We start from the raw sequence: 72,089 nt of genomic DNA, 5'->3' as shown, positions 1-72,089 counted from the left end.
CAGAGGAGAGCCTTAGTATTCTAAAAATATCGGCCAATAATACTCATACCCTCATTAATAAGCTTGATGATGACAAGGAAATCCAGGAAATTGACCTGGATGCTGAAGGTATAGGGGAAGCTCAAGGTCCTAGAACCCGCACCAAAAGCAAGAGGAAGGAAAAGAAAATGAACAAGGATCTGGAAGAGCTGAAAGCTATCGAGGCTACCTATGATGAGTTGGTGATAAAGGCAGAGGACCTGCTAAAGAAAATTGCTGAGTAGCATCTCCCCGGTTTCTTTGTTGTGTTTTGTTGTTTTGTTGCTTTGTTGTTCTTTCTGTTCGTTGGTCTTCTGGCTAGTCGTTTTGTATGCGGACTTTTAATCCTTTTTCTGCTCTTTCTCTCTCTTTGATGTAAAGGTTTCAGGTCCTTAAAACCTATTTTTTAATCAATCAGAACATAAACACCATACAAAATAATAAAAATATACGTAATTACCCTAATACAAACACCACCTTAGTATGTTGAGAAAACAAAATACCTAAAAATCACACCATTTAATAGAATACTTAAATTATAAATCATATGAAATATACTCATTGTACCACAGATGCATGAATACAAAATAGTAAAATAAGAAATACATCTAATAACGATAATTGACACAACAACTATCTAAAGGATCCATTTTCCAACTCTTATAAACATGTCCATAAATCCCATTTATAGACATGGGTAAGTACACCTCCAATAAAAATGTAAAATTTCTAACCATTGATATTACTCCATTCACCTTAACACCTTTGATAATATTTATCCTTTGCATATATCTAGTAAGAAAAAATTTATGCAGTGAAGACATCACAAACCCACTCAACTACTCCAAAGTACAATTATGAAAGGTTAATGCATTGTCATTCTAAGGTCTTGATAGAATTGCTCCAAATTTTTAGTATCCACCCTTAGCCTATAACTTCTTCCTACTAACATAATATGAAATATTTAATTTGAATGCTCATAGGTTGATAATTTTTCTTGGCACATGCCTCAACTCACCTAGAAACATATCTTTACTATTTGTATTATTCTCATATTTAAACTTCATCTAAATCGCTAATATACAAGACCTATTTTTCTCATTAATTACTATCTTAGAAAACTTATAAATCTACTAGAATCAATAAATTCCACCAAAAAGAACTAATATCAACAAGACCCTCCTCCCCTAAAATTCCTTTCGTCGTCTACAAATGGTTGACATCGTCACAATTGAAATTATTCTTTAGTCCATGGTTTGAATACAATCCTTTCCTATATAGGTCTTAAGAAAATTCCTCAGTAACTATCCTACAAGAAAACCCATATCTATGTTGCAACAAAAACCTATACATATCAACCACACAACAAAAAATGTGTCATTTTCTTCCTCTACAATTTTTCCACTAAAGCTACAAGTATTATAAAAAATCCTCTGAAAATAATTAAATATCACTTGTCCATAATGTACTATTGTATTGTGGTGGAATGAGGTTCACTAGTCTAAACATGCAAACTAGGAATCAAACCCATTCACATTAACAATGCATTAAAGAATAATTGATAGGTCGAACTATAAACCCTTGGAAGAGCTCAACATAATGAATTTATTATTCCTTCTTGAGTGATTCATATGGTTCGAAAAGATAGTAAGAAAATGAAAGAACTAGGTATAAAGATGTAAATTTGACAATAATCAACACAAACAGTAAGCTACAAAATAGATATGCAAACTTTAAGAACATATCTAGACATAAAGGAATAAAAAAGGAACCTATGTTTGCAATTTGAACCTGAAAGTTTCAAACTATGTAGCTAGGTGTCATTGTTCTAGAGGTGCCTGATGCAAATATTGTAAACAAATTTTAGATTAGGATGTCGCATAGATTATCTCCTTGAAATTTTGTCAAAAAAGTGTTGGATACTAGTATTTGTTGTCATTGTCTTGAGTTTTCTACTTCTTCAAAGTTTGGATCTCTTTGTCTCAATCTACACTTTATGAATCTATAATCCTTCTTTGCTAGATCTAAATCCTAAGTCAAACCTTGGTTGGAATTAACCCTGCAACAATGATGATTAGGAAAATAGAGCTTACCCTTACAAGGCATAGGCTAAATATGAAGCAAAATATTTAATTAACAAGATTATACCTCAAGATTAATGATGTTGATGATGATACAATGCCCTTTGGGTAGGACCCTAAAATGTTGATGCAATAACATGATATGATAAGAGGAAATCAATCATAAAGCCCCCTTGTATGAATATTATTGTAAATTGGTGCTCCATAATGCTCAGGCCTGAAGAAATTCACCCATATAGTCACTTTTGGAGTTGGTTAAAATGTGTAGGTATGGAAATGAATTAGGAAATATGCTCTTATATAGGATTCCCAAGGTATTTCATAAATTAGGCTGACCTCCTATGGTCATATTCAAATATCAGGATCATAAATCAACTAGCAAGAACCAACACACCAACAAGTTCAAATTGGGTTCAATCCAAGGGGACTATGGTGCCTAGCACCCTAGTTTACCCATAAAGGGGTGGAATAAAGACAATATGTGGCATGCACAGGCTCATAGAATTTGATCACCATATTATCACATGATAATAGTTTGATAGTAAAGGGGTTATAAGTATGCTTGGAAAGACCTATAAGGAATGACACTAAGGAAAGGGGCCACAAAGGGGTGTAAATTTTTAAGGGGTTATAATTTAGGACACTACATTTAGCCCCCAATTTAGTGAGAGTGTGAACTTACGCTCATACTCATGGTAAAGTAGAAGAGGAGAGAGAGAGAGAGAGAGAGAGAGAGGGAGAGAGAGGAGAGAGAGAGAGAGAGAGAGAGAGAGAGAGAGAGAGAGAGAGAGAGAGAGAGAGAGAGAGAGAGAGAGAGAGAGAGAGAGAGAGAGAGAGAGAGAGAGAGAGAGAGAGAGAGAGAGAGAGAGAGAGAGATTAACAAGAGGTAACATGTCACTAAGGTTGAAAGAACAACCCCCAATGTTAGGATCTTAACTCACACAATCATATACAAGGACACAAAACATAGGGAAAAACAAAATAAAGCCAAACAAAAGAGAAAAATGGCAAACAAAGATAAACAAAGAGAAACACAAAAGGGTTTAGTACTAAAAACAAAGGCTCAATTCAACTAGTTGAAGAAACCTTGATAGTCAACACGTCTCCATCATTAATATCATTATCAAAATTCTATTGGAAGAGCATAAGTGGTCCTATAAAAAAAGCACGAGCATACACCCATTGATGATGCAAGAAACCATGATCCAACAATTATAAAAGTATGTTGTGTTATGGTTTCATGGGAAATCGTGAATGCTACTAGCCAACAAGGTGTGTTATGTTGGGTGATTCATGTTAGAGGCATGGACTCTACTGGCTAGCAAGTTGTCTTATGCTAGATGATCCATGAAAAAGAGCGAAATCAAGGAGAGTCAAACAGGGCTATGTCTTATGCTAGCCCTGCTTGACTCTCCTTGATTTCACATAGAAAAAAGAGTGTTTTATGCTATGTGATCTATGTCAAATCTAGGAGAGTTAAATAGGGCTAGCAAGGTGTATTATGCTATTTGACTCAACTAAAGAATATTAGAAATAAAACCTTTTGTCTACTAAATAATATGAAAAACTCAAGTGCAAAATGGGTGTTGCAACTTGCACCAACACTAACGTTATCAAATAAAACCCCTATTACAAGGAAATATAGAAACTTACTACAAAATGGGTGTTGTAATATGCACCAACACAAAGATTACCAAAAAAAATCCTCTATTTGCAAGGCAATCTAAAAACTCGACTATGAAATGGGTGTTGTAATGTGCACCAACATAAATAACAAGGAGGCCTCATATGCCTCCCTTTAAGATGTTAACATACCTCTATGTTGATATCTTAAGGAATATAGAGATCCACATCAAGGATAAACATCTTCACCACCAAGGAAATATCCTTAACAAAAAGACATGCACTCCAAGCTAGGAAGAGAAAACAACATTTTAATACAGGAAGAGATAGCTTGTGACAAGTGTAAATGCATCCTCATCAAGGATACATGAATATAAAAGGGGGAGGAAGAGATCTTTGTCTAAATAAATCTACCTCCAAGAGGATATCTTTAATAAAGATGACATCTTTAGCTAAAATGGAAAGGAGGTGAGGGATACACACCTTCCCCGTGGCTAGGAAATAGGATTATTGATGAAGGATTGCACACTTTCAACACTAAGGAGAGACCATTTAAAAGATATATGCTTTGAAGTAAGGAAGAGGTCCTAATAAAGGATACACACACCTCCAAGCAAGGATAAAATCCTCATGAAGGACTCACAATTTTATGGAATAAAAGATATCCTTATAAAAGATACAACTCAACAAAGAAAAGTGGATCCTTAGAAAGGAGGATAAAAATTGAAAAGGTAATCTTGCCCCTAGCATGCAAACAAGAATAACTAGGCTATTTTGTTGCTAGACAACTATGATTGCACATGAAATAATACCACCATAAATGACAATGAGCCCCAAAAAGGTAAGCTACTAATTCTACATAGTGAGTAGCAACATAATAAGGAAGGGTTCATAGCCTTTACCAACCCACAACAAAGCATGGAAATTTCACCCTTGATTAATTTTGGCCTAAACAACCAAAACCTTTAAATACTTGAGATGATATTATTTTTCTCTCTTATCAAAAATGGTAAAATGAGATGATAATGGCCTTAAGTAAACCAAGAGACCCTTTACCCATGGATATTCCTCCTCCTCATCCTCACCCTAGACTTTTTCCTACTCCTCTTATTCCTCCTATATATGTTGTTGTCCCACCTCCCACATCTTATAAAGAAAAATGCCCAGCATCTGGTATCTCTCAACCTAGTGAGGCTCCTTTCATTTCTCCCCCTACAAGGGAAGAAAATAAGCCTATGTTGATTGATCCTCAAACTTTGAAAGTTTTGATTAAAACTAAAAGAAGTCATTATGCAAGATAAAACCAAAAAAGGTGTCATACCAAAGCTCATAAAATTTCCTCCTAAACCATTTCCTCCCCAAAGACACCAAATTTTGACTTATTCTCATTTGTCTAACCATCACCTAACCCTAGGGATGAAGTTCAACTTAATCACTAAAGTAAAATATGATTAAGAAAAATGATGGTTCAACTTCTTTCCATGTGAGAGATCTTATTATGGTTAATTTAGATGATGATGTGGATGATGACAATAATGCTAACAATGTTGATCCTAATGATTGTGATGATATGTATGAGCTTGTTGAGATTAATCACGAACTATCTTCACACTTTTCAAAAGTGTTAATCCTAGCTCCTAATGACAAACAAAGTGGCACATCATTAAATCATGGTCCTTGTTTGGAACCTACAATAGCTCCATCTATTGTGCATGATGTTTCTCCTCTTGTATCATGTCCACCATCCCTAAATGATGTTAAGAAAGATTGGGAGAAGGATGATTTGCTTGACTAGCTTTATCAATGTGATAGATTCATGTGTGTTTGCTTGTATGTAATGTGCTTCCTCCATAATGTGTTGCTTGATATGTCTTTATGTTATGTTAGGTTCTCTTTGGATGATCCTTGTTACTCTATTGGTGCAAGGTAATAAAGAGGTCAAATCTATTGTGACATTCCTCTATTTGTATCTCAATTCTTCTATATGTTGTATCAATGTTATATCGTGCATATGCTATTGTTCATAAATGTGCCTTTGTGTTGTCTACTTGGGGATGATGCCAAGCATTGAGATCTCTTTTTGGCCTCCTCCACATTGACTCAAAAATACATTTGTTTGTTAATCTTATGTTCTCTTATTCCATTGTGTTTGTAGTTCCACTATCTTTGGGGAATGAGGTTAATTCAATGCAATTATTCTTTATATACATTATTTATCAAAAGTGCATACTGACCTTAGCTATTGGATCCCTGATGTGCTTTTTCCTATGTGTTTTATGGCCATTTCCCTTTGATTTATCATTTCTTGGGGGCACTCATTGAAGCAACATGATTGTCTTTTGGATGAATTCATGCTACTTTAAAGCAATTGTTTCTCGTAAGACATGCACAATCACTTTAAGATGGGAGTATACGCTTTGCTCAATGTTGCACTGCATGCACACACCATGAGACTTAGTTTTTACACTTTGATCACACACTATGACATATTTGGTACAAGTTGCAGTACCCATTTTGCAATTAATTTAATTCAACATTCATATTGTAGACACCTAAAATTGTCCTGTCTAATTAAATAAATATTTTTATTTATTTAATTATTTAATCCTAATTTTTCTATTAATTAAATGAATCTTTATTTATTTAATTAATTCATTAATCCTCTTCCAAGCATTTTCTCATTTAAATAAATAGATTTATTTATTTAAATTTTCCTTTTCCTAAATTATATAAATACTTTTATTTATTTAATTGATCCCACTTCTTCTATTAATTAAATAAATCTCTATTTATTTAATTAATTCATTAGCCTTTTCTACCCGTGACACATGGCATTCATCTCTTAATTCCTACACTACCTACCCTCTCATTATTTTATTATTTCCTCGACCTACCCTTTAATCCTAGCCGACCATCTATCTTTTACACCTCTCAATCTTATCCCTCCATTTCTTATAGTGTCTTCTATATAAGGAGATGCTTCCTTCATTATCAATCCTCCTAAGCACTCCCAATCATTCTAGCATTCGAACTTTCATATGCGATCAAGCCTACTTGCAACCATATTTCCGTTCTTTGTTGAGCTCTTGTGCACACATAAAATCTGAGAGCAAATATATCAAGAAAGATCAATGGAGATAGGAAGAATGGAGATTTAGACCCTATTAGACATGTGATGGTATCATCTTTGTGATTTTGTTGATTTGCATTGTCTTAGGTAATCTTCATATGTTATGGTGCATCTTTGTTGTTGTTAGGCTAGGGTTTTGTGGTTGAATCTATCTAGTCTTTCAATATTGTTATGCCATTTTTACCATAAATACATATTACTTTACAAATTGAGCCTTTTTCTTTGTAATCTTTGTCAAATTTTCCAAACCTACATGACTCATAGTAAGCACAAGCCTTACTAGGCCAAGTACAATCATGCTATTTCTATCCTCTTTATGTGTTGCTCCTTTTATCTTGATATTAGATTAATAAGATCCTAAGACCCTAGGGGCTTGGTGTGTCTTGTCTCTTTGGTATCTTTTAATGAAATTTTTTTAATGTGACTTTGTACTTTACTGTTAGTATGGACATAGGTTCGTACTCCTTCTAAAGTGGGGTCTAAATCTAGCATCATAAATTGTATCCTTAGATAATTTCATCCTTGCCTAGCCCTCACCTTGGCGTTCTGGCCTCTAGTGCTCAATTGTCGTCATAATGTTGTTCATGCCATCTTGAAATCTGCATTTTTAACTCTTGATTTAACCATTGTCCCATTTTGAGTCCCAATTGATAAGACCAGGATGCCTTGGGTACCTTGGTCCTCCCAATCAAGACCCAAAATAGGACCTTGCAATGATCACTTCATGTGGGCAAGAAATTTGGCTCTATGTCAGCCTACTCCAAAAATTCAAACATTTGCTAAAAAATTAGGTTTTAAAGGAAGCCTACCCCCTCATGTTGTAACCTTAGAACTTAAATCAAGATCTCGATTACACTATAGAAAAATCAATTTAAGTTTATGTGAGAAAGTATTCAAGTATTCATCAAGCATTGAAGGAGAAGGTGAAGTCAAGATCAACCATTCATGTTCAAACATCCATTATCAACCTTCTATGAAGACATTCTACATTACATCCTAAGCCTTTGGATGAGGATTCAATCAAACTTCATCAAGGTATCAAGTTCAAGAATTTTCAGATTAGATATAACCTTTCCCTCAAAAGGAAAACATTCTATTTAAGTTCAATTCCATTTCAATTCAAGGTTAATTCCTAAATTTGGGTTTGACCTAAGGAAAACCCCCATGAACAAAACTTGCTTCCTTCTTTCTTTGTATAGGGAATTATCTCAAGAGTTGCGAGTGAGGAATCCAACAATATAGACAACGACAATCAAACAAATTTTGAAGGTGCAAAAAATAAAGGGTTGAGATGGTCATCTCCCCTCAATCTTGAGAATTTTTGGTGACCTTTCGACAATGGATTAATCCTGACAATTTAGCTCGAATCTTCCATCATAGGTTTTGATCCATTTTTCCTCCTTAGATCTAGGTTTACAGCTCTACATGAATCTTGAACATTTTGTTACTATTTTTTATGTTAATTTATCATTGTTTGTCCTAGATCTACCATTGTAAATCAACCCTAATTACAATACAATTTCAACTCAAACAAGAGAAGAATTAACCTAATTTGAATTCAATCCTTTTAGGATTGAATCAATCAAATTCAATCACCTTCCCTTAATGTAAGGTGATCACATGAAAATTAGTGGCTTTACACATTAAGGTGGTGGAAACCTAAGTTTCACCACATTACAGATGTTGTGTTGTTGATGTCAATAAGGAGAGCGTTGGTAGTGTTGTCACTTGTTGTCATCATGCAGTTTGTATTGGGATGTCAAATATGTTTTGGTATAATATGAGGGGATAGTTATTACTACTTGTAGTTGCCTTGGGTTGTGGATGTCCACCTTTTTGGTGTCTAATGTCTACACTCTATATAAGGTGTTGATGTTTTAATGATAATATGTTGTGGTTTTTTAGCATGATGATGATGATGGTGAGAATGTGTTTTTATTGGTCTTGATACTCTTGTTAAGATTAACATTGGTTCTAGAATGTTTTTAGCATGAGATGCGATATTTAGGAAAGAGTATTTAAAGTTTGGATACAAGAATGCTCCACATTCCTTTACATTTGAGAATTTGGTCTTTTAGATTTCCAAACATAATGTTTATGCTTTGTGGACATTGCACTACTATCTTTTCAAGTCCCTGGTATTGCAACTAAGGTGGCTAGTGATAGTTGTTTCCTCAACAGTCTTAGTGTCTGTCAAAAGTGGATTTGATTGGTTTGTTAAATGATTTTTATTTCTCCACATTGATATTTTAGGTTCTATAATTTGGAGGACATTCTTTTAATGTTTGTGCATTATCTTAGTTCCAGTTTAAAGTGTTGAGGTGTTTGTAAGAAGATTTCTTAAGTATTGTTTAGGACTGTGTTTCCTTACATTCTGGCAATGAAGTGTTATGTATTTGGGTGTGTTGCACTAGCATGTATAGATGTGATAGTTAGAAATAAGTATTTGGAAATATTGCTAGATGTTCTAGGAATGTCCTTTTGTTCTTTGCATGGAGTTGAACATTTTTAAGTTGGTGTTGCATTGTGTCTAATATTTTCCTTCTAGGTAATTGATCTGGTTTGACTGACAAAGTTTTTTTTCTAGCTTGTGCTATGATCTTAATGATATTTACCAGCTTTGGAAAGTGTGTTAAGTTGTATTTGAGTCCTACCTTTAGAGTGTGGTAATTTGCATAGACTTTATTCATTTGGGTGTTATGTTTTTGGGTCAACAAGTTATGTGCTACATTGTTTATCAACATGTTATGCTACTTAGAGAAGTGGAATACAATATTTTGGGTCTTATCTATCTCTTGGATTAGACCTCATTCACCATAATTATGTTTGCTGGCTGACTTAGTAGGACCTATGCCTACCCTTTATTTTGGTCAACCTAATTGATGGTTGTAATGAAGATTGTAGGGACCCGCTAGTCCTAACCTTAGAAAAACAAACATAATTGATTCCTAATTTAATCTAAGTAAATTTCCATTTACATAATTGCAATATATTTAAACAAATGAATAACTATTACCATTAATATGAGTGCATTCATTGAAAAGAATGGTATAAAGTAAGACAACTTAGATAAATACGAACGAGTTAAAATAAAGATAACCACATGTTAATGCATATGAAAAATATGAAATACAACAAACATCTAATCCGAGTGTCGTGATTTCGAAGGAAAATCATCAAGAGAAATGCTTACATAATGGTTCATATGTAATAAATGTGAACTTAAAGTATGCATCAAACTTAAACAACATTCATGAAATGAAAGAAGACCAAGCATGAAAACACGCATACCACAAATCATACACAAGTAGGACACTTGTTATTGGTTAGTGGTTATCCTTACTTTTGTTAGTTACATCTTCTTGGCAACTTCCTGTCGCATTTTTTAGAGTAGGCCTTATAGACCTCTTTTTACATAGCTTTCACAACTTGATCATGCATAGCTTACTTAGCATGGTTATGAGACCACATTGGTCTATTACAAGAAATCATTAATCATACAATATTACATAAAATTTTACAATGATATACAAAAGGATATGTCTCCAGATGTTGTGTCTTCCTTGCCATCGGACTCGCCTCCATCCGCAATTTGGAAGATAGACAAATGACCCAGGCATTTTATTCACCCAACCAATTGAAGCTTTCACTTCCTGGTGCTCATGAAAAGCTCATGTCCCTCACGACGAAGTGTCCTAGCAAGCCGACATCAAATTTTAGGAATGGACCTGTGCGTGCATGTAGCATCTAACAACAACCTGTTGAACTTATCTACATGTGATATGGCAGGGAGAAAATTTAATAAAGTATTGGCCAATTAAACCCTTTTGGGTAGGATAAAAACACCCTTCCCTGTTTGACCCATAATCAACTACCCTATCCATTATACATCCCTCATAGACAAAGATAAAAAATTACCCTTATATATATATATATATATATATATATATATATATATATATATATATATATATATATATATATATATATATATATATATATATATTCTTTATATTTACTATTAATGTTTAATTATATCTTATTTGTTATTTCTTTCTTTTATAATTATACCCATTAAGGGGACTCAAATTTTATTCAGTTGTAATAAACATATCATAGGTTTACACACATTTATATCGACAACCTACTTAATTATCTAAATATATTCATATATATTCTTAAACCAATTGATTATTGTTAAAAATCAAGTCTTATTGACCATAATAACTAAAAATAAATTAGATCAAGTTACCAAAAGGAGACAGGAAAATTTGCAATAGAATTCCCAAGCCAAAGACTAAGTCCACTGAACTGATTAAAATGATATCCATGGTTGTTATAGGTTAAATGAAGTATGGAAGATTCAAATCGATCCCAAGGCATCCTGTCAAATCGGCCCATTCAGTGAACACTGAGAAAGAGAAAAGAAAATGGTAGTTGTGATTTGTACTTTGCACAACCAAATCCATGTCAGTATCAAAAAAAATAGAAGCCTTTCATATCAACCAAGACAACAGGTAACCAAAATAAGCAAATCGATCCTTGTTAGATTGCAGATTAAGTGATTGAGAGGGCATGGGTAATACTGGAAAACTCGAGTAACCCAACAAGGATAATTAAACCAAATTAAATATATATCAATGTCACAAATGATCCAAATTGGGAGCCGATTAGTTAAGTGAACTCTACCTTGCAAAAAAAAGATAAGGAATTTTTCCTAAAGCATTCTAATTTGCCAGATCGAACGTGTACATGGAACTGTAGAAGATTAAAATAAAATAAATGTGATCTGGTTTTATACTTAGCCTAACACAATTAGATCAGATCGATTCAAACAACAAATGAAACAACAAATAATCAAATAGATTTATCCAATATGCAAGCAAATCGATCCTTAATATCGATTTAGGAAAGAGAAGGGAGTAAGAATGTGTTTTAAACCTGCAAATTAATCCAAGGAAAGGTGTTAATGTTCTTTCAAAGTTGTTCGCGGGGTGACATTTTGGTTAAGTGTTTTCTATCCCCCTTTCTCTTTTCGGCTTGATCTTCCTTTCATCCACGCGTGCCACATGGTGTCACGACGTTTCTCTAAGCGGCTCACCTTTCTCGTCTTACGGTGAGAAAATGCGGAGCTGCCGCGTGGTGCAGGTCTTCCCTTTGGTGTAAGTATTCTTGATCCCACCATTCTTCATGCACTAGAAATGGCACTTGGCACCTTCGCACTTCATTTCTTGGTCCTCCTTTTGCACTCAGCTCTGAGTCTCCTCCGAGTTTCCACATGTCCCTTCATCGATTCATGAGCTGGAATGTTGTTAGTGTTGCGAGTTTCTTGTTTTAGCAGGTACAAAGGTCGCCATGATGTAGTTAGCATAATGATATCAAAAGGTCATTTTTTCTTTTTGAATGCATGCGTCTCTATGGATGCCACACAAGGAGATTCCTAACAGGGAATGGTTGCAGGGGTTTTTTCTCGTGCTTTCCTATTGGTAGTTGTTAGGCACCTGAGGGCTATTTATTGGCCAAGCCACCCAGGTCCCAGCGGAAGGTAAGCCTAAATCAAATCCATTCTATTTGACTCTCATTGTAGGAGACAAGCTATTGCATAATTCCATGATAGACTCGGACGCTAGCACCACCATCATGCCAAAGAAGATTGCTGAGGTTTTGAAAATAAAATATGAACCTCTAAGTAGGGGTGTTATGCAATTAGATGAAAAAAAAAGTTTAGACCATGGGTCTTATCAAAAGTCTTTCGCTAACATTGTTTGCATGTCCTAGTGTCACTGTATCTCAGGAGTTAGTAGTCATTGTTATCCCCCTGTTTTTGGCCTCTGTCTCTCCTACGACTTTACTGCTAAGATAGGAGGTTACCTATCCTTAGATTGGTCTCATCTAATCCTCCAGACCCAACATGGGGCCAAACTCAAAATCCTTTTAGAACCCCTACATGCCGAGCATATAGATGATCAAGCCATGATCAACTTTGAACCAACCCATACCTCCATCTCTAATGAGGAGAGGAGAAATGTAGAGCTTCTAGAGGATGAAGAGGTGACTGGTGACGTTACACCAGAACATGAGGTCTTCCTTAATGAGTTCATAAACTCTAACCCATATGCCAATTACCATGCTATAGTTCTTTGGACCTATTGTATTTTTGATGAGGATTATATTATTCTCAAATTGACTAAAGAACCACTAGAAAAGGAGTTGTCTTCTACTCTCTGGACCTTGCACTTTGATGGTGCCAAATGCAAAGTAGGCTCAGGAGCTAGAGTTTGCCTTATGTCACCCTCTGGCAAACATGTCCTAAGATCTTTTCGCCTGCAGTTTACTTTCTCAAACAATGAATTGGAGTACAAGGGACTAATTCAAGGCCCGAGCTTAGCAAAGTGAATGGGGATTAAATAGTTGAAAGTCTTAGGACATTCTGAATTAATAGTGCACAAGTTCAAGGGATCTCGAGTGCCAAACATGTCTGCATGAGTTCATATCACCATAGAATATAGGATTTGATCGAAAGCTTCGATGCTTTCAATATTCAGAGGATCCCCTGCAAGGAAAATGCAACCGCTGACCGGACGACCACTATTGGGTCACAATTCGACCCTATGGCAGAATTGCTTACCAACCCTTAGTCGGTCTGCATGATTGTTTGACCGTCTATTCCAAACAATGACACCCATTGGCAAGTATTTGAAAGTGATGACCAAATTGCCATGTTCATCCAATGCTCTGGTGAATTTGCAGATCAAATGTAGCCTAAGGTAAAAGAGGCCTATGGAGATCAAATCATTCAGTTGAAATCCAATAAACTCCCAAATGGACTGATCACCCTTGAGAATATATTTCATCATGATGATGCCAAAAATGACAAAAGAAAATTCATAGTTGACAAGGGTGACTACATTGAAATGCCAGTGGGGAATGGGAGAAAGCTCAAGGTTGGAAAGGACGTTTCTCCAAAGGATGAAGAAAGGTTGACTCACTTTTGTGATGAATACCTTGGTATGATTGAATAGTTATACGAAGACTTGAAAGGTTATAACCCCAACATCATCAAGCATACAATTGAACTCATTGATGATGCCAAGCTAGACCGACAAAAATAGAGGTTTGTTAATCCAAAGATTGAGACTCTCATGGCACAGGAATTGAAAACGTTAATAGAGTCCAAAATTATTTATCCCATTAAGCACAATACATGGGTATCAAATTTGGTACCAGTCAGGAAGAAGAATGGAGATATCCGGCTCTATGTAGATTTTTACGACTTGAATCAAGCCTCCCTGAAAGATCACTACCCCCTACCACCAATGGAGCACTTGTTGCACATTGTGGCTAGGTCTGAAATGTTTTCAATGTTATATGGATTCTCAGGCTATAACCAAGTGCTAGTCAAGCCAGAAGATCAACACAAGACCACGTTCACCACCAAGTGGGGAACATTTGCCTACCAGAAGATGTTGTTTGGATTGTCAAACGCTGGTGTGAACTTTCAGAGGGCCATGGATTTGGCTTTTAAGGAGTTGATAAACAAAATAATCCTTATTATCATCTCGAGCTAGTCCTCCAAAAGTGCCTAGAATTTGGTATCTCCTTGAATCCAAAGAAATGTATCTTTGGGGTCCTGCAAGGGAAATTGCTAAGGCATGTAGTGTCCAAAGAAGGAGTCGCAATTGATCCTAATCGTGTAAAATAATAAAAGAGCTCCCCTATCAACAAGAAAGGTGTCCAATCATTCTTAGGCAAGGTTAATTTTGTTAGTCGTTTCATCTCTGATTTCGCTGGGATGGCAAGGCCAATCACACTTATGCTCAAGAAAGACACACATTTTAAGTGGACCCCTGAAGCAAAGGAGGCATTTGACAAGATCAAAGACACCAGTTCATCAGCCCCAATACTTTCCAATCCCAACATGTCTAAGGATTTCATAATGTATGCCTTCTCCAACAACTACAACATTATCGTAGTTTTAACCCAGAAGGATGTAGATCAAAAGGGGGAACATCTAATAGTCTTCCATTAAAAACGCTAAAAGAATATGAGGCCAAGTACAACTTCGTTGAGAAGAAAGCCCTGGTCATTGTCAAAGGCCTTAAAAAATTTTGACATTTCATTGTTTGTGGCAAAACTACTCTATATGTTTCCCATCCTTGAGTCTGAGAATATATAATGGAAGGTGACATTACAAGAAAAAGAGCTAACTGGATTACAAAAATCCTAGAGTATGACATTGACATCAAACCTACTAAGGTAATCCATGGAAAAGGCCTTTGTGAATAAATAGCCTAGGAGTCAAGCCCCCAAGAGATGAAAACACTTCGGAGGAAGTCGTGATGGCCACTTACGAGCTAATGGAATCATGCTAGATCGCAGACTAAAATCATTTCATGCTAACTGGGATTTTCCCAGCTCATACTCCCCCTGAAAAGAAGAGGTTCTATAGAATGAAAAATAGTGGATACCGCTTGGTGGAGGGGGTTCTTTTCAAAAGAAATTTTGATGGATTTTTACTCCGTTGTGTGGACAAAGATCAAACCAATAAGATCCTGCATGAATTCCATGATGGACTCGCAGGGGGTCACTATTAAGCACCAACCACTGTCATTAAAATCACCCATGTTGGATATTTCTGGCCCTCAATGTTTAAAGATGCACATGCCCTAGTAAGGAAATGTAAGGATGTCATTTTTATAGTGGCAAACGTAGGAATGCAGGAATGTTGCTTAGACCATTAGTGGTTGAAGAGCCCTTTGCCTAGTGGGGTCTGGACTTCATAGGAATGGTTAATCCACCAAGATTGGTTAGACACAAATGGATCCTCACTGCCACTGATTACTTCACTAGATGGGTTGAAGCTATACCTCTAAGAAATGCTATAGAAAAAGAAATCCTAGCGTTTTTGGAAGAGCTAGTATACTGGTATGGCCCACAAAAAAATATAATATCAGATAACGTGTGAGTGTTTAAAGGTTCCTAAGTGACCCAATTCGCTCTTAGTTAAGGTATTTACCTAAAAAATTCTTCAAACTATTACCCGTAGGGGAATGGCTTGGCTGAGTCCACTAACAAGAACCTAATAAGACTCATCAAAAGGATTGGATCTGAGTACAAAAGGGAGTGACACCATCACCTGAAGAGCACATTATGGGCAGACCAGATCACACCCAAACAGATTCTCAATAATTCTCAGTACAAGCTAGTTTATGGTAAAGATGCCCTATTCCCCATATCAATGGAAATCTCCGCCTTACAACTCCTCAAATCTATTGAGGTGGAAGAAAACGAGTTGATGGAAGTAAGGTTAGCGAAACTCATGGAACTACAAGAGGCAAGAGAAGTAGCTTTTGAGTCGCTTCAAAACCACCAACAAATCATCAAGAGGTGGTTTGACAGTAAGAAAAGTTTTGACCCAGGATTCAAGGAGGGGAATCTCATCTTGAAATACAATGAGAGGGCCGCTAGGCTAGGTCAACATGCAAAATTTGATGGCTTATGGGAGTGACGTTTTCGTATAACCAATTGCAAGGAGTTCAATGCATTTGACCTTGAAGACATGCAAGGAGAATCCCTCGAAATCTCGGTTAACGTATTTTACCTCAAACATTTCCATTAAGCATTTGCATCTCCATGTAAATAGTGTAAATTTTGTATGATTATATTTATTTAATTATGATCTTCCATGCTTTGTAAAGAGAAAAAAGTGAACCATAAGATACATTATAAACAAACAAAAGAGATATTATATTATATTGAAGTGGTTGTTTTGTACAATGCATAAAAAAGGCTTGTGACCTGTAAGTTAGTGAAGCAAAGTGGCAGGTTAGTGAAGCAGGGTGGCAAGTTGTTGAAGCAAGGTGTTCAGTTCTTTTATCAGTCATCTTCTTCATCCTCCTCCTCTTCCATGAGGAAATCAGAGTCATCATTCTCGTCATCCTCTTCCTCCATCCATTCATAGCTAGAGTCGTTATTCGACTCTTGGAATATTGAGACATGCACCAGATGTCGAGGGATGTGTGGCATCAGATTCCTTGGGAAGATGTAGTCCTAGAAAGCAGTGTACCAATCCTTTCCAACCGAAGTGAGCACTATCATATGAGCTCAGAGGAGGAATTCAGCAGCACATTATGCTCAAAAGCAGTGAGCAGACAATGTCATTATCCTCAAACCACTGATTAATTGATGCCATTCCACATATGAAGCATTGCAGGTATGAGGCCAAAGGTAGACCCCGAAAGGGAACAACGTGTTGCACTACTTCAAGACCACCTAGATACTCTGGTGGGAAGAGTGTCTAAGTCATCTCCACTACTAGAAAGTCATTTTGTCCCAGCATCCATCAACGAGGCCACAAAGCGCGAGCAAATGTCCATGTTGACACAGTACCGGTCCACATCATCGATAAAGTCCTCCCCAAGCACCCATTTGATAGCAGCAATAATCAAAGGGCTTCTTCGCTGCGTCATACTCTGCAATCACCAGTCTGAAATGTTTCCTAGGAAAGTGAACTATGCCTTGCTGTTGTTGAGCCTAATAGGAGTGTCCATGAATCTAGAAAATCCGTCGTTAAGCCAACTACTGTGCAAAAAGATGTATAAAAAGACATATTTATAGTTGATTTCCAGCCTTGAATAATAAATAAAAATTAAGAGCTAGTGCCCTTGATCTTCGATGCGGCTATCCTTTCTCATAGCTCATGTAAGTGAATGAAGTTAAGCCTAAGGATTGTGTATGTCTTGCTCAGAGCCTCGAGAAGAGAAGCAACGTACTCAAACACCACACGTATCCTCAAGTACATTTTTCATAAACCTAGTAAGCTGGAGGACCGTTTTGGCTTGTGTTAGCCTTGCTAGCCGCGAATGTTTTCCTTAATGAGGAGATCTGTCTTGACAAGTGGATCATCTCAAGTGGCTTAGAATGACAGTGTAGTGGGAGGATATCTTTTAAAAAATGCAACGGCGGTGCTTCTTCACGTTTCAACATTAATGTCACATGGAAAATGAGATGACATACGTGCGGACCGATACCTTTAATAAACACACCTTTTTCGCATGCAAATCTAGGCATGCAATGCATTTAAAGAAGGGAGTCTCAAAAGTGCATGCAAGATATTCATTCTGCATTTTGAGTGCCAAAGTCCTCAAGAAGTGTCAGGAAGCTTGTCTATAGAGAAATGGAGATTGTAGCAAGAACCTCTAACCCATCCTAGGGTGATATGTGGGTGGATGTGTATGGAGAGATCTCATATATGTCTCACGCTATGCCTCCGATGCCAGACTACCCCAAAACTAAGCCCAAGTCGAAGATGAACACCCGTGACCCTATGGTGGTAATTGACACATTTGAAGATGTCATTGAGCCTGACTTGCACAAACAACCAAAGGGCATCAGGGAGGCTGCATGCATGAGAATGTCAAACCATAGGAATGAGTCGTAGTTTATGACGTTTAAATTCTAGAACAGTGGCATTCCCCAATTCTTGGTGCCCATTGTTTCACATTGCCCAAAGTTTGTTGCAGTGTGCGTGAGAAAATTTGTGCCTGATGCTCCTTCAATACAAGGCTCTTCTTTGTGGGTTATCATAGCCCTAGACGCTATTAGGGATATGATGTGTTGCCCTAGAATTGACATCACATAGATTTTTGACAAGGATGCTATGGAAGATTATTGGTACACCAGGTGAGACATAGTCCGCTTTTGTCAAGCCATGTTAATTCGGAGCTCAGTGGTTGAACCTCCCCAGCTCCCAGTGCTCTATAGTGACCTAAAGCAAGATGACCTTAAGGACATTGCCTCAACAATTACGTTCCTATGTGGTCATGACAGTGACCGAGAGATCTCAGCTCCCATGATGGGGTTTCTTTTTAAATGCCAGAAACAGAGAGAGCCATTTCATTTTGACTTCTCTATGTTGATAGCCAAAGAGATGACAAGGCAGTTAGTCGATTTTGAGCAGTCGCGATGGTTTAGGTTCGCTTCTTTCCTAGTTCATATGTTCGTACACCAAAATTTCCCTTTCTTTAGTTAGTACATGCGATTGGCTACCCATGATGAGCAAGGAAACAGGATGTCAGTGTCCGCCTGGACACCCATCTTGTCGGCAACCTATGACGCATATTAGTTTTTAGATTGTTTCCTGGCCCTCATTTTTTCATGATTTTGGTGTTATTTCTGAGGAACCTCTTGCCCGATTTTCCTAGATTTAGGTGAATTGGATGAGTAACAAACGCCCCCGCTAATTGGTTCTTGGGGAGATATTTTTCTTTCATCTATGTACATGGTTTTTCTGAGGAACCATTCCGCCTACCTACGTACCTCACTAAAAGGACCTTGGCTCTTGAAATATTCAGGCAGCTGGTGGAAGTTGAGAAGGCTATAGGGTCAGGGAAACATGATACATCCATAACTGAAGACCACAAGGCAATTGGCCCCATCATCCTTGAATGGAAGAGTATCGTTGAGAAGGTCTTGACCTCCAAGTTAGTGCAACTTGGATTGGTAGTAATTGATGATGTATGGAGTTATGACCCGGATGGGTGCCTGTCTAGCAAACATAGAAGAAATGCTATCAAGCATGTTCCACAGAACTCATGGGAAGGTCGAGCCAAGCCTCTAGTGAATGACCTGAGCCTCTATGTTGATCCTAGTGATTTTCCTATAGTTGAGCACCCCCCATGGTTGAGTTTCTACACTCCCCTATAAAGGCACAACCTAGCTAAGCCTATTCCTCAGAATATGTTGCAGACCATGAAAGAAGATTTTTGGCCTAGAAAGAAAAGAGAGCATTTATGGATCTACCGTCAAGAAACTCAACAACCCATGGCTAATGTGGGTAATGCTCCCTTGGATAAGTATTTTGAGGAGGCATGGAAAAATAATGGTGATGATGAGGAAGAGGTGAGTGACGAATCCCCATGTGACGACTCATCCCTCGAGGAGGCTCAACAATAAGAGATGGAGATTATAAGTGTAGAAGAGAAAGGTGTTGAGGTTGACATTTCAGTTCCTTTCGCTAGCCCAACTTGAAAACCATGTTCCCAATCTTCAAAAAGACCAGCTGAAAGGAAGGTCTCTGACCCCTCATCCAGAAAGAAACAATAAATGGGCTCTGCAAAGAAGGGTTCATATTCTTGAGTTCCTGCGGTTCCTTCAGCCTCTCAGTAGGCGACAACTTCTATGGTTTAGGTACACCTTCCTTCTCCCCTTCTCTCCTCTCAGTCTCTAGTTTCCTCGGCATCCTAAGTTTCACCCACATCTACCCAGGTCCATATTGCTCTTACATTAGCACTCGTTGGATCGTCGATTGAGCCTCAAGTTGCGTCCATGACTGCCCCTTTGTAGCAGGCTATATCGTTGCAGGTCGCTTCCTCGTTCCCTACCCCTAATGTCATTTTCCTTGCAACGTTCTTCCCGCAAACTTCCACTACAACCCTGTAGAGTGTATGCTTGGTTTCAGAGAGTCCACTCCTCCCCCCAATGTCAATTCAACCTCCACTGATCTAGATTTTTCAGGAGCATCTCCCTTTGTACCTGTAGTGTCTAAAATTGAAACCCCCATAATTTTGACCATTTTCTAGGTCCTCACCTTAGCGACAATATCTCCCTTCTCAATCAAGACCCCTTTCTGCACCCTCACCCCGAGTTGCTCCTGTTTGAGCCCTGAGATAGCCTTAGGACCCTATCTAGGCCCCAAGATAGGGCAGGATAGGGGCGTGACACCCCTATCCCCCCCTCTTAGGGTGGCCCCAAGATAGGTCCCTCCGGCCCTATCTGCATTTCAGGATTTCAAATCTCCCCAATGTCAACCTTTGGTGAGATGAATTAATTCTCCAAGGCATGTATAAAAGGGAATTAGTCTTCTCATTTGCATATGGATGGATGGGAGAAATACAGAGATACACGGATAGGTGAAATTCAAGCAAAAGGTCTTCATCAAGTGTTCAAGTCTTCAAGAATTCATCAAGTCTTCTTCTTCATGTGTCTTCTTCATTCATCCATTGGAAAAACATTACAACATTCATTTGCAAGCATGTGTGTGTGTTAGGGTTTTGTCATGTTACATGTCATTGCATACAACATTTTTTATTGCATTCAAGAAGTAAAGCAATCATCATCAATCAATTGCAGATCTATAAGGTATACTTTTCTATCATTTACATTAAGCATTTGCAATTACTTTCTTTCAAGGTTGATTCCTCAACCGGGGTTTGATTGAGGCAAACCCCTATCCACAACCCTTCTTCCCTTCTTTTTCGAGTGTAGGTTGCAGGTGCGTAGTTGTAATTGCAGGTTTGGACTCCATTTGCAGAGACGAAGAAACCCTTTTTGACGCGAGGATTTTTCGGAGGACCGTGTGCACTTTCAACACGGTCCAAATGACTTTTCTCTGAATTTGTAGGGTAGATCCATATCAGTCTGAATATTCTAGACCCAAAGTTACAGTGCGATCCTGAACTGGTAACTCCTTTTTTCATCCATTTTACCTCTTTTTTCTATATAATCAAGTCAACATATCTATTTACAAAAGAGGGCAAATTACTTTCCAACCCTTGCAATCCACTTGGAATTCATATCCTTGTTTCCCTTGGATTTGGATCTAGTGGATTCAAGACCCTATTTTGAATGGAAAGTTTCTGCCAAGTGAAAATCATCCTAGTGACTTCCTTTCTCTCTCCTAGGTGGGGAGTCACTAGGGATCAATTTTCCACTTTACAGTACCGTTGTTCTCCCCAACCACGCTTGCACAACCCATTTAGACAAACTTTGGTTATTCCATTTCCTCTTTTCCCTATGTTGTTTCTCTTGGTTCAACATTTGTGGGTCAAGTTATTTCCACCCCTGATACTTATTATCAGCAGGTCACCTACTCCAAGACCGCGCGTCTTAACCGAGCCAACAAGAAGAAGGAGAAGGATGGACAAAAGCCAACCCCACCACATGTGCGGACACATTTTAGCAAGGAGAATCAAAGTCTCTTCTTTGCAACCATGTTTCCAAAGGTCAACAAGTCGGAGGCCCAAATGAAATTAGATGATTACTCCATGCAGTTGTCAGGATTGATCTCATGAACACCACTGCAATGGATAAGGTGGAAATGATGGAAGAGACTTCAAAGGCCATGTCTTCGGATTTCATCAAAAAGAGTCATCATTTGGATAAGATGCAAGAAGAGATTTGTCACCTCAGAGAATCCTTGGACCATCAGAGGAAGGAGGACAAATCTAGAAGTGTTGAAATCAACCATTTGCAAGGCTTGTTAGCTCAAGGAAATTCTGAAAAGGAAAAGTTGCAAGCCACCCTGAACAACATGAGTTGTTGGTTGAAGGGGCAAGAGGTGATGAGGAATGTAGCACTAAAGGAATTGCAAGAGAAATAACAAGAAATATAGCAACTGAAAGCAACTTCCAGAGATGCTACCCAGATTCAAGCTCAGGTGTGCGAAGAGGTTCGCCTGAAGGAAGAATACGCTCGATATTTGAGCGATGCACAGGTCACTCTTTCTAAGGAAAGAGGGAAGTTTGAAACAACCATGCATGAAATGCAGAGTAGCCTAGAGAAAACTAAGAAGGAACTCCAGAATACAAAGGAATTATTGTAGCAAGAGAAAGATCACATAGCGTGGCTTCAGGAAGCTTTTCAGGATAGAGGCACCGTGATCCTCACTTTGGAGCATCAGGCCACTCGTGAACATGATAGAAATAAGGATCTACAAAATGAGATAAGAGCAAAGAATGATGAAATCACGTGCTTATCTCAACTCCCCCCCTCTGGAAGTTCCTCAGGATCTCTCCCCTATTGTGAAAAAAATGTATTTTTATCATTGGGAGAAGGTTAAGCAGGTATTACCCTTTGTTGCATCCTATGTTGAGGTTCCTGAGGGAAGCACAATCTCTTTGTGCTAGAGCAGGCATTCTCATTGACAAGATTACGCTCTTGATTGGTCCTAAACTCCCCATGGCCCAAAGGTTGATTCAATGGCTATATGCCGCTTCTGATGAGGATTTGATAGCAAAGGGAGTTGCAGATCGTAAGCAATTAACCAGGAGGGCCAATCTTTTCATCAATCATCACAAGGTAGCAATGAAAGCATTAACAACACTTAATTTCTTGAGGATTTTGGTTCCAAATATCAAGCAGCATGTGGAGAAATTTGGGTACCTTGGCTTGCCTTCGCTTTTTCCTACAAATGGCTTTATTTTAGGGGTTGAGAAAGTTATGAGCCAAATTGAGCAGCTGCAGCAAGATCAAACTTTCCTACAATGCCTTAGTAGTCCTATTTCAGCAAAGGAAGTCGAGCAACTTCTGCACCCCTAGCTCATCTCTACGTGCTTCTAAAGATGGTCCATGAAGAACCAGCAAGCTTGCCATTTGATGAAGTTATCTGTTTGAACCAGAGTTGCCAGATCCTGGAAGCTTAGGTGTTGCCTTCTAAGGATGATTGGATCTCGTTGCAACAGGTCTTTGATCTGCTTTTCCCAATTTAAGCTTAAAGTCTAGTCTCTGAACCAAAAATTTTGGGTCCTAGCATTTCGCAGGCAGAATTCCCCTTTGAGTTGCCAGAAATGTTAATTTTCTTTTAAAGTTGTTCACGGGGTGGCCTTTTGGTTAAGTGTTTGCCATCCCCCTTTCTCTTTTCGGCTTGTTCTTCCTTTCATCCATGTGTGCCACGTGGTGTCATAGAGTTTCTCTAAGTGGCTCGCCTTTCTCACCTTGTGTTGAGAAAGCATGGAGCTGCCGCGTGGCACAAATCTTCCCTTTAGCATGTGTTCCCGACCCCACCATTCTTTGTGCACTAGCAGTGGCACTTGGCACCTTCACGCTTCATTTCCTGGTCCTCCTTTTGTGCTCGGCTCTGAGTCTCCTCCGAGTTGTCACATGTCCCTTCATCAGTTCATGAGCTGGAATGTTGTTAACACTGCGGGTTTCTTGTTTTGGCAGGTACAGAGGTCGCCATGATGCAATTAGCATAATGATATCAAAAGATCATTTTCGCTTTTTGATTGCATGTGTCTCTATGGACGCCATGCAAGGAGATTCCTGAAAGGGAGTGGTTGCAGGGGTTTTTTCTCGTTCTTTCCTGCTGGTAATTGTTAGGCGCCTAAGGGCTATTTATTGGCCTTCCTTCAGTTGTTTTAGGGGGTTCAGACTTTGAGAAAAGATTATTAGACTTTGGCTCTGTGAATCAAGCCTTTATGCTAATTATGTTTGTAGATAATAAATATATCAGACTATGCCTATGGCTTTATGGTTATTTTGTTTGAAGCTTAATAAGTTAACTTCTGTGCTATTTTCTAATCCAGTAACTTCTATTATATGTGTTGTGAGACTCTACAGATTAAACTATGTTATTAAACTTGTTATCTATTAGATGAATGGCGTATGTCATATTATGTTGAATGAGCCTTGTTTGATTTTCTTCTCTAACTTTATTGGGCATGTAGATTGTTGGATGGGCCTTAAAACTGCAAATACTTGGGTTTTCTATGCTTCAAATGCTCCAAAACTATTCTAGTGTATCGCCTAATTAGTGTAGCTTTTTAGTATTCTTTCTCCCTTTTCTTCCCCCCATTGTATGAAGAGTCAGCTTCTCAAACACGGAGGTTATTCAATGAACTTCGCGCAAAGGTCCCCCATCACTGAATTTCCCATAAGGCTATTGGTGTATAATGCAAAATTTGTAGTCAACAAGAGGTATTGACTAGATATCTATAAAACTCACAAACAACTTTGTAACTTTCCAACAAATCAATCCACACAAAAAAAAAATGAAAGAAAGAGGAGAATAAAGAAATAATAGAAAATAGAGCAATTACCTTGCAATTTCATGTGAAAGGGATAAGAAGAGAGGACGCATGGAGAGGAGAGAGTGACTCTTGTTGACTGATGTCCATCAAAACTTGCCTGCAGATTCCACGATCACAGGGGAATGCAATAGAAAGGAAGGTGATACTAGCTAAGTCGATGATGATGCAGGGAGAGAAATGACCCCCAATCAGCCTACCTATCAAAGTTGGCCTCTCTCTCAAACTTATATCTACAGAAAGAAAAGAATACGGTGGTTAAAAAAAAATTGGATGCCCTCCATGATAATTGGCTTGAATTTATAATAAATTGGCTGAGGGAATTAATCCAAAGAATATGGATCTACATTGGATGAGATTCGGGGGTGATTGAGAGTTGAAGTGAAGAAAGCTCAGCCAGATTTGTCAGTTAAGAGAGTTAGTCAAGAGTGGGACTGGATTGATTAGCCAATCAGGAAGATGAAATTGAAAGATGACAGGAAGAAACAATTAGTTCGACTCTACTCTCCAAAAAAACTCACATGTTTTATTTCAAATTTTAATATTGTCATTAAATTAAATTTTAAAAATCATTTGCTTGAAATCTCTTATTAACATTTAAATTTAATATTTTATTTTTCAATTATTTCTTAATGTTATTTATTATTATTTTGTTTAATTACTATATGTATGTGTGTGTGAATGCACAGGCCATATTCCCTAGGTTACTGTTGACTAGCTAGGAGACCCATCCTCGATTATTTGTTCGCCTTCGATGGCCGATCCTGCATCCACCTTGCACTCAACAAAGTCATCGGTTTACATGTTAAAATCTTTATAATAAGATAAACATTAAGTTAAAATTGCCATCAATAATTTCAAATTTCATTAACATCACATCAATAAGCATCAAGTATCAATTAATGTCATTCATCATCAAAATAATATTAACGAGTATAATAATTAATCATCATATTAGAAAAATATCATCAAGCATAATAATTTCGCCAAGTGTCACCATATTGTCAAGAAATATCAATCCCTAATTTATCAACTTAATCTAAAAATTATTCATCTAAATCGGGCCATGGCAAAGATGATAGTATATATAGAAGATTAATTTGGAGTTGCGATGTGTGGTTGTTGTCATGTCAGTGAGTAAATTAGAATATGTGTGAATGTGCTTTCATCATCATATCACTTGTAGAGTTATGTGGTGTGAAGATAGTGAAGTGTGGTGGCAATTGTTGTTGGAGTTGGCTACTTGTGACAATGGTTCAAGTGTAGCTTCACATTTGGAGAAGACCTTATCCTATTGATTCAAATATTGTAATGTTGTATCTTTCCTTAGAGAAGTGAGATTTAGCTTGCAAAACCTTTTGTATCTTTCCCTGGAGTAGTGACCTTTAGCCTACAAGTCCTTTTGTATCTTGCCTTGGAGCAATGAGCTTCAACCTCAACTTGCTAGTCCTTGTGTATCTTGCGTTGGGATAATGCATCTCAACCTACAAGTATTTTAGGTGGCAGTGTGCTTCCTTGTAAGTGAGCCTAAAATAGATTTGTAATCATTTCAAATATTATAAGTTGACTCTCACTGTGGTTTTTCCCTATTTGGGTTTCCCATGTAAATTTGGTGTTCTCTTGTGCATTGTGTTTCTTTCCTCTATTCTTCATTGCTACTGATAAAGTGAAAGATAATTTTATTGTGTTTTGGAAAGACAAAGTTTAGGTTAAATGTTTCAAGGTCCAGACTGATTCATCCTCCCTCTCAATCCTAAGGTGTTTTCAACAAAGTACTTTGGTTTGGGCAACTGATGTTGTTCCTTGGCTTGCGATAAATCCTTAGATGTCTTCACGTGCTTAAAATTTTGTGTTGCATTGATTATGGGTCCTACCTTGGCATGTGAGGACCCACATTGTTATTGTTCATCTGGAAGACATGTTTTGGGTTGACTTGTGGTGTGTTGCTTGGTGTATGCACATGTTACCTTGTTGTCAGTCTTTAGAGGATGAATGATAGTGTGCGAATTGTTCCTAAGTACTTAGAAATAATTGATATGACTTTTTAGGACCTCTCTATCTCCTATATGGGATTGCTTTCACCATAATTATATTTTGGTGGCCGACTTGATAGGACCTATGCTTGTCCTCTATTCTAGCTGACCTAATTGGTGTTTGCAATGAAGAAGATGATATATATAGAAGATAAAATTGATGTTGAAGGTGTGAGTGTGTGAGCGTACATGTGTGTGTAGATCAATGTGTGTGCTATGCCTACATGATTATATCATTTACACAAGTCAATTGTGACAAAGTTAGTGTGTGGTGATTGTTGTGGAGTTAGTCACTTGAGACAAAGATTCAAGGACAACCTCATGTTTGGAGATTCCCAGAGGCAATATTGTTGAAGGCCTACTTATTATTGATTAATATATTCATTGTATCCTTCTCTAGAGAAGTGATCTTTAGATTGCAAACTTTGTATCTTTCCTTAGGTCTATGCAGTCTAGCCTACAAGTCCTTCAAGGAGCAGTGTGCTTCCTTGGTAGTGAGTCTAAAAATATATTGTAATTATTTTATATATTGTGAGTTGAATCTCACCATGTGTTTTCCCTATTTGGGTTTTCAATGAAAATCTGGGGTTCTTTATGCATGGTGTTTCATTGTTGTATCTTTCATTATTTCTCATAAGCATAAGGTTAAAGAGTTTATGGATTAAGTCAAAACCTTTAATTATTAGGTCTAGATTGGTTCACTCCCCCCCCCTCTTAGTCCTAAAATGTGTTCAACATGACAATGTTCCACATCCCCTCATCAAGAGCAACAAGAAGAGAAAAATGAGGAAATGTTACCTAAAGGCTATGAATAAGGAGAGAGGGAGAAATAGAATGATGCAATGAGAGGAAAAGACACAAGACCTTAAGGGAGCCTCAAAAGAGGAAATGCAAATCCCAAATGATATTATTACCTTGGGAATGGTTTCTTTTGGTCAACGAGATCTTGTTGTACATCAAAAGAAACAAGAAATCCTTATAGAGTAAATTGTTGAAACACACTCCAATCCACTACCACTTCAATAGGAGAAACTTATAGCCTCCCTATATGGTTAAACCATATTGTGCAAAAGAGGAAGCAAATATATGTCCAAAAGGAGAAGACTTCTCATTTTTTATTGTGGATTTAAGACGCCTAGTAGGATAATGACAACTAGAAGACTTTCTTTGATATCTATAAATGAATAGGGGTACCAAAAAGCCAAAATAGCCATACCTATAGTCAACAAACATGAAACCTCAAGACTATCAAGTTCAAAGTGTATACTTTAGGAGGTCAACAAGATAGGGAGATAAACAATCATTACAACAAGTTGTCATTGCAAGTTTGAAAACGATACATAGAAATATGATCTAATACCAAAAAAGAGTTAGAGACTCAAGTGGCACAACTTACTTCCTATGTGAATCATTTAATTGGCCCAATAGATTCAATTTCTCCAACTACCACTTTACAAGCTATACTCACTAAATAAATGATGCATCTAGATTCCTAAGTTCATGCAATGACCATGGAGTGGAAGGAACATTTGCAATATTTAGGAGACGAGGTCATGAAAAAGCAATAAAATCTTATCAATGGATAAATTATCAAGCAAACAAAGCCTGTAATATGGAGAGACAAGTAGATGAAGACATATAGATGCATGTATATTATGTCTAAATATTCCAAAGAATAAATTCAACTAGCATATAAGATTTTCTTGAAGAAGCAATCATTGAAAAGGAAGATATGGATAAGCCTCAAGGATGGCTACACGCTAGTTAATTAAGAGTGAAGACATTGAATAAATGTAAGGACAAGCTTGGAAAGAATATCATTACAACTAACCAAATCATGGTTAAGATTGAATTTTTCATCAAATATATGTCTTTCTCTTTCTAGAATGAGTTGATCATAGTTCTAGTAGCTTCAAGGATAATTAAAAATATTGTAGATCATATGCAAGGATAAGTCAATGAGTAGTAAATTGATACAATGAAGAAATACAATGCAAGGATATATAGATTCAAAGAGGACTTAGTTATCTTTGAGGAGCTACAAGAATGTCTTCAAAGTTTTATTTTCTCCCAAGTCATGTAGTTGAAATATCATCAAGGAACAAATATGAATAATCTCAATCAAATGGTCAAAGTATTTTTGGATGCCCATCCAGATGTTGTGGATAGTTGATTTTAGACTTAGTTAAATGTTTTATTTAATAAAGTTGAGAGGCATCAATAATTTTGAACAAAAATGTAACTTGCAATGAGCTCTAGTTGCTTGGTAGATGTGTTTTGATTTCATAAGTCATGTTCTAGTCAACTCTTTCTAGATCCACAATTTATGCGATATGTAAACTCTATATATTGTAATTTCTATGCCCAAGTAAAGGGTTAGAAAATTAATTCAGCAATAGACAATATTTTTTTGCAAATTTCAACGTGAGGATTCTACTAGAGGCTGTGCAATTTTGGAGTGTTATCAAAGGATTAAGTCTGCTTGTCTATGAGTGAATTCTCTAATTATGGTAGTGGTGTGTTTGTTTTTATGCATTTGAATTGAATAACTTGGTGAAAATCCATATTATATGGTGATTACTTAGAATTTGTCTCAAAGTTGTGCATGTATTTGGCACTCTGATTTGATGAATTTGAAATATATGAAGTTCATGATATCCCTTTGATGATTGCACTAACACTATTCTTAATTGTGTGAGAATGTTAATCAAATTGGTATCTATTTATGGGATCTCATCTAACCTTAATGTGTGAATAGTGATTTTCATTGTCCATTACAATAGATTTATTTCAATCTTTCATGTTACCTTATTCCTTTCACTATTTATTTTAAAACCATATGCTAGAATAGATTCACTTTGTGCAAAATAATTAAAAATCCATATCTACTTTGCAAAGGTACCTGTGTACTTATCCATTTATTAATCTTGCATGTTAATGTATTTAAGGAGAGAGATAGAGCTTGAGATCTATCAATTCCCAATTTATAATTATAATTATCAAAAAAGGCCCCTCATGAAACATCCCCATTGGCCACCAGATTCTCCCAACATGGTCAAAGGCCTATCTTAAAAGGAACCTTAGAGCACATTTGTTTATTTTCAAAGACTAGTGGTTGATATTTGTATCACTCAGAGTTGGTTGTGTCAACACCATCGTTAACAGGCTCAAATGATAACAAGTCCTTAAGTTAATTTTTTGTAGGCATATAACATCATAAATAAATAATTGGTTCAACTTTAAATTTAGTATACCTTTATTGGTGATTGGGTATTTATATGTCTCCAACCTTACAAGTAGACATTTTTGCATGACAAGGTGATTCACAAGTTAGGTCCAAAATTTTATGGCCCTTATTAAGTGGTTCATTGCATTAGTTAGGTAGTGTATAAACTAGCACTCCCACCCTCTTTAATAATCTAGCCTATTTTTCATGTCTCTTGCTTTAGAAAATGATTGTGCATGCTACAAGTGTCCCAATAAAACTATCCACATTGGATAATGAGTAATCCATTTTCTTAGAACCAAAGACTATATTGGAGAAAAAAAAACAAGCACATTTCATACATTCTATTAAAGAGACTATAGTCTAATAAAAGGGTCTACAATTTGAAGATGTCATGTAGGAGATATCTAACATCCTCTTCTTCCTTCTTTTGAGGATAAATAAATTTGAAGAGAAAACTATAAATAACTCATTAAAATATAGCTATTAATTATTAGTTAGTATTGTATTGGATGCATATGATTTGAGCTTCCCATTTGCATGAGATTATAGTAGCTATCAAATAGCAATAATTCTTAGAAAAATTATTTATCCCATGTGCTTCAGATTATAATAGTTGTCAAATTTAAAGAGTTCTTATGTTGTAATACTTCCCAAGTGTAAGGTATCTTGGATATTTATAGTTAGAGTGTGTTATATTGAGAGGTTGACCCTAGGAATGGTGTAAGGAAGATAAAATAAAGAATTTTGTTGCTCTCATTTTTGTGTATATTTGTGTGCATTGTCTTTGAAGGATGAGTTATTGCGACATAGATCTATAATATGAATTATAAAATTGGATCAATGATTGGAGATGTATGAGTAATGAATCGTAAAATTTTGGGGCCTCAAATTGGATCATGTTTGTGATTAAGTTCTCATATAATCTTCACCTCATGTTATTTTCTCCATTATAGAATTTATCCTTCAATACCTACACAATTTTTTTCTTGATGTATATATGTGCTTGGGAAAGTGTGATGCTAAAGAGAACTATTAGGATATTTCCATTATAGAAGGATGTATGAAGATCCCTTGATGGAAATCGAACCCCTAGGTTGATTCCTAATATTGACAAAAAAGATAAAGAGAGAAATGTATGTTGATTAACCAATCATTATATTAAATAGAAATTGGGATTGGTGTAGGTAGAGGCTAGTGTCAATCAAGAGTTTGATGCAAATGATGATTGTTAATTAAATTTTAGTTGATCCTTCACTAATGAAGATTTAAATATAGATAAAATAAGAATTTATAGATTTTGATAGGTTGTTGTTATGTTTGATACCAATTAAGACTAATCTAGATTGACGTGTATAAATTCATAATGATGCACAATGATCTTTTTCTTATAAATTTATCTACACCGAAGTGACCTAGGAAATAATGTCCATAAATGCCTAGCCCTAGACATAATTGAATTTTTTGGCTTGCACTCTAATTTATAATGATTATTCTTGTGATTGTTAGCTTATAAATAGAGAAGTTTAAATTTGAAAACTAGGGGACTAAATCACATTTGCAATCTAGTATAAATTCATAATCATGGGTGTTCAATATAGTCTAGGAAGGAAAATGATATACGAACTTGGCTAGTGATGTTCTTAACTAAATAATATAGTATGATAGAGTGAGGCATTCGAGTTTATTGTTAGTGAGTGTGCTAAAAGAGGGTGCTAAAATTATGCATTAAAGACATCCATGCAAGGTGGAGTAAAATGATAGAGGAACAATGTGAAGTACACACTTTCTCTTTTAAATTTTGGCCCCACCTTAATGTGTATACTAATCTAAGTAATGAAGCAAAGCAAAGCATAAATAAGTCTAATGAAAAGACCATAAAATTTCTAAATTCATAAAACTAAGCAGTTGTAGCTATTGCGTTGTATTAGTATATGGATATGCACTAGGAATCTATTAAGTATGTCATATCATCAAAGGAAAAATATTGGTCTAGGAAACTACATTTAAATTGAAGATATAATTAGTAGATGATATATCCCCGTTCAAATCATGTGCATTATGAATAATTTCCCACAAATAAAGGAAGATCGAAATAAAATTGTGACTAAATATATGTATGATCATGACATAAAAAATAAAACTCCAATTAAAAATTTGAGTATACTTGATAGTAAAACTAAGTATATAATGTATACCTAAGAGATATTGTATGGATGTAATCTATGTGAAATACACTCTCAATTTTGTCCTTGATGAGAGAAGATGTGAGTATTAAGACTGACATAAACAAATGTTATGTTGCTTTCATGTAGCAAGATCAAGTGAAAGAATGGAAGAAAAAACAACACTTTATAATTATTGATGCAAAGAGTAAATACTAAACATGAAAAATATATTTGCCAAGAATATTAGTGAATTTCAATATTAATGAGCTAACCTCACAAGAACATGTTATATAAATTAGTTATGCCCATAATAGTATACTCAATGAAGATATAATGCCCCAATGGTAAGGGTAATGATGTTTGATCATTGATTATCCCTTTGTACATATTTTTTAGATGTTTATTTATTAGTATCTTGATCATGATCATGAGAATGTACTGCTAAAAATGCATCTTTTGTAAGTGTTGGTTCTTGCTATTTATCTTTGCACAACCTTATTTTGACTAATATACCTTTATTTTGATTTCAATTTTCATTTGATTGCTAAGGTCAACCATTATACCACCTCATTATGTGTAATCAATGCCCACTTGTATGCAGATCTTGATTTAAATTTCATTTTGGTGGGCATCTTTGTTTGTAACCTTGAAGCCAAATGTTCTAGCTACATTATTTTATCTTTTTAGTAAAAGCAATATGTTCTTTATGACTAGTTTTGAAAGGATCCTCATTCAATTTTACTCACTAAAGTTGAGGTGATGCAAGTTGATCTCCTTTTAAATTAATATTAGATCCCCTTGAACCACCTTTTTATCAACAAGATGAAGTACATTTTATGCTTTAATGTTATTGTTATAGTTATCATGCATTAGCTAATAATCATTTATTTAATTATTAGTCTATTATCCTCTACACTTAAGCTAAACTTAGGCATTTAATAATATTGTAGGTATTTAATATTTATTATAATTATTAAATACAAATTATCCCTTTAGGGTTGCCCAATCTCCTTTTATAAGGATTGTATTGTACCTTTTTATTCATTCCCTCTCTGAATGATAATCTTTTTCTTCAAAGCCATTATTGCTTTTTTGCCCCCATTCTTCTCTTGTGACAGGTATTTTGCTTGCAGGTGTTCTTGGGATCTCTGAAGTTGTATTTATCAACTTCTTCATCTGCTGCTACTTGTTCTTGATTTTTTAAAAGATTTTTTGGGGGTTAGGGTTTCAAGTTTTTCAGAACTTTTTATTTGGATCTGGGGTACTTCTTTGTTTCTGGGCATTTTGGGCTCAAACCTCATCGTTGAGCTCAAAACATCTAAAAACCCCCATTTTCATATAAAATTTGTCCAATTTCGACAACTTTGGCTATGGATTTTTTGTTTTTGTTTTTTGCCCTTTTTTGGGCACGGATTTTGAGAAAAAATAAACAATTTTTTAAAAGCAGTTTAACGGCATACCCAGGCTGAATGCAACAAAAATTGTAAAAAACCTTTTATTGTTTTAAAAAATAGCACAAAAGGGGGGGGGGGGGGCGAGCTCTACAGGTTCGTACAACCTGTATGACCCGCAATAGGTCGTGGACCCTACTCTCCAGCCTCCCGTGCCTCGGGTCCACCGTCGTCGTGACGACCCCCGTCGGATGGCCTTGTCTTCCGACTGCCACAACCGTTGTGACGAACCCCGCCGACTGGCCTTGTCTTTTAGCTGCCACCGCCTACTCCGACCCTCACCCATGATGGCACTTGCAGTCGCCCTCCCGCCATGCAACCTTGACCGCCTCCTGCCTGCTGCCACCGACTGCCTCTTGGACGCCTCCCGCCCGTCACCTCCTACCTGCTACCATCGGCCCATGCCACCTCTGTGCCCCCGTCGACGTTTTCCGGCCCCCGCTGATTTTTTCGGACGAGGAGAAATTTTTTCGGTGAGATTTTTAGGTGACGAATTTTTTTTTCCGGCAAAAGGATTTTTTAGGCACCAATTTTTTTTTCCAGTGAGTTTTTCAAGCGATGAATTTTTTTGGCAGGAAAGGTAACATTCGCAGAATATTCTGCTGACATCAGCATGATGTTATGCTGACGTCAATGGTTTGGATAGTTGTGCATGGCCCCTTTGAACCCTCTTTGTGCCCTAAAAGAGGTGTTTTTTTCATTTGGCCATAACTTAGGCATACAATATCATTTTTTGGCAAACGAGATATCGTCGGAAAGCTGGTTTCGTCTACTTCTAGATTTGTGGGTTTCATCACCTAGTTTTTCTGCTGGTACATTCTATAGCCATTTGAAGTCAGAGGTGTTGTTTTTAGTTCCGAGCTCGTATCTTTTCACCAGTTTCTCCATTTTTCACGATTCTAGTGGTGTTGGGACAGTGTTTCAGAACTCTTCACATCCATCCATACACTTTTTCCAGATTTTACTCCAGGTACATTTTATTTAGTTTTTTGTTTTTTCACACTCTGATGAATTACTTGGACATATGAGCTCATGGAAACTTCTAGTTTGCTTGAGTTGACTTGTTGTTGGATGTTCTTCATGTATTTCTAGCCTTTTGTCTTCTTTGAGCATTTGATACAACATTTTGTAAGCATTTTCCTTTTTTTGCAAACACACTAAGATAAAGTGCCACTATGCCTTGCATGCATGGGATCTTGCACATCTTGTGCCTTATTGTACTCACACTCCATTATAAAGTGCCTTGGAGGGGTTTGATGTTTGCCATCTACCTTTTTCACGTGAGTGTTCCTTCCATGACATTAGGCTCATGATATGTCTCAAGTGAGTGTTCCTTCCATGACACTAGCCTTTATATGTGTTTGTACTTTCTGCTGCACTCTCGATGTTCCTGGTTCTTTGTCATGCAGTTTTTCTTTGCATTCAGTTTCAGTCTACCTGTCACCTCTCCCTTGTCAGCATTATGGGGGGGGGTTTCTTCTGCTGGCTGTTGGTTCTAATGCTTCCTTGGTTTGTTGGAGTGAGCTATGTATTCAGTATTTGTTCCTATGTACTAGACGGATGCAGTGGCTGGTTACCTATGCATTTCAGTGAGATGGATCATTTACCATATGGACACTCTTTCATTCCTATTTTTGGAGGCAACCTTCCATCTTCGATTGATCAACTCTTCAAACTTTGGTGTTTTTTACCATCTGTATCTTCGAGTTCAATTATTTGCCTTTGTTTGCCATTTGATTCGAGTAGGGTTATTTGAGGGCACTCATGCAGATTACAGTCTTCTCTACCTGATCATCTTCTATTTCAGTGGAGGTTCTTCAGATCGACAATGTTTGCAGCTTCATGCTTCAGTGTTGTTCTTCATGTTCATCCTTTGTTCTTGTTTTTTGGAACATTCTCTAGTTTGGAGGCTTCTTCAGTCCTTCACTAGCCTTCATCTCTTTTTGGAGTAGAGTTTTTTCCCATAAGGTTTTCTCTATTTCTTCACTTTACATAGATCTTTTGTACTTGGGTACCTCATCAAGCCTAGTTGTCGAGACCCATTGTTACTTTCATGCATTTTGTTTACATGCATTTTTAGTCCTTAGTTGTTTTTAGCTACTCCCTAAGTTCATCTTAAGGGGGGTTGTTAGAGTTATCATGCATTAGCTAATAATTATTTATTTAATTATTAGTCTATTATCCTCTATGCCTAAGCTAAACTTAGGCATTTAATAATATTGTAGGTATTTAATAATTATTATAATTATTAAATACACATTATCCTTTTAGGGTTGCACAATCTCCTTTTATAAGGATTGTATTGTATTTTTTTATTGATTCCCTCCTTGAATGATAATCTTTTTCTTCAGAGCCATTATTGCTTTTTTTGCCTCCATTATTCTCTTGTGATAGGTATTTTGCTTGCAGGTGTTCTTGGGATCTCTGAAGTTGTATTTCTCAACTTCTTCAGTTATAGATCTACTCGTACTATGGCCATGTCTCTAAGGATAATCTAAATAATCATTAACATTAAGAATTTTGTGATACTTTGGTTTGTATCGTTTGGTTTGATGGGAGATAAGGCGATAATATGTAGAATTTGTTACAACACTTTGAATGGAGGAATTTCCAATCTAGTAAACTTGATAAATTACTTTAGTTATAATATTATTGTGTTGACATGAAAATCATTGATAGTGTTAATGTTCTGCATATGATCGTGTTGGATAGTGGAATATGTGTATGAGGTAGATTAATAATCATGCATACAACTTACTTGAAAAGATAACATGTAATGAGATAATATATGATATTCCATAGGAGACGCAAATTATGGGTATCTAAAACTGTTATATCATTAAAGCAAATAGATGAATGCTTAAGGCATTCTAATGAATGATCACTATAGATTTCAAGAGATTAGAATTATTATGTTTAAACAAACTCTAGGTGAAGAGTAAACTGATGATTTAAAATGCAAAAATCATCTTGATTTGAGCTAATAATTTGACAAATCATTTGGTCTTTGATAATATGAATTCTAAAGAGTAGGAGCCAATTATATGTTGAAACATGTTCAACATCTATAGTGCTATCACGAGTTACTTGTGAAATGATCATTCTCAAGTTAATTCTAGTAACATCACGTTATAAAGAAAGTAAAGTATATGCTCATTAACTAAGAAAGCATCAATAAACTCTTCATTGGATAAAACTTTTAGAAACCATGCATCGCTATATACATGCACATGAATGTCAAGGGTGTAGATGAATTACTATCATGAGTGGTAGGAAGGATATTATCAACTTAAACATGACAACATCAATATATGAATTGTGATCCACCCACAATGAGTATAATTATCATTAAGCTCATGAAAATCACCATTACTAGTCATAGGATGACTATAATCATCATTAATCTCATGCACGAGTGAGGTGAATGCATATCCAAAATAGAAGGAAAACCAATTACAAGTTCTTATGAAGAATTAATTTTTTTATGTACATAATGAAATAACACATTCATGGAACACAGACCAACATCTTTGAGGTAGTAGGACATGATGTCATGAAGGATCAAAGTGTCATATGTAATGAATTGTAGAACACATTGAAATCCTTGATACATTTATGAATGAAGGCCAAAGACAATGGTTGATGGGAACTAATGACCAAGACATGGTAATAAAAAATATCCAAATGAAAGATTTACAATATATAAACCATTAAAGGTCTAAAACCATAGGTTAGATAATAAATACATAAGGACTGATCATATAAAAAACAATGAGAAAAATAGGGCAATCAAATTTAAATCTTAAATTTTTTTTTAAAATTTCACGAAAATGCAAGCAAGAAAACATATAGTATGTTTAATTTGTAGTTATAATCTAATCAATAAAATTAATTGTTGAGGTTGATTGAGTGAAAACTTAGAATTGTGAGTAATCTAAGACTAAAATTTTCAAGTTGATATGAATTAGAGCTTACTTGGAAATCAATGCAATATTGACTTTGATTGTTGAGATAGTGTGACAAAGATTTATAATTTCAATTTCAGAATTGGACTAATGATAAGAAACTTGTGATGAATGGATCTCGAGTTGGGACTTTGTTGCACCCATGACCGATAGTCCTTAGATGCTTATCATCTTTGATGAATTCATCCACTATAGAATTTTTATTTGAAGAACTATTTTATAATTATTTTCTTTGCACAAGATCACACACACATTTTTTTAATCATGAGGGGAACATACAATCAAATATTTTTGTTATTTGTGAAGCAAAGTTATAACATGCACCACTAAAATGTCTATTTCCACAAGCTACCCTTCACCTAGGAAAATCAAACTTGCTACCATCATGTGTGTTTTTTCAATAGTTTGCAATCTACCCTTGAAGATTATAAGGCTGGGGTCCCATGGGAGGGGCTTGGGCTCTATTTTTAAGGAAGAAATGGTCCCATGAGCAAATTTTTTTTCCTCTACCGGATTTGAAATCTTTCCCCCAAAAAAGGAAGCCCCTACTTTTTAGGAGGCATGCAAAAAAAGGGTGGGGCTAGAAATTGCCCCACCAACTTAGGAATTTTGTTTGCCACTTGTCAATAATCTGCAAGTTCCATTTCCCACCAAAATCAAATGAAGAGGGAAAATGACATTTATGTAATTAATTTTATATTTTTTTGTGCTCAAACTTGGGGAAAATGACATTTATTTAATTAATTTTATCTTTTTTTGTGCTCAAACTTCCTTAAATTTAGTAGTTCAAATTTTTAAGCTGGTTGCATAACAAAACTCATGAGACCACCATGCTTAAATTTTTCCTAAAAATTCTCACTGCCCCAACTCTATTTTTAAGAAAGCCCCCCTCCATAGAACCCCAAGCCTAAGAATTATTTTATATATATCTATTAAAAATTATTTATATTTTTCAATGACTTGCAATCTATCCTTGAAGACTATAAGAATTATTTTATCTATATTTATTAAAAATATTTTATTTTATTATAAATTTTTAAATTAAATATATATAAATCCTTCAGTATATTTTTAACTTTTTTTGCCCATTACACTCTCCTATTTCATCACTATACTCGTATCTAAAATAATATTTTCAATCTAACGAAAAAAAGCAAACAAGACTTTCCAAAGCTGTATATAAAGTTATCACCGAACTCAAAGGATTTCCTTCTAAAACAATACAATATCAACACGAGCTTCTGAAGTACTAATGTTAGACACAGTTAAAACCTCCATTATATTCTCTTCCAGATCTGTTTGCGCTGCGATTCTGTTCTAATGCTTGTCCTGCTATTTAAAGCTACCTCCGGTAACTAACCAACCCATCTTCGGTTTCGTTGAGAAAATGTAGTCTGTAATTTCCCAAAGTTTTTCAGGGCAACATACCCAGGGCATCAAAAAAAGCCTTTAAAAGGTAAAGGTTTGGACCATATCTAGTAAGGTTTATTAGGGAATGCTTGTTTATTTCTACTTTGGTGCTGTTTGATCTCGTCGACGTTATCAAAATTTCATTTTGGTTCATTCTTTAAAGAGAAAGGGTACACCAGCTGATGCTCCGAAGCAGAAAGAGTCAGAATCTGCCCATTGATTCCTGTGGTAGATAATTACTTTGTAAGGTACTAATACCGATACATTTTAGGATAGGATACAGCGAAATTTTGTGTAGTGAAAAAACAAAACCTATTATTTAGAAGGGCACAGCTTCATATATGCATCTGAGGTGGGCACAGTGCACGCTTATTAAGATACATACCCATTTAACAGTGGCACATCTGTCAATGGAGATGGGTTGTTCTGATTTTTCTAGGCTGCCCATGTGGGTATCTGGGATTTCTTAGAAGATTGTAGATACTCAATTACATTGTTAAGGTCCCTTCTGGGTATTGATTTTGGACTCTTCCTATAGCTGAACAAGAATTTTGAATTGAATCTCTCGGCAAGTCTTTGATCAATATGGCATCCTCTAAGCCCACCCATTCTTCAGGGAGTTCTGCTAGATCAAGGCACAGTGCACGAATAATGGCCCAAACAACTATAGATGCAAGGCTCCATGCAGATTTTGAAGAGTCTGGCCAACAGTTTGATTACTCCAAATCCACTAATAGTACTTTAGAGATTGTGACGTCAAACACAGTGTCTTCCTACTTGCAGCAGATACAGAGAGGAAAGTTGCTTCAGTCATTTGGGTGCATGCTTGCAGTGGATGAGAAGACATTTTCAGTGATTGCTTACAGTGAAAATGCCCCAGAAATGCTCACAGTGGCACCTCATGCTGTTCCCACTGTTGGGGAGCAAGATGCTTTGGGAATTGGAACTGACGCTACTAAAATTTTTACTCCTTCCAGTGCTGTTGCATTGCAGAAGGCTGTGGCGTTTACAGAGGTGAATCTTCTGAATCCAATTCTGGTTCATTGCAAAAATTCAGGTAAGCCCTTCTATGCTATACTTCATAGAGTTGATATGGGTTTGGTAATAGATTTTGAGCCCGTTAGGGCTTCAGATGTTGCTATGACTGCTGCTGGAGCAATGCAGACCTATAAGCTTGCGGGAAAGGCCATATCACGGTTGCAATCTATGCCATCTGGAGATATCGGTCTGTTGTGTGACATGGTTGTACAGGAGGTGAGGGAATTAACTGGTTATGATCGTGTTATGGCGTATAAATTCCATGATGATGATCATGGGGAGGTGATATCTGAAATTAGGAGATCCGATTTGGAACCTTATCTGGGTTTGCACTATCCTGCAACAGATATCCCGCAGGCCTCAAGATTTTTATTTATGAAGAATAGAGTAAGAATGATTTGTGATTGTTGTGCACCCCCTGTAAGCGTAGTAGAGGACAAGAGATTACCCAGAGAATTGAATTTGTGTGGATCAACATTGAGAGCACCTCATGGTTGCCATGCACAATACATGTCCAACATGGGCACCATAGCGTCTCTGGTGATGGCTGTAATCATCAATGAGAAAGAAGAAGAGGAAGGAGACAGTGAGGGACAACAGCAACAGAAAGGGAGGAGGCTTTGGGGGCTTGTAGTTTGTCATCACACTAGTCCACGATTTGTTCCATTTCCTCTGAGGTATGCTTGTGAATTCTTGATGCAAGTTTTTGGAATTCAACTCAACAAGGAAGTTGAGTTAGCCGCCCAGTTGAGAGAGAAACACATTTTGCGAACCCAAACTTTGCTTTGTGACATGCTGCTTCGAGATGCTCCTGTGGGAATTGTCACGCAGAAGCCTAACATAACGGATCTTGTTAGGTGTAATGGTGCTGCCCTCTACTATGGTAAAAACATTTGGCTTCTTGGAACAACTCCTACTGAGGCACAAATACTTGATATTGTCGACTGGATTTCTGAATACCACATGGATTCCACGGGTTTGAGCACAGATAGCCTTGCAGAGGCAGGGTATCCTGGAGCTGCATTATTAGCCGATGCAGTTTGTGGAATGGCTGCAGTCAGAATCACTTCTAAAGACTTTTTGTTTTGGTTCCGATCCCATACTGCAAAGGAAATCAAATGGGGAGGTGCTAAACATGATGCCAGTGATAAAGATGATGGCAGGAAAATGCATCCTCGATCTTCATTCAAGGCATTCCTTGAAGTGATCAAAAGAAGAAGTATACCTTGGGATGATGTTGAGATGGATGCCATTCATTCTTTGCAGCTCATACTGAGGGGCTCTTTTAAAGACTCGGATGACAGTGATGGAAAGGCAATGATACACACACAAATCAATGATTTGAGAATTCAGGGAATGGATGAATTAAATGCAGTCACGAATGAGATGGTAAGACTGATTGAAACAGCAACAGCACCAATCTTCGCTGTTGATGCTTTTGGTCTGGTAAATGGATGGAATACAAAAGTTGCTGAACTCACTGGGTTGTCTGCGGAGGAGGTTCTCGGAGAGCCTTTAGTCAACCTCGTTGAGGTGAACTCAATTGAGACTGTGAAAAGGATGCTCTGCTTGGCTTTGCAAGGTGATCAAATCATTCCAGTATTATTTCTAACATAGAAATATTTAAATGCCTTCATTTCAGTTAGAATCCATTCTCACTGTTGGTTTCAAAATGATAGGCTGAATAAGTTAATCAAGTTGCTGAACCTTGATTGTTTTTCATTACAAAAGTTCTTATATTATAAGAATGACTGTGGCAATCTTATCAGATCTTTCTATCCTTTCTATTTTGATTAGGCTGAGTTAGTCTTACAGGATATTTCAATAACTGCAGGGCAAGAAGAGCAAAACATTGAAATCAAACTGAAAAGACATGGCATGCAGGAGGAAAAAGGTTCAGTAATATTAATTGTAAATGCATGCTCAAGCAGGGACCCAAAGAACAATGTTGTGGGTGTGTGTTTTGTAGCTCAGGATGTGACAGGAGAAAAGATTGTTATGGATAAATTCACTCGTATTCAAGGTGATTACAGGGCAATAGTTCAGAATCCAAATGCCTTGATTCCTCCTATATTTGGAGCAGATGAATTTGGCTGGTGTTCTGAATGGAATTTGGCTATGGAAAAGCTGTCTGGGTGGAAAAGGGAGGAGATAATGGATAAAATGCTATTAGGAGAAGTTTTTGGCCTTCACATGACATGCTGTCGTCTTAAAGGTCAAAATACTATGACAAAGCTCAGGATTGTACTCAATAGTGCAATGGCAGGGCAAGAGACAGAAAAAATTCCTTTTGGATTTTTTGATCGTCATGGAAAATATGTAGAAGCCTTACTTTCTGCAAACAAGAAAGTAGACGAAGAGGGAACAATCACAGGCATTTTCTGCTTTTTGCATATTACGAGCCCAGAGCTTCAACAAGCATTACATGTGCAGCGTATGTCAGAACAAACAGCTATGAGAAGACTTAAGGAATTAGCATATCTTCGAATGGAAATAAAAAATCCACTTCATGGAATCATGTTTACAGGAAAGTTGATTGAAGACACTGATCTGAAGGAAGAACAGAAACAACTAGTTCAAACAAGTTTATTTTGCCAAAGACAGCTGTTAAAAATTCTGGATGACATGGACTTAGAAAGCATTGAAGACGGGTATGTTAATATTTTTTATGGTATGGTCTTTAACATTGAACAAATTATAACATTTAGTGATCTTGTCCTTGTTGATTTTGCAACTAGTGTATGCATTGTCATGGAAAACCCAACTTACCAGTCCATGATGTCAAAATTTTTAGTATGACTTTCCTTATCACATCAATATAATTTTACAGATAGCAGTCATAAATCTCAATTCTAGCGTAGAGAAATATATTCAGGCATTTTGACTAGATTAAACTAGGAGCATTCAACAGAAACAATCTGATATGCTTACAAACCCCCACCACCAAACTTCTTAAATTTCACGATCTTCTTAGTTCACTTGCTATTAAAGACATGTTTTTGTGACCTGGTGCAAGTGTATTAAGGATTGTCTCTGGAGGACAGATGACATCACTTGATTGACCATGAATTATAATGCACTATGGAGGTCAGGACAAATCATGGAAGACAAAGTTAGAACTTGCTAATCAAAATTCCAAATGAGAGAGAAAACTAGAATTAAGATGATGACTTCTTCATGGCTTGTATGGAGCATCAACAACTCCTAAATCATACACCAGAATTCCTACAGAGGAAGTAAACTTTTTATATTTCACATTGGTTTCTGTTTTGTTGTGTCAAATTTAGACATTCAGCTAATAGCATAGTTAGTTGTATAGGGTGCATAAAGAAAAATGAATGCTTTATAGGAACGTATAAATTATATCACTGAATCATTCTTTGAACCTATAGGAAAGATTTTTGTAGGCACTGGGTACCTGTCCATTTTATTCTTTCCCAATTTTTGTGGGATGGTACTGTATTAAATAGAGGGTATTAGAAAGATTGGAGATGGGTATGTTCTTATTGGTATATGGCATTCAAATGATAGCTTAGTTAATAACCTTGTTCTTGTGTAATTTTGGTAGCTAGCATGCATTTTTGTGGTAAAGCAAACTCTCAAAAACTATCATTTTGTAAAAACTGTTTCCTTGGTATTTTATTATGGCATTTGTTTACTTCAGCCCTCATACTCATTTTTATTTAAACACCATATGTTTAAAACCATTTTAAATTGGATTGAAGAGTAATAACCTTATATGTCCTATTATCTGTGTTATACTATGCCAAGCTTTATGAATATTAAGCTCATTGCTAATGGTTTGAGACAACATAGCAAAATCTTATATTTAGACTTTGATTTTCATCCCCATCCTTGAAAGTAAAAAGCTTCAGCTCTTCTGCAGTATTTTATAGACATGTATTTGTGACCTGATGCACCCGTTCAAGCAAGTTCTTTAAAAAGAAACATATGGCTTCTTCAAACGTGAATCAGGTGACACATTGAAGGTGCAGTATTGATCTGAAATATATCATGAGAATTTACAGCCAAACTTTGGAAAGAACTAAAGTGAAAAAGGAACGTCACTAAGATTTTTTGGTGCATTGCTACAAATGCTTTTTATACTCTACCCCTATTCTGCGAGCAGCTTCAGGCTGCCTTGAGTCTCCTTTTCTCATGCTACCCCGACATGTCTATATTTCAAGAGATTTGGGATGGCACACATTGCTAGTTTCATCAATCGTCTAGAGAATCATTATTTCTGGAATTCTTTCCTTGTACCCCACAGACCGTTCTTTTATGGTTATTTTCATATGTTTTTAACTTTTTTGTTATTTCATCTGAAATCAACTGTGTTGTATCTGTAGTGTTTCTCTAGATACAACAGAGTTGATTCTAGATAAGATAACTAAAACATTTACATTCTCAAAGATATAATTATCAGATCTTTTACCAGCCCATTAATAGGGGTTAATAACTTAATAAGAGGCGAGCCACTATCTTCCTTGGATTTTATGGCCATTAATCAAGTGTTCTCCTCCAGGCACTGTCTCCATCACCTTGTCAACTTTATTTTCTTGGAAAATGGGCTTTTGTCTCACGTCGCAATTTATAATGTTTGTAACAATGGCACTATCTTTCTTGACATGTTTAAGGTTTATACTGAAATTTGTTATTTTGTGCTTGTCTCTTCTTCGTTTTAGATGTTGGAGCTCTATTTGACACTGTATTGCTATTGCTACTGGGTGTACTTTTGAATCCCATTCAGATACTTCAGTCGTTCCTGGGGATTATATTATTTTTCTTTCTTTTGATAAAAAACTCTTATGCTAAAAGATTACAATAAGATCTCACTACCATGCAGTTCAATACCTATTTGTAGCATTGTTTAAGATGCCATTTGGTTAGTTTAAGGGCTGGCACTGCCATGGTTGAGATTCGAGACTAAGCCTACAAAAGTAATGTCAATTTAAATGTGGAGTGCCTATCCTCCCCAGTTATGTTGATAAATACCTCAGATGAGTTTCTTTCAAGAACAGAGAGTTGCCCCTTAAATTCTAGTTTGCTTTTGTTATGTATGCAAATTATCAGCTGATGATAAAAGGAATATCAAATGCAAGGATGGACTTATAATGACCTCTAATACAACATTATAATGTGGGCACATTCAGCCTACTCATGTAATAAAGATATATGGACCCATTCATTTTGTTCATTGTGCAATTTGCTGTATCTCTGTCTTATTCGTATCCTCTCACATATAATCTTGTATTGCTATTAACCAGTTAGGAAACAAACCTCTTGTTTCACTTTGGATGGATCCACCAATTTCCTACTTTCCCTCTAATTAATCAGATTTTTCTGTAGAAGAATTTGGGTTAGTTTAGAATAGAGCTCATGTTCCTCTGATATTTCCTTTGATTATAAATTGTTCTATTTTTCTAGAATGTATTTTCCTTGTTTATTTTTCTTGAAATTTTATTATCGTATATCCTTGAACTCAATTTGGAAATGGTATTGCTTGTTTTTCTTCACATCTTTTTCATCTTTCACAAGATATATGCTTCAAAAATGTTGATGTGTTTGGTGGTTGATCTGTCAGAGTGAATGTCAATTGCTTAGCTTAGTTCTATGTTTACTCTTTGTATGATCACGGATTGTTAAATGCTTTTGTATGCTGAAAATTCTCCATGAGGAATGGCTTAGGAAAGAAACAATTTCTTGAAAGAAAGGAAATAATGAACTTATATTAGTGTCAAAAAAGAAGCAAATGAGATCAATGGGGCTGTTAAGTACATTCAATATAAAAATAGCAACACGGGAGTGCATTAGGCATTTCTGTTCTATATTTGTGTAAAATTAAATACAATATCCATGAAAATGATTATATGCTGAGTAAAAACTGCATGTCAATTTATTATGCTGCACATCTGTCCTAGAATGTATTCTTGAGATTCAAGTGTCAGGCATATTGTGGTTTAGTGAGCACAATGTAGTGCATTATTGACCCATTGGACTTTGAAATCTCATCAAATTTCTACAGAATGCTTATTTTCTCACTGCTTGTTTATGTTGGCATCTTTAATTGTTTACAGATTTGTAATATATTGTGAACTCAAACTATTGCCATCGAGTCCTAGTATCAGTTGTTAATTAAGGTAATTCAGGAAGTTTTAAGGTATCCCGGTCTTCCTATATGACTGATTGGTAGTTGTTTGGAACTGGACACTGTTGAAACTACTTGGACTAAAAAATCCCATCAAATTTTCTAGAGAATGTTCATTTTCTCACTGCTTGTTTATGTTGGCATCTTTAATTGTTTACAGATTTGTAATATATTATTATATTGTGAACTCAAGCTATTGCCATCAAGTCTTTGTATCAGTTGTTAATAAAGGTAGTTCAGGAAGTTTGAAGGTATCCTGATCTCCTTATATGATTGATTGGTAGTTATTTGGAATTGGACACTGTCGAATTTACATTAGGAGCACTGCTTGATTCCGTCATTAGTCAAGTGATGATACAATGTGAAGAAAAGGGACTGGAGATGATTCATGATTCGCCAAAAGAAATGATTACGACCTGCCTATTTGGAGATCAGTTGAGACTTCAGCAAATTTTGGCAAATTTCCTAGGAATTGTTATGAGGTTCACACCCCTAAAAGGTTGGGTTGGAATCAAAGTCTGTTCAACCAAAAAGCATTTGGGTGGTGGTGTACATGTCATGCACTTAGAATTCAGGTATGGTATTTCTGTTTTTTAAATATTAGTTTAATAGCGCTTTTATACATAATGTTTTTTTCACCATGTTCAAGCAACAGAGAATACGCCACTGAAATATAAGGTTATGCTGAGGATAGTGAGCTGTCAAATGTGTACAACCCATTTTAAATTTGCAGCTTCAACAAACTGCAAAAGCAATGTCCTGGAAGCATTGTTCATAATGCGGCTGGATTGGAATAAATTTCTATATATAAGTTATAATGATGTTGTGGATGGTTTTATATGATACATAGAAAGTCAAATATCACAAAGCACAAAGTGCTTTATGTATGTCTTGATTCAATTGACTGAGATGCAAAGAAACTTACTGTCAATTAGATAGCACCATCTTAACAACAAAGAGAATTTTCTTATGCAGGATTAGTCATCCAGGCCGGGGATTGCCAGAGGAATTGGTGCAACAGATGTTTAATCTGGATAATGACATATCTCAGGAGGGTTTTGGATTGCTCGTTTGCCGAAAGCTTGTAAAACTTATGAATGGTGATGTGCAGTATGTCCGAGGAGGAGGAAAACCATCCTTTGTTATTGTTGTGGAGCTCGCTTCAGGTCAAAATGATGAATCATAGATTTTTTTCTTTAATACAAAAGAGTTTAAACTTTCATTTTGCTTTTGAAAGTTTAGTGTGGGACCAAGCACTTAGTTTGGAATTCAACCTATACCATTGTAAGTTCAAAGAGGATGGTTGGCTGTTTGAAGTGAAAGGGCTTATGAGGCAAGGTTGGCATGAGGTTGAGGTCGGTTGATTATCAGAAATTTTGTTGAATCCTAAGAATTTTCAACATTTCCAACATACAACAATCTAAATGTAGCAGTTCAAAGGTGTGCCTCATTTGTGTTCCCTGCCATGCAAACAAGTTATTAATAAGTAGAGCAGGGTGTGAATTATTTCTTTTCCACTTTGAATTTCACTATTGTGGCTTAACTCTGAGAAATTAATGGTTAGGTTTGTAATTAAGATAATTTGTTGTATAGTAGCCGCTTCTCATATGAATTAATTTTAAAAATGCAGTAGTATTTGGCTTGCATTTACAAAAGTTTTTGTTGGAAAATGACTGTAATCTGAGAATTGAAGTCTTGTAAACCTAGTTTATTTAGATTGGCCTCGTGACAGTAGCCTCTTAACACGTGATTGTACTTAGTACTATATCTCGATTCATTGGTAAACTGATTGTGACGGATGTAAGCTACAAGCAGATTTAGACAGTAAGGCACGGTTTGTTCTTTCACACGTAAGTGGTGATTACCTCTTCTTTACTAGTTAAGAGAGTTGAACCCTCAAGCTTTACTGAGATATAATGAAATAATTCATCTTTTTGTTAGGATTGCTTAAAAGCATAAAAATGCAGGTACAAATATATACTCTTAAAGGTCTAGGAAAAACTCCCATGGAGTATAGACCGAATGGTTAAACCATGGAAAGAAATAGATAGTGGTTGTAGGTTCAAATTCCGGTCTTCAACCACTGCATGAGCAAGGAGTAGCTCATGTGGCTAGAGGTTATAGGGGCCTCATATTTAGGACCTTGCAAATGGGAGCTAATGCTGATTCCTCTGTATCAAAATAATAAAATAAAGCTCTATGAAAACTTAATGCTTGCACTATAGCTTCTCTTGTTGTCTTTCAGGTTTTTTTTATTAGGTATAACTTCTTGATATTCTCTGACAACTGATTCCCCACTCAAGGCTCTCAGTCAAGACTATGGTTCTTGTCTGCTTTCTTGAGTGACTGAGTTATTCGGTTATTGACTGCTTCTGGAATTATTTTCACTTGGAATAACTCTTGCCTTTTCTATCTGGTCAAGAGTCTGCACACTTCCAAAATTATCCTTGTATGTCTGGATGTACATTGACATGTATGTATTGATAATCTGAATCTTACAAGGAGCCAAGGAAGAATATAGTAAGTGATACATTGAAGTGAAATATGTTAGGATACTTAGCTCTCACTAGAGAGACCCGAGTTCGAGTCCCAACAATGTTAAGATCCGTGATTATGTCTGTCCTGCTATGTGACAAGGAGTAGGATGTCTACCACATACCACATGCTCAGTCGATAACTAGGAATATCCCTACATCCGTGAATCACATTTGTTGACCTAACCCAAGACTTATCAAGGGGAAGGTCAATGTATTGATCTTAATCTGTCCTATTTCTTATATTCTAACATATTTTTACTTCAATTTGTTGAGGGTAACATTGCACGACCAAAGTATTGATTGTGTCATTATATCCTCCAATTGTAACATTGTATGGTTTACGTATTGAAAACATTGTTTGATCCTTCCCTCCATTTTAAAAGACTTTATAGTTAATTGAAAAGGTATAACCACTTAAAATCATATTGGATGGTTTCATTCAATATTTAAGGATCTCTATGTGGAAGCTAGATGTACCATTGCATATATGAATTTGACAATCATTAAAAATTAGCAAGGAGACTATTGAGGCTATATGAGGAAGGGGACAAGAAATGTCAAAAAAAAGTGGATTTTTTTTTAATGTAACCAAATAATGCTTGTCGTGGGGCTTTTAATCATATCCATGTAAGCTTGGTGTAGTATGTAATATTGTCTCCATTTTATTTCTATACATTTTATTTTATAGTTCATTTTTTACATTATAATCAATAATTAATATAGCTTCGTATATGTCAAAATTGTGGGATAATATTAGAGTTTGCTTTAGGCCGTGTTAATCTTGATTATAGAAATGGAAAGGTAAATTATATTACAAGAAAATAGTAGGTTGTTGAAAGAAAAACAACACTTTCACAAGGAAAAAAGGTCAGGTTTCATATAAATAAAATTATCGTATTTTTTTATTAAGAATTTTTTTTTTCATAATAGATTTCATATTTAAAATTATAAATAATCTTAGATACAAAATAGTTCAAGCTCAATTTTGTTATAAGTTTGAGCTCCACAAATTATATTATAAACAAGATAAAATGTCTTTGAACCCTAGCTAAATTTTTTGATACATATGAAACATGCAAGCATAGTGCACTATCATTAAACAAAAACATTGGTCATCGCTATTATTACCATGAGCACGATCAATCACCATTGTTATTACATTGACCACTATTAACATCATTGTGAGCATTAATATTATCATTGCACAACCAATTTAGTATTAATAAATTCTATAGATCTTGGTATATGGGGATTTGTGCAATTTTTTACTAATATCAAATTAAAAAACAATTAACTCGGGAGAAGTGAATTTATACTATCTGTAATACCAACAAGTGTAAAGTTACAAAGTAAGTTGAAAATGTATACGATATGTAGATTATTGCAGATAAATATTAGAAAGCATATGGCTAAGAGGTAAACTAAAAGAAAAAATCAATATGAGGTTGTGGAAGTAAGGAAAGAACTAGAAAGTGACATGAGGGATGATGTCACAAGAGGTGCGACTACAAAGAAGGGAGAAGAAGTTTAGTTTAGGGAGACCATGACTTGTGAAGGAAGAGATAGAGAGGAAGAGGGATGATCTTGAAATGACTCCCCATGGGTTTCGACACCTAGGATGAATGTTTCAATACATGTGAGAACTTGTAATCAAGGGGGGAGGACATATGCCACTCAAGGGTTAGATGAGTTATCCCATCTAAGACTTAAGAATCCAACATGTTTAACAACTCATCTAACCCTTAAGAATCCAACATGTTTAACATAGAGGTCTTGATAAACATAGAGGTCTTGATAAGTAAAGGGCTCTAAAAAGTGAAGGGAAGAAGGGATATCTATTATATGTGAAGAAAAAAAAAAGAAACTATAAATGAAGAACTAGAAAGGGAAGGGATTGGTGAACACTAGAGAACTCGACCTTAACAAGTAACAAATTTTGAACTCATGAGTTCTTTTGGGGAGAGAATGGATTTGGTATTTGTGGACAATCTAACCAATGCCACTTTAGGGAAGATGGCCTTTGTTAAAGGGGTGTCCATTAGAGGATCTACAAATGAATTCACTAAGAGATTAAGAGGGATTTTCTTAAAATAGGAATGGTAATATTCACGTTATCCACAATATTTAATATGTAGAGAACGGGGAACATTTTGACTTTCTTGGGTAGAGGTTATTGGGGTATAGTTTAGTAACATGGGCTTCTTTACGTGGAAGTTCAACCTCGAAATAAACGTGTACATGCTTATCTATGTTGTTGTTGGCACCACTTTTCTTAGACTACTTGACCTCTTGATGTTTCCTTATTTAGGTTTGTAGTGTCATAAAATTGCGACCTTAACAATTTTTGATTGCATTAGGGTCCTCACGCACACGAGATCGAATCCTCTAGCCTGATCGAAGACCAATGATTAATTGCTCAGCCCTCAGAAACAACTTATTTCTTGGCCTCTGCATCACCCCGTCCGCACTCTGCCCTGGAGAAAGGGGTAGGACAGGGGTGTGGTGCCCCTGTCCCTGCCCTATTTTGGGGCAGGATCCTTCCTAGGGTTGCATTGTTGGTTGTGCATTGGGCGGGAAACTCCCTCGATGTCGGCCTGTGACGAAAATCAAATCCACAAACATGTATTTAAAGGGCATTCATCCTCTCATTTGTATAAGTTGGATAAGTCGAAGTTGGATAGATTCAAGTTGCACAAGCGATCAAGCATTCAAGAGCCTTCAAGCATTCTTTTCCAACATTGAGCATTCTCAAGTCTCCATTCAAGGCTAGGTGTTGCATTCAAGTCAAGGATTCAACCATTGAAGAGGAGATTGATTCCAACATTCAATTCCACACAAGCATTTCTATCAACATTGCTACCACAACCTCCCTTGAGGTGATTTACAATTCAGTCTTTCATTTACAACTACTTGTAAGTACTTTCTTTCATTACTTGGTTAATTCCAAAACTCGGGTTTGACCTAAAGGCAAACCCCTAATCCCAACCCATTTTCCTCTCTTTTCTCTATGTAGGTTGTAGCTACACATCTGTAATTTCGGATTTGGGCTCCATTTGCAAAGGCGGAAAAACTCTTTTCGTTTCACGGATTTTTCGGAGGATCGTGTACGTTCCCGCCACGGTCCAGACAACTTTTCCTCAAATTTGCAGGGCGACTTCGTCTCGACATATTACTGCCCGCAGACGTATAAATCTGACCACTTTCCTAAGTGAATATTTAATATTCGTTTTAACCTTATTCCTCTATTTAATTAATTTCTTTACATTTATCTATTTGATTAAATAAGCTATTCAATTTATTAAAATAAGTTCACCTAAGCCTTTTCTAACCTTTAATTAAAATAAATCACTTTATTTAATTAAATTACCCTTTCTCCCCTTTAATTAAATTTATATTTAATTAAATTGATCCTTGCAAGTAAATAAATCTAATTTATTTATTTAAATCCCTCACTTGTATTTATGCAAGTTGCTTCTATTTTTTATTGAAATAAAATAATTTTATTTTAATTAAAATTATCCTCCATCCACTTGCATTTTCCTACATCTCCCACTTGCCTCCTAAACCCCCTTCTAGATTCTTCTAATCAATTCTAATTTAGCCTAATCCATCTCCTAAATATTGTCACATCCCTAAGCAAAGAGAAGTCACTTCTCAAAGCCTTCAAAGTATTTGAAAACCATTAAAGGCTTTATGTCCTCAACAAGTTAACTCTCAAAGTCTTCCAAACCATTAAAGACTCTTACATAACCATTAATGGTTAACTCAACCTTCTTGCATGATTAGAGACTTTCTCTCTAACTCAACCCTCATCTAACCCAAGGGTCTCATCAAGCATTCATGGCTTTAACCTTAGTTATCCTATTAACCCTTGCACAAGAGTTTATCCCTTGGGTAAAAGCTTTATCCAATGGATAACCCTAACCTAACCTTAACTCTTACCTCCTAAGGTAACCTTCATGTCTTCTCAAGCATTTAATGCTTCTTTCATCTCCTCTCAAGCAACCTTTTGCTGACAATTGTCACCATTTCATTGGTGAGAATTGTAAACATGGATTAATTAACTTTCAATCCTGGCCCTTGTTAAGATTATCCAATCTTGACCATCCATTGCCCTATTTTCCCTATAAATAGAGCTCTTATTCTTCATTTTAGATCATTCAAGTTTCATGCATCTAATTTATAGTCATTTTACTAAGCATCTAGCCTCTCTTTGTTAAAACACATTAAACATTTAGAAGCATTTTAATATCATAGCATATCCATGTTAGACTAGTATATCTTGTTAGGATAAGATTATTAATCTTTATCATAGCATCATATTCATACTAGTTTAAATCATTCTAGTTTCAATATTATACATGTTGTAGGAATGCATTCATACTTAGAAGTAAACATCACTCGTTCTTGGAGTTGTCATTCCTAAGTCACTTTGCTCAGTGATCTAAGAGCAAAGACATTGACTTCAGGGATCTTGTGAGATAGAGAACAATGGAATACCCCTTGGGAAGTTGAGCTATTCAATATAGCTCCTATAACTTGCACCAAGAGTCCCATTGGTGTGTGGACACTTTGAAACCCAACTTTCATGTTTTTGTCGCCCTCATTTCCCGCACACATTTTTGGCGCCCACCGTGGGGACCGACCCCATTAATCACATCGTTTTTGATGCAGGAGCAAGATTGCAAGCACACATAAAAGATGTATTAGCGCATTGGAACCTTTCATTAGCACATCATAACTTTTTGTTAGTGCTTCTGGTACACTGTTTAGTGCATAAGACCCATCCCTTGGCGCATATAGGCTTTCTGTTAGCGCATAACATTCTGGTTTTTATTCTGTGCATCGGAAAAACAACGTAGCGCATTCGGTAATCAGTATAGCGCATACAAGTCATTATGTAGTGCATTGGTAACTTTTTGTAGCGCATCTGTGCAGAAGTCCAACGCATGATTCTGACACAAGCAAAAACATAATTTGTAACAGAAGTAAAAAAAATAGGCTTGTATAAGCTCACCTCAGATTTAAATTTTTCACTAACAATTATTTTTGCTGCAGGTTACTAATCTTTGTTTGCAGATTGGAGGAGTTTCATTTTAGGCATTTAATTATTTTTGTTTCTAACTTTTTCAAGTTAGTTTTAAAAATAGTTCATTTTCCTGTTAGTTAAAAAGAACTACAAACTCATTTCATTTTGCAAAGGATTAAAAAGAACTACAAACAAACTTTCAAAGTTTTGCAAAGGTTAAAAAGAATCCCATTTACTTTTGGTGTTGCTTAAAAGAACCTCATTTATCCTTTGGTGCTTAAAACAAAACCTCATTTTCATTTTGTAAAGGATTAAAAAGAACTACAAACAAACTTTCAAAGTTTTGCAAAGGTTAAAAAGAATCCCATTTTTTTTTGGTGTTGCTTAAAAAGAACCTCATTTATCCTTTGGTGCTTAAAAAAAAACCTCATTTTCATTTTGAAAAGGATTAAAAAGAACAACAAACTCACTTTCATTTCTTTGCAAAGGATAAAAATAAACTCATTTTTTTTATGTTTTTGTATAAAGCAAAAGAGTTTTTCATTAAGGATTGATTTCGCGATTTTCCTTTTGTTGACCAACATCGCGATTTACTTTGTTGACCAGGTTTGTTTTTCAAGAGTTTTGGAAATACACATTTTGTTGTGAAGAGTTAAAAAGAACACCATGTTCGTTGGAGCAACATCTCCAAGTAGAAGTTAGAAAATCATTGTCTTGAAAGATAAAAAGAATCTTCTGTGCTTTGTCTCAAAAGTGGAAGGTATATGCTCTCCCCTTAACTGGGTGGCCAAAAAGCCAAACCACTCTTAAGCTTTCTTTACTTCAAGCATTTTAAAACCCTTAGCAGACCAGCCCTCCCGAGTTGCTCTTAGAGCGCCATTAATGTCTGGTGAGAGGGGAACGACCTAAGTGGGAAATGACTTTATCGCCAAGTGTTCCAACCCACTATAATCAAATGTGAAGGGTGATGAAAGTCCCCTTCAATAGTTTTGCTCAGCAATTAGCCTTCCCCCAGTATCTTTAAGATACGTAAAGCCTTTGTTCTAAAGGTTGGGAAGCCTTCTGAGGGAGTTTATCACTGAAGACCGAATGAAAGCCTGATTAAGAACCTTAGCACTAGAAACTTTGAGCCGAGTCAGTATCCAAACATTTTAAAAATCATAGTGCAAGGGTGGGGAAGGATCCAGCCCCAAGATCACTCACCATATATCTCTCATGATAACTACTCAATTGTGAAGCAATTCACTTTGGGTTAATTTCTGGCAAAAGGCGAAAAAATGGGCACCCTCTAGGGGGTGAGACGGTTGTTTGAGCTAACTGAGTATCGAGACTAGTGGGATATGATATTGTTTATGAACCTTGAATAAAGAGTCTGCCTGATCTGTATTACTTGTTATCTAATCTAGTGAAAACATCGGAGATTTGAACACATCCTCACAGAACATACACTACTTGTCTAGTCTAGGCAGAATTTGTTATGTCTTTTATGTTGTGTTTGCAATTTATTTTTTAGAAAATCATCCATCCAAAACACAAGTGTTAAAATCCCCAAAAATAACAGAAGCAAAGAAATCAGGACAACTTAGCACGTAGGAGCAACTTCTTAGCGTGTTTCAACCATTTTGTAGCGCCTCTCAACCAAAACATAGCGCTTTCACCAGTCACATTAGCGCATAACCAGTATCACACTGGTAAAACTCTTAGTGGCGCTTTTTGACACCAGTTTAGCGCATTTAAACATCAACGTGGCGCATAGGGGGCATATCCTAACGCTTTCAACTTAAACAGTAGCACGTAATCGGGGCATATTAGCGCACGACTCTTCCAACCAAGTCAATTCCAAATAAATTTGAGTCAGTGCGTAGGAAAGGCAGCTTGGCGCATAGAGAACTTTCTGTGGCGCATCTGGAACATTTGTTAGTGCATCCAGTCTCTGTTTTAGCGCATCTTAAAAACCCAAAAAAACAGAGAGCCAATCAGACCTTTCAAAAATATTTCATCCATAATCTTGAGTACCCTTTTAGGTCCTTTGTCAAAATCAGCAGTCAAAATCCAAATCAAATTATCAGAGAAAACAATTCCAACATCAACAAGGCATCCTTAGAACACATTTTTCGAATCCTAAACTAGCTCGAGATAAGACTTCATCCAAACAAAATCATGTAGTATCATAACATTGATCAAAGTTCCACCATCTAACGGATTCTATCAAAACAACATACCTAGTTTGATCCTTAAGTTGTCAAATCAAGTTTCCATATCGGGAGATTTTTATCCATATCATTTGACACACTTTGTTGTGGAAGGGAATCTAACTAAACCTCTACTTGATAAAGTAAACTTGAGCATTCAAACGAAGTATCCAAATCCAACATCAACAACAACCATTGATCATTTGTGTATGACCACTCCTCATATTTTGAGAAGAACAAGTCTTCATCACAAAACTAAGTTGAAGAAGAGACAATCTAGTTCTAAGGCACTTGCAAAAAGGAATAAGTTTCTCTACATCAATCGCCAACTCTTTGCATCACATCGCGCATTCTTGCGTCACATGCGATTGTATATCCAAGGAAAAACAAACGAGTTTGACAAAGAACCTTTGAGAAGTAGAGCTTATATTCAAAAAACAACATTCAACCAACGCTTAAATCGTGGAGGAAGGATCAATCCCTCTTTATTCGCACACTTATGTATCACATATAACGAAGCTCGACCTGAACCACCAACACCACCCAGAAATCCCATAGAAAACGAAGAATTCATCACGATAGAAATTTACTAAATGCTCACTGTCACTTGCTCTCAGGGAAACAAACAAAGAGAATCACAACCAGAATCAAGTATGGGTCATACATTATCCAACCCTTTTGATGAGTATGTAAATATGGGCGAGACAAAGATCACCAAGGAAATTCTCCAAGAATGTCAAGAAAACCTATCATTCCAAAGGCTCATGGAAAGACTTATTGAAGAAGACAAGGAAAAATATATACTCATGCTAACAAGCAAAGTAGTTAGATTTCTTGAAGATTTCGATACCGAAAACTTAAGGAATGTAGATGAAAGAATTTTTAGAACAAGGTCTAGAAATTACGCCTATCAAGACCAACAAAGAGAAGAAGAAACACATGACCCAGAAATCATACATGAAAAAAATGATACCCCTGAATACAACCATGCTCGCAACCGAGACAATCTTAATGAAAGGGAGGAAGCCCTCCCTCGACGTACAAATGCGCCCATGGTCGCTCTTACACAACAAATCCAATTGTTACAAAGGCAAATGCATGACATGCAACAAGGAACCACGATACGGTACTCCTTGGACGAGATCTGTCCTTATCCTTTTGACAGGAGATTGAACATGGTACCTTTTCCCCCAAATTTAGATATGCTAAAGTATGACAAGTACGATGGTAAAAGTGGTCCCCGTGATCATATTCGATAATTTTGTACCATAAGCCTAGAGTTTGCTCACGATGACACTTACTTAATGAGACTATTCCCAAGAAGTTTGGGAGGGCAAACAATGGAGTGGTTGTCTAAACTCACACCTCCCATCATATCATTTGATGAGTTGGTAAACAAATTTATCACGCAATACTCCTACAATATTCAACATGCCATCACCATGTTGGATGTATGTAACACCAAACAAAAGAATAATGAAACATTCACGGTGTTTCTTCAGCGGTGGAGACACATGGTTTCAAGATATCCTCGAGACGTGCCTGAAAAGGAAAAGATGGAGATCTTTATCGATAATCTAAATAGTGAGATAAGTTATCAACTCAAACTCCAATGCATACCATCTTTTGTCAAGTTGATAGAAAATGGAATCCAAGTGGAGGAAGCCTGCATCAATAAAGGAAGATTGAAGTTCTTTAAGGAAGGAGCTAACTCATCAAACACTCACCCCTTTAACAATCAAAACAACAACACTTTAGACAAATCTAGATTTTGGACAAGAAACAAAAACGTTGTTAACGATGGGGTAGTTGATGCTAATGATGCGAAGTCCAAACAACCAGTGTTGGCCTTATCAGGTAACCCACCATCTAACAAAAATAAAAAAAGTGTTAATCAAGGCACTAACACTTATCCACAAAATACCAATCAAGGACCTTTAATTTCAAACACCAACAACAATACACAAGGCAATAACACTAACCAAGGCAACAACACTAACCGAGGGAATAATACAAACCAAAGAGGCAACACCAATACTTTCCTGAATAGATGCACCTACACACCATTAGGGCAAACCTTAGATTCAACATTTTGAGAACTCTTGGAGAACAAGATTATCACATTGCCAACCATAAACAACTTTGAACCCCAGGTCAAACTACCTTGGTGGAATGACTCACATTTTTGTGATTTTCATCGAAACAAAGGACATCACACAAATGATTGCATGAGGCTTAAGAACATCGTTCAAGACATGATCGATAGAGGTGATTTGATAGTTGATAGTCTCAAAACAAATGGTGACCATGACGCCTTTAAAAATCCTCTTCCAAATTACAACAAGGGAGGAGCTTCAACATCAAACGATACCAGAGGAGCTCGTATAAATCACCTGTATAATAACACCATCAATCACATATCGACAGATGACAACCAAATAATTGTCATAAAAATCATAGCCAAACAAGACCACGTGTCGATCAATGTGACAACCAGAGCACAAAAATACGTCTTGAAAGGGCGTACATCAACATCCACCACTATCCCCAAGACTCAATATAATTTGGTTGATCAACTACAGAGAACTCCCGCTCAAATATCCATACTCAACTTACTAAAAATCTTGCCAAAACACAAGGACATCTTAGATCACACACTTGTCGAAACTAACGTTCCTAAAGATCTGGACATTGATAGATTCCAAACCATGGTGGCGCATATGATAGGGCCTCATAACCTTACATTTTATGAACACGATGATGTCTCCTTGAATCATCCCCATAACACTCCTCTCCACATTCAATTCTTAGTCTATAAACATCGAGTTAAGAGAGTGTTAATAGATGGAGGAGCTGGTCTCAATATCTGTACTTTAAAGCTTATCCGTGCATTAGGCTTCTCCGAGCAGTCTATTGATCCAAACAAAAAAATCACCATCAAGGCCTATGATGATGAAGAAAGGTCATCCAAAGGAACAATAATACTACCTATTCAGGTAGGACCAATACAAAAGGACACTACGTGCCAAGTCTTGGACATAGACAACATACAATATTTTATTGGGTCATCCTTGGATACATGAAATGCAAGTAGTGCCTTCAACATACCATCAGTGTATCAAGTTCCCATATAATGGACAAGAAATTTCCATATCTCTGGATAATAACCTTTTTCAACATTGCAATGATATGGGGGCAGCTCAAGACAACCTGGTTCCACACAACAAGGAGGCACAAACTTCCTCAGAATTCGATCATCATAAAAAAAAACTCAAGTCTTTATCCATAGACTTCAAACAAAAGATGAAAATGAAAAATCAAGGCATGGGAGAATACTCTTTTGAATCCATGTGTCTATCAAAATTGCCAACATCGCCAAAATCTTATGGACAACCTTCAACATCAACACATCAAGCAACCCACCCCATCACCAAGTTTGATGGCAAATTTATCCAATTGGGCACACTAGCAAATGAATTAGAAGAGAAAGACATCCTTAGTTGGCTATACAAGGATGAGGAAGAGGTCAGAGCTGCTACTCTAGATGTGGCCATACCGACACAACAATATGGAAAAGGATTCCGGATCATGCAACAGATGGGATACAACGACAAAGGACCTATAGGCAAGCGTCAAAAAGGTATTACAAAACCACTAGAACCTCCTTCACAATTTTCATGAGACAAAACAGGACTGGGATATGGACACAACATACCACCTAGGCAAAAACAAAATAAGTATCAGAAACCTTAGTGGAAAGCAAAGAAGAAATACAATGAAAACTCATGGCAAGAGGCACTACACCAAGCAGCTGAAACGACAAGGAAAGAGCAAGAACACCAAGAAATAGAGAAACAACAAGAGGAATTGGCCATTCAAAGGGAAGAAGTATCTTATAAGAAAGTGTATCATGTGTAAGAACCTATTCAAACCAATGTAGAGTCACCACCCGAAGAAATCACTACTCCCCGAGGAGAAACAATGTATGAACAAATGCAAAGGGTACAAACAGGCTTTGATTTTAAATAATAAAAAAACTACAAGATTTGTATCAATTATCAGAGATCTTTTCTCACCCTACAACATACCTGTTAGCAGTAGGGAGAGACTCTGGGACAGTACTTCTGAAACCGATTCTAATGACTATGAATGGGGTAGCTATTTAGATTTTACTAAGGATATCGAGGTAGATATTATACATTCACCCACACCCCTTTCTTAGGAGGGACAAGGCGCAGAGTCTTGATCACTTGAATTTGGACCATGACATATCTACGAGGCTAAGGAGAACAAGCAACAACAATATGAACAAGTCTACATCGAAGATGATACCATCGAAGACCTTGGCAATATCATTAACCCAAGTAGCATCCCAAGCAACTATAATGCTACCTCTATCATGATAGTTACCGCAACCGATCTCAACCCACCAAATGACTCTCTACCGCTCGTATTTCTTGATTTGATAGACTAGGAAGAACCTGAACTCCATGATATACCCATTTTCCTAGATGATGAATCCATTGTCCAATATCTATGTATAGCTAACCCGGAAATGTGCTCTACCAGCGAACAAAATAACGATATTTGCAATAAGGGGAGTACCAGGTCTCTCAGTCACAAAAATGAAAGCAACAAAAGGTCTAATGCTGAAAACCAGTCAATGGTAGTATTAGATCACAAAAATGTAAAAATAAAGGACGCATTTGCAGGTGAAAACCTTTTTGAGGCACCTAAGGATGGGAGACTTGACACTCTTCCTGAACACTACCAAGAGAGGTGACCCATATTGATTGAGCCCACTCAATCAATAAATATTGGTACAAAAACAACAGTCAAAGCTATACACCTAGCAGAATCACTGACAGAAGAAGAGCAACCAAATTTGATCAAATTCTTTAAAGAAAAGCAAATCAATTTTGCTTGGTCCTATGCAGATATGCCTGGAATACATTTGAACCTAATCATGCATCATTTATCCATCATCCAGGAGCTAAGACAGTCAAACATAAATTAAGAAAGATGAATCTGCCTATAGCATTGTTGGTCAAATCTGAACTAAAGAAGTTATTAGACGTCGGATTCATTAGACCTATAGACTATGTTGAATGGATTTCAAATATTGTCCCAATTTCAAAACCTGACAGAAGCATCAAAATATGCACAGATTTTAGAGATGTCAACAAAGCCTGTCCAAAGGATGACTTTCCTTTGCCCAGCATAGACATAATTGTGGATCTAATAGCAGGACACACAATGTTATCATTAATGGATGGTTTCTTTGGATATAATCAAATCAAAATTGCCCCAGAGGATCAAGATAAAACTACGTTCACCTGTCCATGGGGAATGTATTGTTGGAACATCATGCCTTTTGGCTTAAAGAATGCTGGGGAAGCTTATTAAAGAGCCATGACGACAATCTTCCATGATATTATGCATACCTTCATGGAGGACTATGTGGATGATTTACTGGAAAAATCATTCACTCGAGCAGAACATCTGGGCATAGTAGATAAAATATTTCAAAGTGTGGAACAATTCAAGGTCAGACTCAACCCTAAGAAGTGTGTCATCGAGGCCACATCAGGGAAACTATTAGGCTACATTGTGTCCGCAAAGGGCATTAAAGTAGATCCAGCGAAGGTCTAGGCCATCATGGAGATGCCACCTCCCAGGAACATTAGTCAACTTAGATCTCTACAAGGACGACTGCAGTCTATCAAGCGATTCATAGCCCAACTAGCAGATAAAAGTTTACCATTCAATCATCTACTACATAAGAACATACCTTTCAGATGGGAAGCCAAGTACGCAAAATCCTTTTACCAACTCAAGCAATATCTAATGAATCTGCCAGTTCTGGTACCACCAATAGCAGGGAAGCCGCTCATTCTCTACATATCGACAACGAAAGTATCATTGGGGGCACTGCTAGCACAAGAAGATCAAGAAGGAAAGGAACAAGCTATATATTACATGAGCGGAACATTAAATGGATATGAGATAAATTATACATTCATTGAGAAAGCTTGTTTAGCTATGGTATTCGTCTCTCAATAGTTTCGCCACTACATGCTAGCTCACACAATCAAGCTGGTAGCAAAAATTGATCCTCTCAAGTATTTACTCAACAAAGCAGCTCTTACAAGTCGATTGAATAAATGGGTCATGGTTCTCAGCGAGTTTGATATCCAGTACATATAATGTTGGGCTATCAAAGGACAGGTAATTGCAAATCAACTGGCTAAAGCACCACTACCAGATAAACAACCAATGTAGGTGGAATTTCTAGACATGGATGTCCTTATTGTCACACCCAAGCAATGGACCTTGTACTTTGACGGTTCCTATACACAACATGGACCAGGTGCCAGCATCTTGTTTGTCACTCCAGAAGGGCACACAATTCCATGATCTTATAGACTGATGTTTCCATGCACCAACAAAATCATTGAATATGAAGCCCTAGATACATGAATCAAAATGGTTGTGGAATGGAGAATCACAAAATTGAGAGTATATGGGGATTCTCAATTAGTCATCAATCAAATCAACGATGAATATCAGACAAAAGATGATAAACTAATGCCCTATAAGAGAATGGTGGATGATTTCAAACAGTACTTTGTACACATCACCTTTGAGAAAATACCAAGGTTGGACAACAAAGTGGCCAATGCAATGGCCACTATCGCTTCACTGTTGCAAATTCCTGAGAAACAGAGTCATTATGAGTTCCTAGTAGAGCAACTGTTTTCCCCAGCCTATGAAGATTCTGCATCCCAAGTCATCTATGCCTTAACCAATTCAAACTCCCCTCTATACGGGACAATCTATGAATATCTTAAGAACAATACCCTACCACTTGATCTCTCCCGTAACCAAAAGCGCAGTTTCATCCGGCAAGCCGCTCGTTATACCTTAACTATTGACACCCTTTATCATCGAGGTCTAGATGATACGCTTCTTTGTTGCCTTGATTGTAATGAATCTGACTCTGCCTTACACGAGCTTCACGAGTGTATCTATGGTACACATTCAAGTGGTCCTACTCTCGCCAAGAAACTTCTGAGAATGGGATATTACTGGTTGACAATGGAGAAAGACTCTTATCAATTCGCAAAAAATGTCCTAAGTGCCAAATTCATGGAAATCTTATCCATGCACCAGCACATGAGCTGTAGCCGTTTACAACATCTTGGCCTTTTTGTCAGTGGGGACTTGATTTAGTAGGGAAAATATATCCTTCCCCTTCAAATGGACACAAGTTCATTATCACTGCAACAGAGTATTTCACAAAGTGGATTGAAGCAGTCCCGATGACCACATTAATTGGAAAACAGATTGCCTCATTTATTCTCAATTATCTCATTTGTAGATATGGCATTCCCAGTTCCATCATCACAGACAATGGGCATCCTTTTAAAAATCAAGACGTACGAGAGCTATGTGAAATATTCAAAATCCAACATCGCTTCTCTACACCTTACTATCCACAGGGGAATGGTCAAGCAGAAGCATGAAATAAAACAATCTTGAAAATCCTCAAGAAAATAGTAAATGATGTGGGAAAAGATTGGCATGTACAACTCAATCCGGCACTCTAGGCATACATGACTAGCATTCAGACACCTATAGGGGCTACGCCATATTCATTGGTGTATGGATCTGAAGCAATTCTACCTCTTAAGGTAGAAATTCCATCTCTCAAAGTATCTTTGAAGGGCCTCATACTCGATGAGGAATATCGGGTAAACAGATTGCATGAACTAGAGCTTCTGGATGAAAAATGACAACATGCCCATGATCATCTCAAAGCATACCAGCAATGGATGTGCCGAAGCTATAATCACAGAGTCATCCCTAGGGCTTTCAAAGTTGGTGATCTTGTACTAAAGGAAAATCCTAAAAATCAACAGTATCAAGAAAAGAAGGGGAAGTTTGAACCTAATTGGTTGGGTCCTTATGTCATCATATCAGCCTACAGATCAGGTGCCTATCAGTTGACAACCTCAGAAGGAGACGTTCTCGACAAGCCAACCAACAACATCCATCTAAATAAATTCTACACTTGAATCGTCTAATGCACGAAAAAAGCGAAAAATGCAAAAACATAAATAAATAATTTTTAAAAAAAAAATACTAAAAAAAAAGTGCAATAAAACCAAGTATGGAAAACCTAGAAATAGGCTCTATTTGTGAGTGACCAGATCCTCTTGTTGTCTTCAAAATCTGATTCCCTTTAACATCCTCAAATTAACATGGTTTAAAGCTTGGTGCAGAAGAGATATCAAAGATAAGGAAATTCTCAAGACAACATATGACAAGGTTTGGATAGACCTTCTACACTTCGGGCTTCCTCGGAGCCCAGGTGGGTATACCTTTGTGAATTAAATTCACACTTTCAAACATAAACCCACAGCAAACCAGTCCAGAAAACCAGTGGATTTATTCACCTTGAAATCAACTGAAAACAAAGTGTAGGGAAAAATGGTGTCTCAACCTTGCATTTATGTGAGGTTACTATTTATAGTAAGTTTTCATTTGAGCACGAAATGGTGCAAAACTCTCCCTAAAGCTTCTGGTTGGTTAGATAAGCATTTCGGTAAAGTTGCGTCGCAAGGTCACAGCTAGTTTTGAAGATATTAAAATTTTCGTCTTGGAGGGGTGCAATAAAATGTTTAAACTTAATTTTGGGGACTTTAGAGGCTCCGAAATGCCCTGAAAAGTGACCGTAACCGGCGAAGCGGGTTACGAGGTGATAGAGCACTTCGCAAGCTTTCCGGCGCTTCAAACGATTCATCAATCGGACACCCGGTTCTCAAGTTATGGGCTCCGGAAGTTTGTACTCCTGAAATAGGAAAAATAATTTGTATCAGATACATAAATGAGCTGTAAAAGGGAGCGACACGTGTTGATGTGTGCTTTAACATGTCATAGAAGGGAGATAAGGTCAGCTACACCTTATTGGGTGGTTTTAGCCCATGGTTTTGTAATACCGTTTGACGGTTTCTTGTATTGTATCTCCTATTTATGAGGTGTGAGAGATAGAGGTTGTGTGTAAGAGTCTTATGGCTATTGAGTTGCCTCGGAATCTCTGATTAGTGGTACTCCTGTGAAGAGCTTGCTCTGCAAGTATGTTGTAATCTGTTTTTGATTGCTGAATAAAATATTGAGCTGCTTTTGGAGGGTGGGGTTTTTCTCCCGAAAGGGTTTTCCCCACGTAAATCATTGTGTTGTGGTATGATTGCTATTATATCTATTTTTATTTTCTGTAACTGCTGTAATGATCTGAAAATTTTTTGCATTACCCTCCTCTCAAGGTTAGTGTAGGAAGTTGTTTCCGCTACTTAACTTCCTTACAAGTGGTATCAGAGCCTGATCACCTTTGGTTTCAATTGTGGGCAGTTGGGTTTTTTGAGTTAATCCAGATTTGAGTGGGAGCTTGTGCAGAAGACACTTTTTGATCTTGTTGCAGGAATATTCAGATGGCGAGTTCGTCAGGGAGAATAGAGGTGGAGAAATTTAGTGGAAGTAATTTTGAGATGTGGAAGCTGAAGATGGAAGACCTGCTAATAGATCAAGATCTTTGGGATGCTGTTGATGCGAATGTCCAAAGGCCCTCAGATCCTACTGCGACAGCTCAGTATGATGTTATGGACTGAAAAGCCAAGGGTCTAATCAGACTGTGCCTGACAGACTCTGTTCTAATCAATGTCCATGAAGAGAACTCTGCAAAGAAGCTATGGACTAAGCTTGGTGAGATGTATCAAGTGAAATCTTTATTAAATCAAATTTTCTTAAGAAAGAAATTGTATTCCTTGAAGATGGAAGAGGGTGGACGAATTGCAGACCACCTGGAAGCATTCAATATGTTGGTGGCTCAATTAGTATCCGTCGGTGTTAAGATGGACGAGGAGGAGAAATATCAGATCTTGCTTTGCTCTTTGCCTGATTCGTGGGATTCTCTTGTTATGGCTATCGGTAGTACTTCTGTTCTTTTGAAATCTGAAGACATGGTGGGTGCCCTACTCGGTGAAGAGATGCGAAGGAAGGTATCCATCAGTTCAAAGGAAGCCCTAACCGTTCGTGGAAGACCTAGGGAGAAAGGCAAGAAGAATGAGAAGCGCGACAAGTCCAAATCCAAAGGGAAATCGAAATCTCCTGGAAAGTCCAAAGTCATTTGCTGGAACTGCGGTAAACCGGGTCACATCCGTAAGGACTGCAAAGAAGAAAAGAAGAAGAAGAAAAAGAAAAAGTTCGATTCTGATTCTGAGTCCGACAAGGAAGATGGCGATGCATTTATTGCGGCTTTGGTGACTCATGCAGGTAATGATGCCTAGCTAATTGACTCAGGTGCATCTTTTCATATGACTTCCAATAGAGATTGGTTTTCTGAATATGAAGGATTTAATGGAGGTAAGGTGTACTTGGGTGATGATTCACATCTAGACATTGTTGGTCGAGGTAAAGTTAGAATCAGGTTTTCTGATGGTAGAATAAAAGGGATTAATGGTGTGCTGCATATCCCTGGATTAAAACGAAACCTGTTATCTGTGAGCAAACTGATAGATGCGGGTGTGCAGGTAGTCTTTTCTGAAACAGGATATAAGATGATTAAGGGTGCTATGGTAGTTGCTAGAGGTGTCAGGTTTGGCACTTTGTATAAGCTTGAAGCATACACTGTTGAGTGTAATAGCACTTCTATAAAAAGTAAATCTACAGATACTTCATTGGAAGATTTGAAGGTTTCACCTTCAGCAGATGGAAATGGTTTTTGGGTACCTAAGGGTGCTCTTTCGTCTAAAGCAAAGTTACCTGCATAGAAGACTATGTTATGGCACCAGAGACTTGGCCACATTGGAGAAAAGGGTCTAAGGACCTTGAAAAATAAAAACCTTGTTGAAGGTTTGAATGATTGTAATCTTGACTTTGATTTCTGTGAGCATTGCATTTATGGAAAATAAAACCGCGTTCAGTTTTACTCGAGTTCTCATAAAACTTGTGGTGTTTTGGATCTTATTCATTCTGATGTGTTTGGTCCAGTAGATGTCTCTTCGATTGGAAAATCCACATATTATGTTTCATTTATTGATGATTTTAGTAGAAGGACATGGGTATATTTTCTAAAGAGTAAATCTGAAGTTTTTAGTGATTTTAAAGAATTTAAAGCAATGGTTGAGTTGCAGACTGGAAAGAAAATAAAATGTTTGAGAACTGATAATGGCGGTGAGTTTTGCTCTAATGATTTTGATAGATTTTGTAAAGACTGTGGAATTAACAGGCAGAAGACAACTCCGTATTCTCCACAGCAGAATGAAGTTGCAGAAAGAATGAACAGGACACTGATGGAGAAGGCTAGGAGTATGTTGAGTGGTGCTGGTCTCGAACAAAAGTTTTGGGCTGAAGCTGTTGCCACTGCTTGCTACCTGATTAATAGGTCTCCTACATCAGCTCTTGTTGATAAAACGCCTATGGAAGCATGGTCAGGTCACAAGCCTTCATTGAGACATCTTAGAATTTTTGGTTGCGAGGCATATGCACATGTGCCAAAGGAGAAGCGAACAAAGTTGGAGAACAAGGCTGTGAAATGTATCTTCATCGGATATAGTTATGGTGTGAAAGGATACAAGCTTTGGGACCCTGTTGCACAAAAGGTAATTCATAGTAGAAGTGTTATTTTTAGAGAAATTAAGTCTCCTTCTGTTACATTGCAGCCATAACAGACTAAAAAAGATGTGATTCAACTTCCTTCTACACCTGAAAGAGTTGAATCGAGACCCCTAGATAGGCAAGAATTTGAGGAGAGCTCGTCTAGCTCTGAATCTTCAGAAGAGGAGGAAGAACCTCCGACTCAGCTTGTTCGAAGGTCTACAAGACATAGACAACCACCTGAAAGGTATTCACCTAATGATTGGAGATGTATTTTTGCTTTGAATACTAGTGTGGATGAACCGAAATCTGTAGAAGAGGCATTAGGTATGAATGATGCAGAATCCTGGAAGATTGCTATGGAGGAAGAAATGGTAGCTTTGAAAAAGAATGATACATGGGATCTTGTACCATTGCTTGAAGGACGAAAACTTGTTGGTTGAAAATGGGTGTTCAAGAAAAAGATTGGTTCAGATGGAAGCATTGAGAAGTATAAAGCAAGGTTGGTTGCAAAAGGCTACTCTCAGGTTGAGGGTGTTGATTACGGTGAGATATTTTCTCCTGTTGCAAAAATGACGTCCATTAGATTTTTGCTTTCTATTGCTACTGCTTATGATTTAGAGGTTGAGCAAATGGATGTGAAAACTGCTTTCCTTCATGGTGATTTGAAAGAAGATATTTATATGACACAGCCGGAGCACTATGTGGTGAAAGGCAAAAGTAATTTGGTCTGTAAATTGAAGAAATCTTTGTATGGCCTCAAACAAAGTCCTAGGATGTGGTACCAGAAATTTGATACATATGTGTTGAGTTTGGGATTTGAACGTTCTAAATCAGATCACTGTGTTTATTATAAATCTGATGGTGATCATTTCTTATTCATTGCATTGTATGTTGATGATATGTTATTCATTGGTAAAGGGGAAGGTATGATTTCAGAATTCAAGTCTCAGCTCGCTGCTAAATTTGAAATGAAAGATCTTGGTGCAGCAAAGCACATTCTTGGGATGGAAATTAGAAGAGATAGGGTAAACAGAAAGCTATGGCTAGGCCAGAGTAAGTATGTGAATTCAGTGTTACAGAGGTTCAACATGTAGAATTGTAGACCATTGAGTGTTCCTTTTACAGTTGGAACGAAACTATCTGTTTCAGATTGTCCTACATCCCCATTGGAGATGGAAGACATGAGCAGAGTGCCTTACCAGAGTGCGGTTGGAAGCTTGATGTATGCTATGGTTTGTACTAGACCAGACATTGCCCAAGCAGTGGGAGTACTTTCTAGATATATGTCTAATCCTGGTAGAGTTCATTGGGATGCAGTCAAAAGAGTCTTCAGATATTTGAAGGGTACTTCAGAGTATTCTTTGTGTTATCATGGTAATTCAGTTGGAGACATGACTTCCCTTGATATCCATGGTTATGTGGATTCAGATTTGGCAGGTGATATTGATAGCAGAAGATCCACCAGTGCTTATGTGTTTATTTTGTTTGGTGGTGCAATTAGTTGGATGAGTAAGTGACAGGCTATGGTTGCTTTATCCACTACTGAAGCAGAGTATATGGCAGCTACTCATGCTTGTAAAGAGGCCATTTGGCTTAAGAGACTGTGTTCGGATATTGGAATAAAACAAGGTACAGTGACAGTTTACTGTGATAGTCAGAGTGCAATTAGCCTAGCTAAGAACCCGACATTTCATGCCCGGACCAAACATATTGATGTTCAGTATCATTTTGTTAGAGATATGGTCGAAGATGGTAGGGTGAAGCTGGTTAAGGTGGAAACATTGATGAATGTTGCAGATGCTTTAACTAAGGCTGTGAGCACAGAGAAGTTCAGATGGTGTTAAGAGTCTATGGGCCTTATGGCCCCTAGCAATTGATTCATTGTGTTGACATTCCCTTCCGCTCATGCAAGGTGTTCGACAAGTGGGAGATTTGTTGGGAAAAATGGTGTCTCAACCTTGCATTTATGTGAGGTTACTATTTATAGTAAGTTTTCATTTGAGCACGAAATGGTGCGAAACTCTCCCTAAAGCTTCTGGTTGGTTAGATAAGCATTCCGGTAAAGTTGCGTCGCAAGGTCACAACTAGTTTTGAAGATATTAAAGTTTTCGTCTTGGAGGGGTGCAATAAAATGTTTAAACTTAATTTTGGGGACTTTAGAGGCTCCAAAATGCCCTGAAAAGTGGCCATAACCAGTGAAGCGGGTTATGAGGTGATAGAGCACTTCGCGAGCTTTCCGGCGCTTCAAACGGTTCGTCAATCGGACACCCGGTTCTCAAGTTATGGCCTCCAAAAGTTTGTACTCCTGAAATAGGAAAAATAATTTGTATCGGATACATAAATGAGCTGTAAAAGGGAGCGACACGTGTTGATGTGTGCTTTAACATGTCATAGAAGGGAGATAAGGTCAGCTACACCTTATTGGGTGGTTTTAGCCCATGGTTTTGTAATACCGTTTGACGGTTTCTTGTATTGTATCTCCTATTTATGAGGTGTGAGAGATAGAGGTTGTGTGTAAGAGTCTTATGGCTATTGAGTTGCCTCGGAATCTCTGATTAGTGGTACTCCTGTGAAGAGCTTGCTCTGCAAGTATGTTGTAATCTGTTTTTGATTGCTTAATAAAATATTGAGCTGCTTTTGGAGGGTGGGGTTTTTCTCCCGAAAGGGTTTTCCCCACGTAAATCATTGTGTTGTGGTATGATTGCTATTATATCTATTTCTATTTTCTGTAACTGTTGTAATGATCTGAAAAAGTTTTGCATTACCCTCCTCTCAAGGTTAGTGTAGGAAGTTGTTTCCGCTACTTAACTTCCTTACACAAAGGATGGAAATTGTACTTAATTTCAGCATTTTGATTAACAAAGCATGCAATAAACAACTTCCATTAATACCAGCGCCTTATCCAAGGTCACAGAGTCATCTAAACTCAAATAAAACTCCTTAAACAACACATCTTTATATTTTTCGTTGGTTTGGTTTCTATTAATCCTTATATATGCCTGACACATACAAGAATTCAAGCATTCCAAAATAAGCTATGGTCCTCAAAATTCGAAGTTCCTCCCAAAGAAATTACTGGTATGAGTGATCTCGCGTATTTAATTTCCCTCCTAAAGAGAAAAGCTAACAAGCACTTATACTAAAATTGCTTTGCAATTTCATTCAAATGGAACAACCCTGGATTATTCAGAATGAAAATAGTAAATAAAGTTATGAACGAACTTGAAGACAACACAAAGCTTTACTCAAAACCGATGGCCTATATATTGATATTCAGTTCAAGAAATATTACAATAAATTCTGATTCTCCATTAAACTTAGAAAAGCTCAGATAAATTTCTGCAGCGTTTTCTTACAAAATTTTGTGATCCCCTTTCCTCTAGTCCTGGTATCCATTTATAACCACATGGATGCACAAAGCTTCAGACCTTTCGAGGAGAGTTTGTTACAATCATTTCTTTTCAAAAATTAAGAGGTCACAAGTTTTCCGCAAAAAAAAAATAGTTACAAGCTCTTTTCAGCCTCTGCAGTCTGTTCAATAGGTTGTTCGGTTGCAACCTCTTCTGTCTTCTCAAGGGCGCTCTCCAACTGTTCTGGATCATTGGGGGCATACTTAATTTCCCACTCACTATATATCTCTTCTGTCGGCCATGAAAAATTAATCACATCATCTTTAATCTTAGTCAACCTTTTCCAAGAATTTCTTAGTTTGTTGACTTTTGAATTAAGAAAACCATAATGTGATTTAATTTTCTCTATTTCCTGTATTGTCACAACAAAGAAAGAAGTATCATCAAGATCAATGATGCCTTTAACCCTTGCTAACAATTTAGCTTCTATTTCCTTAAGCCATATTTGCTTATCTTTTAACTGATCCGGATTAACAAAAATTCCTGGGAGCAACTCAAAAACTTGATCAGTGTATTCCTTCTTACACAAATTAACCTTTCTATCCACATTATCCACTTCTACTGCCAATTTTAATAAGACTTTAGCGACATCAGAAGTGGATTTGATAATAGGATTGGCTCTTGCTTCATCACAAGATACACACATGAATTCTAGATCTTGCTCCCTAGGCCTCCATCTGTCAAAAATGGGTGTCAAAATGGCCTTATCTCTCCTCAGCTCATTCCATATTTCCATAATTTTTCCCACATTGTTGTAAAGCAATGAGGCATTTATCGTATCTGCAAAACTGGAGATTGTGGCCTTTACCTTTTCCTCATATTTCCCTGCATATAAGGCCTGAGCCTGTTTCAGGTTTTCTAGTTCTTGAGGAGTAATCTCAATCATTTGAGAGCTGAGGGGTGCTGGAGATGGTGGAAATTCAATGATAGGGCTAATAGGCGGAGGTCTTACAGGAGAAGAGGAAATCATCAGTGTTGAAGACTCACCTTGTTGGTGTTGTCCCATCAACTGGTATCACAATTTAGCAATAATGCTATCTTTACCTCTCACCTCCTCCTTGGCACTGTTATAGGCCTTCAAAACTATTTCCAACTTAATTTGGAGGGCCTCCTTTTCTTTGGCTTCCTTCTCAGCCACTGCAACACTGAATTTTGCAGTTTCTAGCAC

General features: G+C 36.9%; 1 protein-coding gene across 1 annotated transcript; it reads left to right on the top strand.

Annotated features, from left to right (window-relative positions):
• The first annotated feature begins 38,697 nt into the window (after window positions 1–38,697).
• Window positions 38,698–47,676, top strand: LOC131044493 (phytochrome). Its single transcript, XM_057977823.2, has 4 exons — window positions 38,698–41,529; window positions 41,782–42,598; window positions 46,380–46,670; window positions 47,071–47,676. The coding sequence occupies exons 1-4, from the start codon at window positions 39,495–39,497 to the stop codon at window positions 47,279–47,281; spliced, it is 3,354 nt and encodes a 1,117-aa protein (XP_057833806.1). The 5' UTR covers window positions 38,698–39,494; the 3' UTR covers window positions 47,282–47,676.
• The last annotated feature ends 24,413 nt before the right edge of the window (window positions 47,677–72,089 follow it).

This window comes from Cryptomeria japonica, chromosome 9, assembly GCF_030272615.1.
Source record: "Cryptomeria japonica chromosome 9, Sugi_1.0, whole genome shotgun sequence".
Taxonomy (NCBI): domain Eukaryota; kingdom Viridiplantae; phylum Streptophyta; class Pinopsida; order Cupressales; family Cupressaceae; genus Cryptomeria; species Cryptomeria japonica.
This window is presented reverse-complemented; position numbering and strand designations above follow the sequence as displayed.

Excerpts from the sequence above, each read along its gene's own strand:
- LOC131044493 (XM_057977823.2), top strand. The coding sequence starts at position 39,495 with ATGGCATCCTCTAAGCCCACCCATTCTTCAGGGAGTTCTGCTAGATCA. Across the intron at positions 41,530-41,781 it reads GCTCTGCTTGGCTTTGCAAG|GGCAAGAAGAGCAAAACATT; the intron begins GTGATCAAATCA and ends CAATAACTGCAG. Across the intron at positions 42,599-46,379 it reads TTAGAAAGCATTGAAGACGG|TTATTTGGAATTGGACACTG; the intron begins GTATGTTAATAT and ends ATTGATTGGTAG.